This window comes from Monodon monoceros, unplaced genomic scaffold (genome assembly GCF_005190385.1).
Source record: "Monodon monoceros isolate NGI ecotype Baffin Bay Population unplaced genomic scaffold, NGI_Narwhal_1 Super_Scaffold_21, whole genome shotgun sequence".
Lineage (NCBI taxonomy): Eukaryota > Metazoa > Chordata > Mammalia > Artiodactyla > Monodontidae > Monodon > Monodon monoceros.
This window is the reverse complement of record NW_021703778.1, coordinates 98,971,225-99,041,834: the sequence shown is the minus strand read 5'-3', so window position 1 is coordinate 99,041,834 and position 70,610 is coordinate 98,971,225. Positions and strand designations below refer to the sequence as shown.

The 70,610-nt window shown below is 42.9% G+C and overlaps 5 protein-coding genes and 4 non-coding genes across 10 annotated transcripts; 2 read left to right on the top strand and 7 right to left on the bottom strand.

Moving 5' to 3' along the window:
* Positions 1-9,009: 9,009 nt before the first annotated feature.
* RNASE1 (ribonuclease A family member 1, pancreatic) lies at positions 9,010-10,541 on the top strand. Its single transcript, XM_029236419.1, has 2 exons — positions 9,010-9,070; positions 9,804-10,541. The coding sequence occupies exon 2, from the start codon at positions 9,829-9,831 to the stop codon at positions 10,282-10,284; it is 456 nt and encodes a 151-aa protein (XP_029092252.1). The 5' UTR covers positions 9,010-9,070; positions 9,804-9,828; the 3' UTR covers positions 10,285-10,541.
* Positions 10,542-22,101: 11,560 nt separating this feature from the next.
* Positions 22,102-23,522, bottom strand: RNASE6 (ribonuclease A family member k6). Its single transcript, XM_029236375.1, has 2 exons — positions 23,266-23,522; positions 22,102-22,880 (listed from the first exon to the last, which is right to left on the bottom strand). The coding sequence occupies exon 2, from the start codon at positions 22,873-22,875 to the stop codon at positions 22,411-22,413; it is 465 nt and encodes a 154-aa protein (XP_029092208.1). The 5' UTR covers positions 22,876-22,880; positions 23,266-23,522; the 3' UTR covers positions 22,102-22,410.
* Positions 23,523-29,317: 5,795 nt separating this feature from the next.
* Positions 29,318-29,845, bottom strand: LOC114904705 (epididymal secretory protein E3-beta-like). Its single transcript, XM_029238924.1, has one exon. It carries the CDS (start codon positions 29,843-29,845, stop codon positions 29,318-29,320), a length of 528 nt encoding a protein of 175 aa, XP_029094757.1.
* A 5,314-nt stretch (positions 29,846-35,159) lies between these two features.
* RNASE4 (ribonuclease A family member 4) lies at positions 35,160-49,637 on the bottom strand. Its single transcript, XM_029238925.1, has 2 exons — positions 49,494-49,637; positions 35,160-36,431 (listed from the first exon to the last, which is right to left on the bottom strand). Exon 2 carries the CDS (start codon positions 36,412-36,414, stop codon positions 35,971-35,973), a length of 444 nt encoding a protein of 147 aa, XP_029094758.1. The 5' UTR covers positions 36,415-36,431; positions 49,494-49,637; the 3' UTR covers positions 35,160-35,970.
* Positions 39,891-49,706, bottom strand: ANG (angiogenin). Of its 2 annotated transcripts, none has more exons than XM_029238922.1 (2): positions 49,494-49,706; positions 39,891-40,497 (listed from the first exon to the last, which is right to left on the bottom strand). In XM_029238922.1, exons 1-2 carry the CDS (start codon positions 49,704-49,706, stop codon positions 40,033-40,035), a joined length of 678 nt encoding a protein of 225 aa, XP_029094755.1. In that variant the 3' UTR covers positions 39,891-40,032. The 2 variants fall into 2 exon arrangements, with proteins under 2 accessions (XP_029094755.1, XP_029094756.1); XM_029238923.1 differs by lacking the exon at positions 49,494-49,706 and adding an exon at positions 45,288-46,956.
* A 336-nt stretch (positions 49,707-50,042) lies between these two features.
* On the bottom strand, positions 50,043-50,114 carry TRNAP-UGG. The gene has a single exon. It is a non-coding gene; the product is annotated as a tRNA-Pro (tRNA).
* Positions 50,115-51,329: 1,215 nt separating this feature from the next.
* Positions 51,330-51,419, bottom strand: TRNAY-GUA. Its single transcript is given in 2 exon segments — positions 51,330-51,365; positions 51,383-51,419. It is a non-coding gene; the product is annotated as a tRNA-Tyr (tRNA).
* A 1,176-nt stretch (positions 51,420-52,595) lies between these two features.
* TRNAT-UGU lies at positions 52,596-52,668 on the bottom strand. Its single transcript has one exon. It is a non-coding gene; the product is annotated as a tRNA-Thr (tRNA).
* A 13,711-nt stretch (positions 52,669-66,379) lies between these two features.
* Positions 66,380-66,461, top strand: TRNAL-UAG. Its single transcript has one exon. It is a non-coding gene; the product is annotated as a tRNA-Leu (tRNA).
* Positions 66,462-70,610: the final 4,149 nt, after the last annotated feature.

The following is a 70,610-nucleotide window of genomic DNA, read 5'->3' as shown; positions in this document are numbered from 1 at the left end:
AGACAGATTACTGAGATAAGCTTTAGAAACAAACTTAGAGTGTCCTTTAATAATTCCATTAAACTTTTTAGCAATATAAGATAATAGCAAGGAACTATCTGGGAAGTGAGTCTTGGTAAACACAGACCTTAATTAACAAAACTAGAATTTAATATTCAGTAAAACATAATTTTTTTTCTTTATTGTGAGGGCATTAACCCTGCAGCCAGGGAAGGCTTTATCCCATCAAATAAAAAATGAGGTTTGTCAGGGAACCGGAAAAAGCCAAGCAGCTGTCTTGGATTTCCCATAACCCTGTCTGATTGACAGCTATTGTTTACCCATTTTAAATTCCCTGATTTAGGAGTAGACTGTTGTTATGTGTTAAGGACATCAAGATGGCAAAAGTCTGACAATGAGGGGTTAATTTTTGTAGAAGCAGAATGAACTTGATCTATGTGTGCAATAATCTTTATAGATCATTGTGAAATAATACTTTACCAAAGTAACAAAAGATTTTAAAAGCAAATGAAAATCACTTAAAGGCAAGGAAATATACATAGTCTGTTATTAAAGCAGCTTTCCAAGAAAACTTTGTTCTCTTAACAGAGAGAGAGAAGCAAATTTCAATCTGGTCTCAATAAACTTGCCCTGATAATTTATATAACTATAATTGATCATATAGGCTTTTTGCTTGCTGAAACTTTTTTAAGGAGTCTCAGACTGAACTTTTTTTGTTGTTGTTGTTGTGGTACGCGGGCCTTTCACTGTTGTGGCCTCTCCCGCTGCGGAGCACAGGCTCCGGACGCGCAGGCTCGGCGGCCATGGCTCACGGGCCCAGCTGCTCCGTGGCATGTGTGATCTTCCCGTGGCATAGTGGGATCTTCGCGGACCGGGGCACGAACCCGTGTCCCCTGCATCGGCAGGCGGACTCTCAACCACTGCGCCACCAGGGAAGCCCAGGGAAGCCCTCAGACTTAACTTTTAAAAGATGTCTCAGGAAAGTCACACCAAGGGCTTGTCACAGATTTCACATACCAGATCTAGGTGAATTCCTCCCTTTTCAAGTTCCCGAAAATACCTTGAGATTTCTGTACCTGTTACTGAGGTAGCCTTCCTAATTTATCTGTTAAAGCTTCTGGGGACCCAAGAGTTTCCAGTCTCTGGAGGAAGCAGATAGAGAGAAAAGATAAATGTTTTAATTTTACCCATAGGTGTAAATTACCAAATTGTTGTAAACCATAAGTAGCTTGAGGAGAAGAGCTTCTTTTTTCTTTTTAAAATAAATTTATTTATTTATTTATTGGCTGCGTTGGGGCTGTGTTGGGTCTTCATCGTTTCTTGCAGGCTTTCTCTAGTTGCAACAAGCAGGGGCTAGTCTTCATTGTGGTGCACGGGCTTCTCAATGTGGTTGCTTCTCTTGTTTCGGAGCACAGGCTCAAAGCACACGGGCTTCAGTAGTTGTAGCACGTGGGCTCAGTAGTGTGGCTCACAGGCTCTACAGCACAGGCTCAGTAGTCGTGGTGCACAGGTTTAGTTGTGGGATCTCCCCAGACCAGGGCTCGAACCCATGCCCCCTGCCTTGGCAGAGCAGATTCTTAACCACTGCGCCACCAGGGAAGTCCCGAGAAGAGCTTCTTTATATCCAGTTTAGCATTATGGTCTGAAAGTCAGAAACTTGTATTTATCTAGAAGTCCTTTTTATAAAACTTCTTGAAGAGGAAGCATTTTTGCAAAGGCATCAGAGTGAAACCATATCTATAATGACAAAAGATTTAAGGAAGTTTAAAATCTGATTACAATGTAATTAACAAGGTAACTTGGTTACTGTTGTAACATATGACACTTAAGATAATAACTAGAATTATGACTGATAACATTTTACCAGGACATGGAATTTTTTTGAAACTCTATACAATTTCTAGAATATCTATATTAGTAACAATCACCATATAATATAACCTAAGAAGATTTGTTACACGTTTGACAATACTTCCCACGTACTTTTAACATATGAAATGAACTTAATTAATGTAATATCTCTCTTTGGGATATTTCAGGGGCCCTTTGAAGCACGTACTTTTAACGTATGAAATGAACTTAATTAATGTAATATCTCTCTTTGGGATATTTCAGGGGCCCTTTGAAGCACCCCAAAGTTAGCTAGAGGCCAGAGAAACTTCATTACAGTTTTGATTTGGGAAGTTTTATCAAAAACATCAAAAGAGTTTAGAACACTCAGTCAGATAAGATCATATGTCACTGTGAAATAATAGTTATTCCCTTAGCCAAAGTAACAATAATAGATTTTAAAGGTAAATATTGAACTGATCACTTAAAAGGTAAAGAAGCTTAAAATCTATCATCCAAGGCAGTTCAACATCTTAAGGAAACTTGTACCATGTATAAAACTCATTTCTCAGGGTCCACTTTCCACAAACCTTTTTTATCACTTTCTGTATCCATCACTTTATTTTCCCATTCAGAAACTGCCACCTGTTAAGTCAGACTTACTTCCTTTTCTCTTAATAAAATGCATTTCCATTCCTCATACCTTCTTTACTAAAAACACACGTCCTACTTTCCTTAAGCAACCATGAACTGTCCTTTATATCAGCACTCTGTAGATTGGTAAACATACATCCAAATAATAATTTTTGAAGAATGTGCTTTCTTATAGAAAATATCTCAGTGTGTCACCAAACACATTTTTTAATAGTTCTAAAGCTTTTGTTTCTCTGTAAAAGGAAGCCAATGTTCAGTAATTAATGTTTCAGTACCTTATTTTATTTGGAAATGACCTTGTTATTTAATAAACTTCCATCCTTTAACTTAATTTAGCACACTCTAAATTTTCAGGTTGTCGAATATTTGGAGAGATCATTCTTAAGCAAATATTCCTAAAACATAATTATTCCTAAAGTTCACCCAAAGCTCTTATCTCACTTGCAATTTTTTTTTCTTAAAAGTTTCTTCATATCGAGTTATTTTCATTGCTAACAAATTTGTAACAGGTATAATAAGATCTTATTTAGTTTATATTAAACCTAGGCACAATAAAAGCATTATACTTAATGTTGATGGCTCTAAAGACATGTCTATATTAATTAGATCAACAAACTTAAACATTAATACCAAGTATTAATTTAGTACTGAATATTTCCCAGTCCACATGAACCTGAAATTTATTTAATTTTTCTCGTATTTAGAATCGTTTGATTGTGAATGCTTACTTTTCATTTAAGCCAATTAAATAGAGCTCATTTACAAATTAACCTCAACAATATTATCCAAAGACAAAAACACATACTGAGACATACACATATATCCAGACAGACAGACATCTCATAGTCTCCACTTGGGATTTAAATGTCTCTTTTCCTCTTTTTTTTTTTCTCTCTTGGCTTGAAATTCTACTAATTTACCCAAGGCTGAAGTCTCAGGCAAAGTGGACTGTGTTTGTAGCTCAAGGACATGATAAGAGTTAACTTCAAGCTTTGTCCTAGGCATATTTTTCTCTCTCAGGGTCAGAATTTTGAAGAAGAGTATTTTAACAAGCAAGCTTTTTCTAACTGCACATGCAAAAAAACTGGTTTTGCAATTTTAAGAAAAGTTTTATTTTAACCAAATTTCTCCAGAGTCTAAAGAATATTATGGCCATACTGTTAAAAATCATCTTTCTCTTTTTGTGGTCATGGTTTCATAGCTAAAATTTAAACCAGGTAGTGCTCAAATTGGCTCTGATAACAGGGGCAGACTGGCTGATAAAATGTTGTCCCAGCAGGGACTGTCCCTCTGGGGAGGTGGGGTCTTAGTTTGATCAGAAGAATCTGAAAGAGTAAGGGAACTTGCAGGAGTGGGGTTAACTCGGTCCAGTACCGCCCCCCCCAACTCTAAGAGCTGGGAGAAGATAGAAGAGGATCATTTAGAATGTCAGGAGAGGCCCCCATTTCTCGCGCTTCAGCAAGGCCCACACTTTTCGCGCATCACCTCAGGGAGCGCTAGCCTCACGAAGAAGCTCAGGGTAAAGGCACGGCTGCCAAAGCAGGAGTGAGAGCGACTTGACACCAGGAGGGAGACCCCAAAGAGGCCACAGCCGCAGGAGGCGAGAGTCCGGCCGCTGGCGGCCTTCCCCAAGGGCTTCGACCAGGCCCTTCAGACCGCACACCAGCTGAGCGCTGCCCACCTCACAGACCCCATCCTGCCTCGGGTCACCGACCCAGTCGCCCTGTTGCCAGAATGAGCTGAAGTCTGAAAATTGCTCAGTAGGACTAGGCATAGCGTGGGCCCCTTCTCTTGTGGTTTCACTTGCCAATGTCCAATATCTTGATAATTCTGTGTGGCTGACAGGGTCTTGGTGCTCCAGCCTGGTGTCAGGCCTGAGCCTCTGAGGTGGGAGCGTGGAGTTCAGGACATTGGTCCACCAGAGACCTCCCAGCCCCATGTAATCTCAGTCGGCGAGAGCTCTCCCAGAGATCTCCATCTCAACACTAAGATCCAGCTCCACCCAAAGGCCAGCAAGTTCCAGTGCTGGACGCCCCATGCCAAACAACTAGCAAGACAGGAACACAACCCCACCCATTAGCAGAGAGGCTGCCCCAAATCATACTAAGTTCACAGATACCCCAAAACACACCACCAGATGTGACCCTGCCCACCAGAAAGACAAGATCTAGCTCCAGCCACCAGAACACAGACACCAGTCCCCTCCACCAGGAAGCCTACACAAGCCACTGAACCAACCTCACCCACTGGGGGCAGACACCAAAAACAATGGGAACTATGAACCTGAAGCCTGCAAAAAGGAGACCGCAAACACAGTAAGATAAGCAAAATGAGAAGACAGAGAAATATACAGCAGATGAAGGAGCAATGTAAAAACCCACCAGACCAAACAAGTGAGGAGGAAGTAGGCAGTCTACCTGAAAAAGAATTCAGAGTAATGATAATAAAGATGATCCAAAATCTTGGAAATAGAATGGAGAAAATACAAGAAATGTTTAACAAGGACCTAGAAGAACTAAAGAGCAGACAAACAATGATGAACAACACAACAAATGAAATAAAAAATTCTCTAGAAGGAATCAATAGCAGAATAACTGAGGCAGAAGAATGGATAAGTGACCTGGAAGATAAAATAGCAGAATTTTAAAAAAATGAAAATAATTGAGGACAGTCTCGAAGACCTCTGGGACAACATTAAGCACACCAACATTCAAATTATAGGTGTCCCAGAAGAAGAAGAGAAAAGAAAAGGGTCTGAGAAAATATTTGAAGAGATTATAGTTGAAAACTTCCCTAACATGGGAAAGGAAATAGCCAATCAAGTCCAGGAAGCGCAGAGAGTCCCATACAGGATAAATCCCAGGAGAAATACGCCAAGACACATATTAATCAAACTGTCAAAAATTAAATACAAAGAAAACATATTAAAAGCAGTAAGGGAAAAGCAACAGATAACATACAAGGGAATCCCCATAAGGTTAACAGCTGATCTTTCAGCAGAAACTCTACAAGCCAGAAGGGAGTGGCAGGACATATTTAAAGTGATGAAAGGGAAAAACCTAAAACCTACAACAATCTCATTCAGATTCGATGGAAAAATTAAAACCTTTACAGACAAGCAAAAGTTAAGAGCATTCAGCTCCACCAAACCAGCTTTACAACAAATGCTAAAGGAACTTCTCTAGGCAGGAAACACAAGAGAAGGAAAACCTACAAAAACAAACCCAGAGCAATTAAGAAAATGGTAATAGGAACATACATATTGATAATTACCTTAAATGTAAATGGATTAAATGCTCCAACCAAAAGACATAGACTGGCTGAATGGATACAAAAACAAGACCCATATACATGCTGTCTACAAGAGAACCACTTCAGACCTAGGGACACATACAGACTGGAAGTGAGGGAATGGAAAAAGACATTCCATGCAAATGGAAATCAAAAGAAAGCTGGAGTAGCAATTCTCACATCAGACAAAATAGACTTTAAAATAAAGACCATGGGCTTCCCTGGTGGTGCAGCGGTTGAGGGTCTGCCTGCCGATGCAGGGGACATGGGTTCGTGCCCCGGTCTGGGAAGATCCCACATGCCACAGAGCGGCTGGGCCCGTGAGCCATGGCCGCTGAGCCTGCACGTCCTGAGCCTGTGCTCCGCAACGGGAGAGGCCACAGCAGTGAGAGGCCGGCGTACCGCAAAAAATAAATAAATAAATAAATAAATAAAATAAAGACCATTACAAGAGACAAAGAAGGACACTACATAATGATCAAGGGATCAATCCAAAAAGAAGCTATAACAATTGTAAATATTTATGCACCCAACGTAGGAGCACCACAATACATAAAGCAATGCTAACAGCCATAAAAGGGAAATCGACAGTAACACAATAATAGTAGGGGACTTTAACACCCCACTTTCACCAATGGACAGATCATCCAAAATGAAAATAAATAAGGAAACACAAGCTTTAAATGACACATTAGACAAGATAGACTTAATTGATATCTATAGGACCTTCCTTCCAAGAACAACAGGATACACTTTCTTCTCAAGTGCTCATGGAACATACTCCAGGATAGATCATATCTTGGTTCACAAATCAAGCCTTGGTAAATTTAAGAAAATTGAAATCGTATCAAGTATCTTTTCCGACCAGAACATTATGAGACTAGATATCAACTTCAGGAAAAAAAACGGGAAAAAATACAAGCACATGGAGGCTAAACAATACGCTACTAAATAACCAAGATGTCACTGAAGAAATCAAAGAGGAAATAAAAAAATACCTATAAACAAATGACAATGAAAACACAATGATGCAAAACCTACAGGATGCAGCAAAAGCAGTTCTAAGAGGGAAGTTTACAGCAATACAATCCTACCTCAAGAAATAAGAAACATCTCAAATAAACAACTTAACCTTACACCTAAAGAAATTAGAGAAAGAAGAACAAAACCCAAAGTTAGCAGAAGAAAAGAAATCATAAAGATCAGATCCGAAATAAATGAAAAAGAAATGAAGGAAACAATAGCAAAGATCAATAAAACTAAAAGGTGGTTCTTTGAGAAGATAGACAAAATTGATAAACCATTAGCCAGACTCATCAAGAAATAAAGGGAGAAAACGCAAATCAACAGAATTAGAAATGAAAAAGAAGTAACAACTGACACTGCAGAAATACAAAGGATCATAAGAGATTACTACAAGCAACTATATGCCAATAAAATGGACAACCTAGAAGAAATGGACAAATTCTTAGAAAAGCACAACCTTCGGAGACTGAACCAGGAAGAAATAGAAAATATAAACAGACCAATCACAAGCACTGAAATTGAAACTGTGATTAAAAATCTTCCAACAAACAAAAGCCCAGGAGCAGATGACTTCACAGGGGAATTCTATCAAACATTTAGAGAAAATCTAACACCTATCCTTCTCAAATGCTTCCAAAATATAGCAGAGGGAGGAACACTCCCAAACTCATTCTATGAGGCCACCATCACCCTGATACCAAAACCAGACAAAGATGTCACACAAAAAGAAAACTACAGGCCAATATCACTGATGAACATAGATGCAAAAATCCTCCACAAAATACTAGCAAACACAATCCAACAGAACATTAAAAGGATCATACACTGTGATCAAGTGGGGTTTATCCCAGGAATGCAAGGCTTTTTCAGTATATGCAAATCAATCCATGTGATACACCATATTAACAAATTGAAGGATAAAAACCATGTGATAATCTCAATAGATGAAGAAAAAGCTTTTGACAAAATTCAACACTGATTTATGATAAAAACTCTCCAGAAAGTAGGCATAGAGGAAACTTACCTCAACATAATAAAGGCCATATATGACAAATCCACAGCCCACACTGTTCTCAATGGTGAAAAACTAAAACCATTTCCTCTAAGGTAAGGAACAAGGGAAGGTTGCCCACTCTCACCACTATTATTCAAAATAGTTCTGGAAGTTTTAGCCACAGCAATCAAAGAAAAAAAAAAAATAAAAGGAATCCAAATCAGAAAAGAAGAAGTAGGGCTTCCCTGGTGGCGCAGTGGTTGAGAGTCCGCCTGCCGATGCAGGGGATATGGGTTCGTGCCCTGGTCCGGGAAGGTCCTACATGCTGTGGAGCGGCTGGGCCCGTGAGCCATGGCCACTGAGCCTGCACGTCCGGAGCCTGTGCTCCGCAACGGGAGAGGCCACAACAGTGAGAGGCCCGTGTACCGCAAAAAAAAAATAATAATGATAAATAAATAAATAAAAATAAAATTGTCTTCCAGCAAATGCACGTCTCTTTCTAGGATGAAATTTTACTGCTAAGAAATATGATGTTCTCTATTTCTTCTCTAAAGGGGATTTTGCATTTTGGCTCATCCCTAGTTCCTCTCCTCCACTCTGGCCTATGGGATGAGAGGTCACTATAGATAGGAATGGCCACACACTCTCCTTCAACAGCGCAGGAGTGTTGAAGTGGCCACGACTGGGTGAGGTCACACCGAACGAAGCTGCTTTCTACTCCTCCGTGTTCAGGTGCTCTCCCCCTTCTTCTCCAGTTCCGGGAAGCCTTCCAGCTGGGGGCAGCTGGCCACTTCTCCCTGCTCCCCCAGCAGAGGAGCTGGTGGGAGATGTGGAATTCTGGCCAAAGCAGCTCCAGGACTCCCAGGGCAAGAGAGGACCTCCCTTTCCCTCCCCTTCCCGTGATCACATGTTATGTGCACTTTGCTAACCTCCAAGGGCTATTTGGTGAAAACGGCTTGCAAAGAGACAACAAGGACTTGGTTGGGGTTCGAGCATCAGTGCTATAGTGGCTTTCTCTGCTGCTTATAGAAAGAAAGGTTCTTATAGGCAAAGGCTTGCTCTCCCCAGCAGCCCTGAAAAAAGGGTGGCCTGGGCAATTCCCCACCCCTTCCTCATATGACCTTGTTTTCCTGTGGACCAAGACCAAGATGCTCCTCCCACCGGTCTCTTCCTGGAAGCCAAGCCTCCTTTTAATCTGTATAAAGTCCACACCCCTGGGTTAGAGTGATTGCAGAAACTGCCTGTTCTCTCTCAGAGACCAAGCCAGAGACTCAGGTAAGCAGCCCAAGAGGCACACAGGAGCTGTTTGTGCTTGAGGGTTGGAGAGTGGGGAGCCAGGGTGGGTGAGGCTAGCCTGAGAATCGGGCCAGGCAGATGTGGGCAGGGGGCAGAGCTGGGGTCAGGAATGGAGCACGTAGGCTGCAGAGAGCCCATGGGGCTGGAGAAGGAGCAGCCCCCAGGTTGGGGGAGGAGAGCATCTCTCTTTGGAACACAATGGCATCCCTTTATGGTGCCAGTGTAAAACACTGGGGCTGAGTTTCCCTTGTGTTGTAGGACAACAGGGCTCTGTCCACCGTGATCCTGGATGAATACTCGGTGGTTATCTCAGGGATACAATTTGGCTTATTCAAAATTTGGATTATTTATTTAATGGTTTTTTCAAAAACATCTTCTAATGAGCCGTGTGAGCGCTGGGTACAGAGGTGTTTTATGTTTCAAAGGTATTTCGTATCAAAAATATTTCTGTATTCAAAGACAGAGCTGCTAGGATTTTAGGTCATTTCTAGGGTCACCATCCAGAGGGGAGGACGGCCTCTCTGTAGGGAGTGGGAATCAAATGTTTGTGGAGAAGAGTATATATGATTGTCTTGTTACTTGGAAAAGCTCGCAGGGAGAGGGACATCTTTCTGGTTGACCTGGAGACCGTAAGCCAGGGAGGCTACAGGTGGGAGCTGGGGTTCTCTTTCTAAGGCGATGTTATTCCTCCTCTCCCCCTTTTCCCGGGCAGGCTTCTCCAGGGCAGTGAGACCACCATGGTTCGGAAGTCCCTGGTCCTGCTGCCATGGCTGGTCCTGATGCTGCTGGTGCTGGGGTGGGTCCAGCCTTCCCTGGGCAAGGAATCGCCGGCCATGAAGTTCCAGCGGCAGCACATGGACTCCGGCAGCTCCCCAGGCAACAACTCCAACTACTGCAACCAAATGATGATGCGCCGAAAAATGACCCAGGGGCGGTGCAAGCCGGTGAACACCTTTGTGCACGAGTCCCTGGAAGATGTCAAGGCTGTCTGCTTCCAGAAAAACGTCCAATGCAAGAATGGGAAGACCAACTGCTATGAGAGCAACTCCACCATGTACATCACAGAGTGCCGCGAGACGGGCAGCTCCAAGTACCCCAACTGTGCCTACAGGACCAGCCAGAAGGAGAAACACATCATCGTGGCCTGTGAGGGGAACCCATACGTGCCAGTCCACTTTGACGGCTCTGTGTAGGTCTCTACCTGAAGCCAGAGACGCCCCACCTCATCGCCTCTCCCCCTCTTGCTTCCTTGCCCTGCAGGCAATAACTCAAGTTAATTAGGGCTCTTATCCAACACACACACACACACACACACACACACACATGTGCTCTCCCCTGGCCTGAGGCTGGCCCCTGCGTGGCTTGAGGGGTGAGGAGTGGGTTGTGAGATGGGGCCTATGTTGACCACTTCACTGCTTCTTTCAATAAAACACAGTTGCAACCACTTGAATTCCTGATGCTGTCCCCATCCAGGTGCTGTTTGTGTGCTCGCTCTCCTGACAGGGGAGAGAACCGTGAGTCTGGTTAGCTTTGGTGAGTGGCAAATGGAATCCTTAGATACCACCTCTTCTGACTTTTGATTTTCACTGACCTGAGATAATTCCTCTCTTTGTAGGTCCCTTGATGCCCAATATAGTTTTAAAGTGTGGGCTATTTTAGATAAAAAGGAGCTACGGTCTGGGACAGTGTCATGCTGGGCAAGCTGACAGAGGGCGAAGCTCAGATACAAAAATCTCTGGCACAGAAGGAAGGACAGCATGACCCTGGGAAGACCCTGCTCGGCCTCAGGCGGGGAGGAGAAGTGTATGAAATTATGACCCTAAATTTCCATCTTCCTTTTTTTGAGGGAGCTATTGCTAAATCAGAAAGCTGGTCCTCTCTTCCTTACAAAGTTGGAACCCTCCATTCAGGAGCTAGGAAGGACTTCAGCGATCATCAAGTGGGGGGAGGATAAGTAGATTTCAGCTTGTGGGCCAACTCTAATTGGAAGTGCCTGCCTAGAATGCTGTAGAAAAATACCTAAACAGTGAAGTGATGGAACAGTGGCCTCTACCGAAGGCTCGAGAGAGGTGAGGGTGTGTGTGCCACCCACTGGCCATCCCTGGCCTAATGTAACCCCTGCCTTTTACAGAGGGGCAACCTGAATCTCGGAAAGGTTAAGCGACCTGCTCACGGCAGCTGCTTGCTAGTGTCCGACTGAGACTAGACCTTGGGTCTCCTGGCTTCCCTGTCATTGCTCTCTCTGCTATTGGAGTTTCCTCAAGAAGGAAACTCCCCAGTCTCCCTCCTTCACCGAGTGCTGTGGAGTCACGGCTTTCTCTGCCTCAGCTTGCTGGGGGCTCTCACAGGTTCCCAGGGCACTTGGCCTATGAGTCTGCTCACTTCTTGGCAACCCTTTCTTACATCCATTGAAAAGCCTAAACATGGCTTCTGTCATCACTTAATCATTTCATATGGCCCCCTGTTTACACCTGCATCAAGCTCTAGACAAGGTCATAGAACTAGAGAAAGGTCCTACTGCCAACTAGTTTGACCAGTTCTGTCATTGTCTTTGTGTACTACATTTATAAATGTTGGAAGTGATTGTGTGTTTTTTAGGTAAAGTGAATGCTTAGCTCTGGGGCCTCTGTAAGAGGAAGAAGACCTTTGGGTCAGAGGGGTGGCCAGCTATTCTGTTGGTAGTGGGGATCTCACTCCTTACCAACAGTGAGGATGGAGGAGGGAAAAAAGGGAAACTTTAAGTTTCTAGTTCTGTTTTCTTTAGATAGAATTTTTCTTAAGTTCATCTCACTCTTGTTTCCAAACCCAAAGCTCCTCATTTTCCCTCCTGCTAGTGCTAAGAGAACACTTTAGGAGATCTTCTTTGAACACTCACTTGGAGCTTTGCTGCATCTATTCTGCACAATCACCAGCTCTGGCAGCTGGTTCCATGCACCTTCCTGGCCATGGGACCACTGTGAGCCTCCACCCGGGGAATAAAGTGATAGGTGCTAGCAGATGGTCCGGGTGCAGACCTGCACAGCCAGGGAAACGGGGGTGAGGTGGGGCGGAAAGTGCTCTGAATAGGAGGACTCTGGGCAGGGGAAGATCAAGTCTTGTCCTAGAGCCATCAGGCAGAGTCAAGGAGAGAAACACCAGTCGTCGGGAGACAAATCAGAGGTCTCTGTTCTGTGGGGCTACTATTGCTATCCCACAAATAAAGGAGTATTAACCTCTTCTAGGAGACTGACCCAGGCAGATTCATCTTAAAATTGAGGTGCTAACATGTGAAGGTGGGTACCTGCTTAAAGACAGAAATGACCATATCCAGTGATTCTTCTAAGAAGGATAATGTTAATTTTCAGAAAAGTCTTCAAACCAAACAAGCTTCAGGAATTCTGCATTCTCGGTGGACAGGTAAATGCATCCCAGCGTCCACCTTACTCGTGCAGTTTTACCTGTACCGACAAAATCATAGTGTCTTCTGCCTCTTCTGACATGCTGATTTTCTCCTGTCTCTCTCTGGTAAATTCCCCTTCACTTCCAGCAGCCAATAGTCTTCCAGCCTGAAACAGATCGGTCACCCATACCTTCAATGAACAGAGTAAAGGGCCATCGCGTCAGGTTCTTTCTTTCCAAGTGCTGCCTCATTTGCACTTTGCGCTTTCTGTCTAACTGGAAAATGAAAGGCTGCTCCCAATCGCCACTCTTGCCTCCTGAGACTGATTCAGCCCTCACAGAGCAAGTGGGAGCACTAAAGGGCTTTGAATCTACCTGCCCGTGGCAGAAGGCGCCTCAATATTGGTTTGGGAAATTGATCACGAATGTGGGGCGGCCCTCCATGTGCATGATTCATGATGCATGATGGAGGTCCTGCATAGAAGTTTCAGAATGAAAGTGTTACCTCCTGAAGACTAAACCGCGGCATACCTGGAATCATCTCAAAACTGTCTCCCAGGAGCCACTTTCTAGGGGACTAATCTCAAACACCTCTGCAAATCATTCAGTAAATTCCCATGTACTTTAGGTTTCTTTGTGGCTTGCAGCAAGTGTAGGTGGGATGGTTTCATCTCAGCTTCCTCCCTCTGGTGCTTATCTCCCTTCCCATTCCCTTATTGTCTTCTTACTTAACAATAGAGAAGGAGTTGTTCATCTGAATGGACAGAGTCTCACTAGGCCTGTTTTACTAGCCAGTGTGGTGACTGTACTTTAAAGCTCATCACTACTGTATGTCATCCTCTGGTTTCTTCTTGCTACAAGTCTGAGCAGGGCCTGTATTCAGGGTCAGTTTCCTTCCTTTTCCACCTTCCCTCAGTCTGCAGCTGGGTGGATAATTGGGCCAGGGCACCTAATGTAGTCCTTGCCCTACTATCAGCTCCCTGTGCTGTGCCCCTAAGGCACTCTGTAGCCCTCTCTGGACCACAGTTGTCTAATCTGTAAAACCCAGGGCTTGGGTTTGGTTATCTCAAAGTCCCCTTACGCTTAGGGCCTTCTACTCCCTATCTATTATTTTGTGTGTGTGTGTGTCAGTTCCCCGACCAGGGATTGAACCCGTGCCCCCTCCAGTGGAAGTGGGGAGTCTTAACCACTGGACCACCAGAGAAGCGCTTAGGACCTTCTAGCTGAACATCCATGTCTAGCAGTGAGTGCTGAGCCCTGGCATGCAGTTTCTGGCTCTTTGTGCGTAGGCATCGCTAGAAGAGTCACATCATTGAGATCTGGTTTGGTTCAGAGCTCTTCTCAGTACAAAGCCATGTTCAGAGGTCTAGGTCATCCCAGTGGACTTCAAGCATGCTTCTAGGGCAGAGTTTCCTCTCAGGCAACTTTAGGCAGCCTCTGAGAGTCAAGGCTGGCAGCTAGCCTCTGCTAGGCGTTGTTAGGCTTCCTGGGACCTGAGAGCCCATGGAGGTTTTTTAGCTTGGCTGAGATCCACAGACGGGAGAGAGTAATGTGGCGGCGAGATCAAGGCAACAACAAGAGAATGTGGGAGTGGGACCAGGAATTTCCCGAGCTTCTTGGAAACATTCCTCATAGAGGCTGAGAGCTGGCCCTGCTTCAGGCCAACATGTTTGGCAGCTTCTCTTCGCCACCTCCCTCAAGCTCCCCCTTCCACTCCCATAAATACTGCCAGACAATTATTTAAGGGAAAGGCTCTGGGATAAGGAGAGCTTGGGCTGTTGTAACATAGAGACAAAATCTGTTTGCATGGGACCATGAGTGTGTGTGCACACGCCTAATATGAATGTGATCATGTTTGTAGATCTGTGGAATTAAGGAACATCAGGGCAGGGAAGGTCTTTTGTAACCTGGCTCTAAAACTTTCACCTTAAGAACAAAGAGGGACTTCCCTGGTGGTCCAGTGGGTAAGACTCTATGCTTCCAATGCAGGGGGCCGGGGTTTGATCCCTGGTCAGGGAACTAGATCCCACATGCCGCAACTAAAAGCCTGCATGCTGCAACTAAGACCCGGTGGAGCCAAAATAAATAATAAAATAAATAAATATTTTAAAAAAAGAGAAACTGAGGCATGAAGCCAAGTATGGAATGATGAAAACCAGGTCTGCTGACTCCCAAAGTGTGTGCTTTTATGCCTTGCTTCCACATTTTCCTTCTTTTTCTGTTTTTATTTTTTTCTTTTTTAAAAAATATCATATGGGAAAATTGATCTTTTTGGTATACAATTCTATGAATTTTTAACTTGTATAAATGAATTGCACACTACCAGGACACAGAACAGTTCCATCACCCCCCAAATCCCCTTGTGCTATCTCTTTATAGTCATACACTCCCCTCACCCCAACACCTGCCAACCACTGACCTATTCTCTGTCACTATAGTTTTGTCTTTTCAAAATATCATACAAATAGGATTGCACAGTATGTAACCTTCCAAGACTGGCTTCTTTTACTCACTATAATGTCTATGAAATTTATCCAAGTTGTGTGGATCAGTGGTTCGTTCCTTTTTATTGTTGAGTAGCGTTTTATTGCGTGGATGTTCCATGGCTTATTTATCCATTCACCTGTTGAAGGACGTTTGCATTGTTTCCATTCCGGCTGATTATGAAGATAGCTGCTTTAAATATCTGTGTACATATTTTTGTGTGAATTGGTGGAAGAATAGACACATAGATCAACGGAGCTGCATAGAGAGCCCAGAGCATACCCACACAGATACTGTCAAATGATTTTTGACAAAAGTTCAAAGCAATTCTAGGAAGAAAGGATAATCTTTTCAACAAATTGTGATTGAACATCCACGTGCAAAAACAAACAAAAACAAAAGCCCCCTAACTTCAAAACCCTAAACCTTCCTCCCTCTGCCCTCTCTTTTCCACAGAGGAAGCTCTGTATTGGTGGAGAGACCTATGATATGCTTCTAAGTCCTGGAACCACCAACAGGATCTGTTCTCAGTCAGACCCTGGGTAGGTGGGAGCCTTGAGGTTGGGACAGAACAGGCAATGAAGAAGGCACAGGAGTATAGAAGTAAGACAGAGGGATTATAAATACGGTGTCAGGAAGTAAGTATGGATGAGACTTAGAGGTAGAAAGGGATGAGAAAACAAGATCAGAAGGGTTGGCATAGATGGTTCTGTTGACTACCTGGAAGGTTATAACTACTCAGGTCACTTAGGAGTAGGAGGAAAATCTGTTTTTCTTTTTGGTTTTTTTCTCACAGGAAATGTAGCTCTGCATTCCCAGCATTCCACCTTCTTCTCTTGGGCTTTTGGGAATGGTGTGGGCCCCCTCTATGGCAAGCCTCGCTATTTCACTTTCGCTATGCCCAGTACTTACTGCTTTTACAGCCTCCACGAACTCTCGCAATTCCTTCAGTCAACCAGGACAATGGGAGATATAAAAAAACATCAGTTCTTTCCTCAGTACCTTTCTTTACAAGCTGCTGTCTGTGAAATCCCCACAACCACTGGTAGGCACCAAATAACCATTGTCATAAGAGCAGGGAACAGCTCTTATCCTTATTGTATTCTCTCCTCGGAAAAGTTGCCAAACTACAATTAAAGACCTAAATGTAGGGATGCCTCCCACCATCGCTTAGGGCCTTGGGGCTCTTATGAAACTTCTCTTTATAATCACTGTTATAAGCTGAATTGTGTTCTCCCAAAATTTATATGTTCAATCTTTAACTTCTCAGAAATGTAAGATGTAAGTCAGAATGTATTTGAAGCTAAGGCCTTTAAAGAAATGATTAAGTTAAAATGAGGCCTTAGGTGGGCCCTAATCCAGTCTGACTGGTGTCCTTATAAGAAGAGGAAATTTGAACACAGAGAGACACCAGGGGTGCCAGCACTGTCCCAGGGGGAAATACCGGAAGTTGGGAGCTGGCTAGAAAGGGGGCTATTTGAGGATGTCTTTTTTAGAGAACTAAAAATACTTTCCTTGAAGCTTGTAATCATCCAAAGGGGAGATGGAACTACTTGTATGAGGTACCAGGAATTTCATTAAGCCCCTTTTATATGTATGTTTAAATCTATATTAGGTCATTCAGGTCTTGAAACCACCCTGAGAACTAACCCTAATCACTCTTCGTTAAACATTCCAGTTTTCTTGGTTGTTTTTCCCACTCAGCTGAAAGCTACTAGTGATCCGGTCTTTTTCATTTTTCTGTGGCTGGTGATGTGCAGGGTGCCCGACAAAGTAGAGTTTGGTAGGTTCTGTAAATGAAAGTGAGTAGATAAAATATCTTCTTAGTAAATGAGGCAACTGATTATCTGCAAAGATAGGTAATTTGCACAAGTAGTAAATGACCGTGCTGAATTTTTTAAAAAATTTATTTATTTATTGGCTGTCTTGGGTCTTCGTTGCGGTGCAGGCATTTCTGACCGCGGTGGCCTCTCCCGCCACGGAGCACGGGCTCCAGGCACGTGGGCTCAGCAGTTGTGGCTCGTGGGCTCTAGAGCGCAGGCTCAGCAGCCGTGGTGCACGGGCCCAGCTGCTCCGCGGCACGTGGGATCCTCCCGGACCAGGGCCCGAACCCGCGTCCCCCGCATTGGCAGGCGGACTCCCAACCACTGCACCACCAAGGAAGCCCCTGAAAATATTTTTAAACGTTTCATTTTGAAATAATTTCAGATATACAGAACAGTTTCAAAAATGATACAAAGAATTCCTGTATATCATTTGTCTATATTCTCTAAACATTAACATTTTTCCTATTTGCTTTATTAGTCACGTATTTATGTACAGATACATAAATTTTTTTCTGAATGTGTGAGAGTAAGTTATGGACATGTTGCCCTTTTTCCTAAATACTTCACTATGCATTTCCTAAAAACAAGAACATTCTTTTTACAAGGGTTTAAAATAAGTATACTTATCAAAATCAGGAAATTTGCATTGAAACTATACAGTTATCTAATCCACAGACTGTATTCAACTTTCATCAACTGCCTCACTCTAGAGCCCGAGAGCCACAACTACTGAGCTCTTGTGCCACAACTACTGAAGCCCGTGTGCCCTAGAGCCCATGCTCTGCAACAAGAGAAGCCACCGCAATAAGAAGCCCATGCACCGCAACGAAGAGCAGTAGGAGCTCGCCCCAACTAGAGAAAGCTCACATGCAGCAACAAAGACCCAACGCAGCCATAAATAAATAAATAAATAAATAAATAAAAGATTAAAAAAAAATAAAAAGAAACCCACTAGTGTCTGGGACTTCCCTGGTGATGCAGTGGTTAAGAATCTGCCTGCCAATGCAGGGGAACCGTGTTCAAGCCCTGGTCTGGTAAGATCCCACATGCCACAGAGTAACTAAGCCCACAAGCCACAAGTACTGAGTCCACGTGCCACAAGTACTGAGTCCGCGTGCCACAACTACTGAAGCCCGCACACCTAGAAGCTGTGCTCTGCAACAAAAGAAGCCACCACAATGAGAAACCCACCCACTGCTGCGAAGAGTAGCCCCCGCTCGCCACAAGAGAAAGCCTGCGCGCAGGAACGAAGACCCAACACAGCCATAAATAAATAAATAAAATAAAATAAAAAGAAACCCACTAGTGTCAGGCATTGTACTAGGAACCAAGGATCTAAAGATGCAAATAGCAACTTTTTTTTTGCCTACATGACAATGTTGTGCTATTTCATACTCATCAGGTTGCCAAAAATGCAGGAGCATGATACTCTCATGTTTTGCCAGAGACAGGACATTGAGATGCAAAAACTCACATACCATAGTTTCTGGCAATATTATACAATCAATGCTTCAGTTAGTCTATCTGTGTAACAAATTACCCCCAAACTTGGTGGCACAAAACAATAATTTATTATGCTCCCAGTGGGTCAGGAGTTCAGATAGGACACAGTGGGGACAGCTTGTTTCTGTTCCAATGTCTGAGGCTGCAGCTGGAAGACTCAGAGGCTGGGAGCTGGAATCATCTGAAGGCTCATTCACCCACATGTTGAATGGTTGATGTTGGCTGATACCTTAGCTGGGCCTGTTGGCTGGAATATCTATACAAGGCCTCTCCACGTGGCACCATCTTCCTCACAGCATGATGATTGGGTCCAAGTGTGGGTGTCCTACAACAGAGAGGGAAAGCCAGGCAGACGCTGTATCACCTTTTATGACCTGGCTTTGGAAGTCATACAGTGTGACTTTCATCCCATTCTATTCATTAGAAGGGAGTTTCTAAGACTAACCCATACTCAAGGAAAGGGAACATAGACCCTTCTGATAGAGAAGAGTCAATATCACACTATAAGAAGAGCATGTAGAATGGGCTATGTTGATATGGCCATCTCTGAAAAATACGATCTGCTACAATCAGTTTGTGAACAAAGAAGAACAAAGAACATCACTCATTACCCAGTTATACAAGGATTAAGTCGCAACCCACTGCAGTCGACCACTGACAGGGCACCCTGCAGGGAACTGAGAATGAAAAACAGGATGAGGTACTCTGTGCTTTGGAAAAACAGGTTCCTAGATAGTTAGACGTGTATCTCAAGAATAATTTCAAAGACCCCTGATTCTTGCACCTTCCCAAACATAAAAAGTTCTAGTCCTCAGTAAGACCATGAATACAACTTAAACTCGCAATTCTTATGCTGAGTGTCTTTCTTTAAGTTGACAAGTTTCTTTGTACAGAGAAATGTACAAAGATATCATTGCAATGCTGCTTGTTAGGGTGGAAATTTGGGAACATCCCAAATATTCAACAATAGACGACTGGTAAATAAATGATGGTTTATTAATACAAAGGAACAAATAATACACCAGTAAAAATAAAAGAACAACAAAGGTACATTTTAACATCGATGAGTCTTAAAAACATTGTTGAGTGAACAAAAAAAGCAAGTTGCAGAATGATTTGTACTATATGATAGTATTTATATAAATTTGTTTTTAAATTGCACATGGAAACCCTATGTTTTGTTTGTGAAGATATTATACATGAAATATAAGTATAAAAATAGGACTGGAAACACTTTAAATTTATAATTTCATCTGAGAAAATTTAAGAGGAATGGGAATGGAGAGAGAGGGGAATAAAATGGACGCCAATGTTTTTATGTATATATATATATATTTTAGATAGTAAGTAAATGAAAAACAATATTTATTTATTTTGAGTGCTATATACTGGTTTGTATTTATCTATGTTGTTTAATTTTTTAAAAAATATTTATTTATTTGGTTGCACCAGGTCTTAGTTGTAGTAGGCAGACTCCTTAGTTGTGGTTCCACGGCTCCTTAGTTGCAGCACATGGGCTCCTTAGTTGTGGCATGCAAACTCTTAGTTACAGCATGCACATGGGATCTAGTTCCCCGACCAGGGATCGAACCCGGGCCGCCTGCATTGGGGGAGCAAAGTCCTAGCCACTGTGCCACCAGGGAAGTCTCTACATTGTTTAATTTTTGAAAAATAATTCATCACGTTAAAAATGAAATTAGCCCATGAGAGAGGGCAAGGGAAGGACTTTATAAAATCCATCAAGGCACTTCCCTGGCAGTCCAGTGGTTAAGACTGTGTTTCCAATGCAGGGGGTAAGTGTTTGATCAGGGAACTAAGATCCCACATGCTGTGTGGTACGGTCAAAATAAGTAAATAAATAAAATAAAATCCATCAAGAAGTGTGAAGAGTGACTTCCCTCGTGGTGCAGTGGTTAAGAATCCGGCTGCCAACGCAGGGACATGGGTTTGAGCCCTGGTCCGGGAAGATCCCACATACTGCAGAGCAGCAAAGCCAGTGCGCCACAACTACTGAGCCTGGGCTCTATAGCCTGTGAGCCACAACTACTGAAGCCCACTCACCTAGAGCCTATCCTCCGCAACAAGAGAAGCCACTGAAATGAGAAGCCAGCACACTGCAACGAAGAGTAGCCCCCGATCACTGCAACTAAAAAAAAAAAAAAAAAAGTATGAAGAGCTCCAGAAGAATTCCCCTCCTCATGAGCGTATGCTTCCCCCTCCCTGTGAGGCTGTTTGGCCTTGCTTTTGCCACCCCATATGTGGGTTTTCCTCTGTAGGCTTGCCTCATACGTGGATATCACGTTTTCTGTTTCTACTAGCCCTGTCTAGATAGTATGGCATCTTCAAAAAAAACCAAAAAAGCCAAACAGAAAAACACAACCGGAAAAGAAAGATAAGAACTATAAAAGAGAGAAAAAGGAAAAAAAATAAAGAAAAACACAAACCGTTATAAATTAAAAAGGTGACTTAAAGAATATTCACAGTATTGAATCTATCAATGAAACAGTTTTCGATTGTATACTTTTTTACCCCAATGGAACTAGTTAAAGTATCCATCTAAGGCAGTAAGTAAAGCAGTAAGAGGGGCATAATATTTTACTGGCTCCACATCCTCTAGTCAATATAAATTTTTTTAAAAGTACAGTGTCGGGCTTCCCTGGTGGCGCAGTGGCTGAGAGTCCGCCTGCCGATGCAGGGGACACGGGTTCGTGCCCCGGTCCGGGAAGATCCCACATGCCGCGGAGCGGCTGGGCCCGTGAGCCATGGCCGCTGAGCCTGCGCGTCCGGAGCCTGTGCTCCGCAGCGGGAGAGGCTACAGCAGTGAGAGGCCCGCATACAGCAGAAAAAAAAAATAAAGTACAGTGTCCTCTGACCTGATACTCAAATTCTATTTCCACACCCTGTGAGTAAGAGATATGTATTGAATTGTCTACTTAGCTCATTTTCCCTGGGAACTTTGGCATCTCTAAGCCAGAGCTAATCCTCCTGGCACCAGGCTTGGCCCCAGGATGCCATTATAAACATGGACCCTGAAGCTCCTCAGGGCTTCCTGTGTCTTTTGAGTCTCATATCTTTGTAGTGCTCCCATATGTACATATGTAACTAAAATTGTTTTTTTCCTGTTGATCTATCTTTTTATTACAGGGGGTGTCTCAGCCAAAAACCTAGAAGGGTTTATGAAAAATTATTGTTCCTCCCCTACACATAGGACCTAAATTCTTAATCCCAGTCCTTCGATCTCTAAATCAGTTCCAAAGCCCCAATGTTTCTGTGATATTTCACTATTTGAGTAGGGCAAGAATGTTTTTAGTGTCCCAGTGCTTTTTTTTTTACCCCCCTTGATCTATGCTTTCTCTTTGTCCATTCCAATAGACAACAGGAGAATTGACTCGAAGGCTACAGTGGATTATTTTCCCTACTACTATTTATATTTAAAACATTATCTGATTAATTATAGAGGCAAATAGTTAAGATCTAGGATGCCTCAGTCACCAGCGTTAGAATCTGTGAAAATACCATCAACATTGAGTATCAGTGCCACCTCCAAACAACCATAGGCAATGGTTTCAAGGGAAATATGTAAAGCCATGAGCAGAGTTTGAAGGGATGGAGAACTTTCTTGCTCCAAAGTCCCAGAGACACAGGGGTGAGGGAGTGGCAGAGGCCCCAGGTTGCCAAATAACTTCAAAGGTTGCCTAGGGCCAAAATCGTTCTCCTTGGAATGCTGGTAAATGCAGGCCTAGATAGCTCCCGGCTGGCAATGATGTGAAAGGGATCACGCTTCCAAACACACTTATACACACACTCATTAGAATGCAGCAGAACATGGTTTTATTTCTGTGAACACAATACAACAAAAGTTGGCCGAAGTTCTAAGGCTGAAAATATGGAGGCCTGGACCCTTCTTTGCCCTCTTCCCTACTATCTTCCTTCAAAACCTAGAGCTCCAAAGCAGAAAAGAATCCTACATATTTTTTGTCCCAACTCTGGTCTATCCTCATCACTCTAATTTTTCCAATACCCTCCTTTTTCCTTCTATGGGAACCAGGAAAATCAACGAAAGAAAAGAAAAATCAGAAGAGATCGTAAGAGAATTTGTGCCAAGCGAGACGGAAAATGATGGAAACTTTAAACAATCTTGTCTAAGTGTACAGGAACCAAATGATAAGGAGGGTCGCTCTTCTGAGGGGGGTCACAGGCAACAATGAAGAGCTTGTATTGGGTGTCATCTCGGTAGCGGCAGTCAGGATACTTCCCCGCAGTGAGACTGCACTGAGTCAGGTTAACAGGCTTTGGACTCTGGTGGCAGTTGTGCAGCCCATTCTTACAGACGATGTGGGGCAAATCACAGACAGCAGCCACGTCCTGGAAGGAGTTGTGCAGAAAGGTGTTTTGAGGCTTGCAGTGCTGAGTATAATTATTGACACTGCTCATTGCCTTGTTGCACTGGAGAAGCCTTGGCTGTATATGCTGAATTTCAAACCAGTGAGCCTTGGTGAGATGCTTAGGCAAAGCACAAAGTGGACACACTGACCACCATAGTCCCAGCAGCAATAGGAGGAGAGGAAAGCATCCCAGAAGACCTGGCCCCATCTTTTCTGTGTAAGGAGAGAGAAAATAATGGTAGTAGTAAAAACAATAAGAGCAAAATTATCACTCATAACCATTTAGATTTTTATTCTGCCTTTTAAGATTTCATAGCTCTTTTTTGTTTGTTTGTTTTTAACCATCTTCTTTCTCACTTGAGTCTCACGATTCTAAAGAAACTAAAGCCCAGTGAGGAGGAATTTGAGGTAAGACGATCTTTTCTCTGACTGGTAGATCTCGTTCTTCTCTTTGTCCTGCACTCATGCGTTTGATAGTCCCCATGTCAGAAACCTTGTCTCTTCCCTCCTGAAATATTTACCCTCCATCTATTTGACCTGGATCTCCCAGCCATCTTCACTGGCCACTCTCCCCAGCCCTGGGGGCTTCTGCTCTTACCAGGTCTCCGCGCTGGGGCTCCCGCTGAGGACAGCAGCAGTAGTTAGTCCCAGGCTCAGAGGCTTTCGTCTGTTGTTCTTCTCCCAGGTGTGCAAGGCTGCCTGCGTGTGGCAGGGGAAGGGTCCTGAGCCCTAGGAAAGAGAAAACTAGGGCTTGGAAGATGAACTTCTTGTTGACAGTGTGGATGAGACTCTTAGACTTTCAAACTTGCTGTTTAATGAGTGTCAATAACACTGTAAATGCAGGGAGAGTAAGCTTACTTAAAGAAACAGTGAGACTCAAAACACAGTTTTGAGGAACTGATCACTTCCTGATATGAGTTGGTGCTTCCTCCCTGACTTGAAGCTTCAGTTTTTTGAAGTTTTATGGTTTCATTTCCTTAGGAGAAAATATACATGAAAATCTGATATAATAACTGCCATGTACTTGGTATGTGAGCTTCAACCATAGACTTGAATGAATTATTCCTTTATGTGTATGTTTATTGGGCCAGATACTGGGCTACTCTGATTCGGGAGCTTGTGATCTAATGAAAGAGACAGTCAGGTAAATGGACCAATGCACAATATATTAACAAATATAAATAGCACTTACAGCTGTGATCAAGGAAACTACAGGTAACTGTGTGGATACAGTAGAGAGGAGGTATTTTTGGAGGACACAACACCGGCACTGAGTTTTGAAGATTAATTAGAAATTAGGTGAAGAAGATGGTAAGGGCAGCCCAAAGAGGAAACTGTGTGAAGAGACCCATACATATGAAGGAGAAGGGCACATTTAGGGTATTTGCCTCTTAAATCTGTTCTTGCCTTTCCATTGGTGCTGCAATATCCTTATTCAGAAGCTGATTGTCTCATAGAGGACTCACATAAAAGTTTCCTACATGGACTCCCTGCCTCTAGTCTCTTTTCCTTCCAATCCATTCTACATATTAATACTTCCAGATTAGTATTTCTTGAGCATAAATATAACAGTGAAACACTCTTGCCCAGTACTTTTAATGGCTCCAATAATCTTTAGGATAAAAATTATTTCTGTTTATAGCAAAGTTGCAAGATACAAGGTTAATATACGAAAATTGCTTCCTTATATACCAGCAATGAACAACTGGAATTTGAAATAAAAAAAAACAAACTAACATTTATATTAGCACCAAATAAAAATGAAATACTTAGGTATAAATCTAATAAAATATGTACAAGGTCAATATGAGGAAAACTATAAAACTCTGATGAAATAAATCAAAAGAAGATCTAAATAAATGGAGAGATATTCCATGTTCATGCTGAAGGAAATCAGAATATGTAAGCCCCCAAAATGGCTCTTTGACATAAAAATTATTTTGCACTGAAGGCAATTAAGAATCATGAAGTGCAGAAAAAGCTCCCCCCTTTTTGTCCAAAGCCAGGAAATAAATTCTCTTTTTACTGGAGGTAGACCCTCAACCTCCCAGAGAGGGCACCAGAGGAATCTGCAAAAGAATCTTGAAACTAACACTTATCTTTCTAGTTACTTCTTCACCATTTACTAACCATAGACCAAACCCCTTTGTCTTGTCAATTCTTTACGAATATCTTGTTTCTTGGGCTAAAAGGTATAAAAGCTTCCTGCTCTTTTCACTTATTTGGATTTTTCATTCTCTTGTGAATGCTCCCATGTATATGTAAATATTTAATAAAATTTGTATGCTTTTCTCCTATTGATCTGTCTTTGTCAGTTGAATTTTCAGACCCAGCCAGAGACCCTAAGAGTGTTGAGGAAAGCTTTCTTCCCATACAATGACATTATGCACTTGTGAAAACGTGTACAACATGAAGAATGAATCCTAGTGTAAATTGTGGACTTTATTAATACTGGTTCATCAAATATAACAAAAGTACCACAGTAAAATAAGATGTTAATAATAAGAAAATTGTGAACAGTGTGGTTAGGAGAGGAGGGAGGGGAGAGAGGCATATGGGAACGCTTTGTACTTTCTACTCAATTTTTCTGTAAATCTAAAATTGCTCTGAACAAATAAGTCCATCACTTAAAGAAAAAATTTTAAGATGTCTGTTCACAACATTGTAAAGCAACAATACTCCAATAAAACTTAATAAAAAAGGAGTAAAAAAATAAGTCTGTTTGCCTAGTGCTCATATATCTTATTCTACATCCTATGTATTAGAACAGTCCTCCTTCTCTCTGCAGTTCCACAACTTGATTGTACACCAAACCCACTACAGAGGAAAACAATACCGAGTTACCCATGTCCTTAAGTAGGGGTCTCCTAACCCTGGCCTCACATCAGAATTGTCTATGAAAAGTTTTTAAATGCCAAGATCCTAGGCCTACTGAATCAGAATCTTGGGGACGGACATCTTTGCATATCTATATTTGATTAACTCCACAGTGATTCTGTTACCCATTCTTTGTAGAGAACCATTTTTCTTGACTGACATTGATTTTCACCCAATGTCCAAGTTCTTAAGACTGGTCTTATGCTTGATTCTGAGATAAAGTCCTCCTGAGTGCTACTTCCTCCTCAAGGGATATACATAACAACATATCTTTGAATTCTTCTACAGGAACTAAGGCTCCCACCCAGGTGGAGGATGGTAACTTCAAGCTGAGCACAAGTTCTGGAGCACCACCCTGTTGCCTCACCACGAACCAATCAGAAGAAAGTCCCACACCCTGCAGCCCTCACCCCAAATTTTGCCTTTAAAAATTCCTCCCTGAAAACCATCAGAGATTTCAGGTCTTTTGAGCATGAGCCACCCCTTTCTCCTTGCTTGGCCCTGCAATAAACCTTTCTCTGCTCCAAACTTTGATGTTTCAGGTTGTTTGACATCACAGTGTATCAGGCACAACAACTTGGGTTTGACAACATGCTGGGCTAAAGAAAGTGAGTATTTCCTCAACGATCATTTGACATGTGGGGAAATACTGATTGTTTTTCTCACTTGATAAATGCTGAGGAACTATTACCCAAAAACTGAGTTTGTCTCTTGGTGGATGTCGAGCCAAAAGATACAACCAAGCCAAAGAGCAGGAGAAGGAAGGATTTATGATTACTTGCAGCAGGTAAGGAGAACACTGGGAATCTTTCCCAAAACAGTCTCCCTGGAACAGCAAAACTGGGGAAATTTTAAGCTAAGGGTATATGCATATTCATGAAGGGGCTTGAGCAGAGGAGAATTCAGCATAGAACTGGGGAAAGGTTGACAGAGTCCAAGCTTTAGCTGACTGAAGTCAGGAACGTCAACAGCATCATTCTGTCCTCCACCTGGGTGGGGGCCTTAGTTCCTACAGAACGCAAAGACTTTATCAGATTGTAATGTATGTCCCTTGAGGAGGAACTAAGATTCTGTTTTATTGCTGAACTATTGTTTCGTGACTGCTTTCCTTTGTTCCTGCATTCCCTTACTTCCCTTAAGATCCTGTGGCCAGGCTTAGACCGCAAAATGGCTTCTCTTATGTCAAGAAAACCCTTCCTGGTTCTCTTTCTCCAGGGACCCCCTACTCTATCTGCTTACAGAACTGCTGTTTAACACTAATCTCTTGTGAGTTTGGTTGGTATAGGTCATCATCTCCCAGGTATTTGCTCATTCCCAAGTACACTGAAAAAATGGCAAAGCTGAGGAGCTATGCTTGGAGCACAATGACCAATCTAGATTCACTGGCTACTCGTTGAGGCCCGAGTTCCAGGAAGGTGATGTTGGGGAGGAATTTTTTTCCTTTTTTCCCTTCTAGGATATTTGGCTCATCTCATAATTCAATGATATAAGACAAACTGACAGGAGAAAACAAACAAATGTTTATACATTTATATACACGTGTAATACATGGTGGAGACCCAGGTAAACTGAGTAACTTGCCAAAATGGCTGGGGCCATCACCTTAAATATCACCTTCGGCTAAAGACAAAAGGAGATGTTGGGGAGGGAAATCTATGGGAGATGACCAGGAAAACACAGGAAACAAGGATAATGTTGTTGCGGTACGCGGGCCTCTCCCGTTGTGCAGCACAGGCTCCGGACGTCCAGGCCCAGCGACCATGGCTCACGGGCCCAGCTGCTTCGCGGCATACGGGATCTTCTCGGACCGGGGCACGCACCTGCGTCCCCTGCATCGGCAGACGGACTCTCAACCACTGCGCCACCAGGGAAGCCCGAAAATGATGTTGTTTTGCAGACTTATCATTGTCTTGTCCACCACTAAGAGTTTCTAGAGAATGAGTCCCGTCCCCCACCCCCCCACCGCTTCCTGGTACAGCAGGAAGACACCCTTACAAATGGAGATTTCTCTTTTACCTGTAAATGTCTCTTACAAAAGAGTGACTTCTATTTGGTTTTCAGAGCTCCTCTCATATCTGCTGATTCTTAAAAAATAACCAGGCTAAAATAATCCTTATACCAAAGAGACATATTTTAGGGTGGAAAATTCTGCTCCCTTATAGTGTGCAGCTTAATTTAAAGTGTCATCTAATTTAAAATGTTTATACCCTGGTCTTTGTTCTAATTGATTCAAGGCTTGAGTCATTCAGTGATGCAGGAGGCTGAAGAACACAGGGTCCTTTAACGTTCAGTATCTCTCCTTAGCATACCTGCCCCAAGCAAAATTATACGAAGCGAACATTTCTCTTACTCTGTATCTCTATCTCTCATTTCGCAAACAGAATTTCTGTGGACCTTACTTACTTGTGTTTCAACATTTCCTTCTCCAATCTACTTCCTCTTTTCTCCAACAAAATGCAAGTCTTAAGCCCCACTCTTTTTTTTTTAATTTTAATTTTTGGCCGCGTTGGGTCTTCGTTGCTGTGCGCAGGCTTTCTCTAGTTGTGGTGGCGAGCGGAGGCTACCCTTCATTGCGCTGCGCGGGCTTCTCATTGCGGTGGTTTCTCTTGTTGCAGAGCACGGGCTCTAGGCGCGTGGGCTTCAGTAGTTGCAGCTCACAGGCTCAGTAGTTGTGGCATGCAGGCCCTAGAGGGCACGGGCTTCAGTAGTTGTGGCTCATGGGCTTAGTGGCTCCGCGGCATGTGGGATCTTCCCGGACCAGGAATCGAACCCGTGTGTCCTGCATTGGCAGGCAGATTCTTAACCACCGTGCCCAGGGAAGTCCCTAAGCCCCACTCTTGATGAGAGTTTCATTTTAAAGTCCTCTAGCCCTACCCTATATCTCTGCCAAGTGAAAACGGTTTTTATCAGATAAACTCATTTGTGTTCATATCTTCTACTTAATGTATTATTCATCAGGAAACATACATACTACCGTAACTCATCTAAAATGCAATAGCCTCCTTACAGACATTCTTAAAGAAATCCAGGGAGAGGAGACAATTGATGGGCACTCGTCATGTTTGTTTTGTCAAAGTCAAAATTAAAATACCAAGTCAAAAGATAGAAAGGAAGAAAATCAGTGTTGACTGAGCACCTGCTATGTGCCAGGAACATGATACATATTTTGTACCTTATCAGCTCTGGCCAGCAATCTGGGTGGGTATGGGAACTCAGCATATCCCCACAATCAATGCCTAGGTCACAACTTTTCCCCAGCTTAGCACATAAACAGTTATACTTTCATCATACACACAAGTCTATTACACATATTAGACACACACATATAATACACTTTAAACCTACATACAGCACAAGTCACATTCAAGCATAAGCTATATAACTCACAATTATAACACCCGTGCTAATCACACGACACATAAATAAATTTCACACATTGGAATGATAAAATTTATTTAGGGATGGGAAGATCATTCCACTTGCAAAGTTATAAGGAGAGTCAATATCAGGAAAATTCCTGGGTTAGTCAAAAAGAAATTCCATATGAGCTGAATCTTTTCAAAAATGTAGAAGTAAATCAGGTAAATAAGGACAGAAGGGTATTCCAGGCAAAGAAACAACATAGGCAAAGTTACGATAGTAAGAAACCACGTGAAACATAACTCTCAGTAGTTGGAAAACACTGGCAAATAAATGCAAGGGCTCTTGGTGCAGGGAGGGGCCACCACTTGGGAAGCACTGAATGCTAAAACCTGTGGGTGTGGGTCAACTTTCTAGTTGCTGATATCTTCTAACAACTGCACGTCCTCTATGCCATCAACAAACCCATTCATGCCACAATGGAATTCAACGTAGCTGTAGCTCTTGTAATCTTTGTAGTTGTTTTTGCTATTCTTCCGGTAGCACTTGAGTGTTTTGAAGGGATATGGAGCCCATATATATACACTTCTGTAGTGATCTCTCCAGTTCCTGATGCATATATGCTCAATTTTGTGCCATACGGTATAGACGAAGATGTGATAGTTCTTGTCTTTTGAAACACCTCTTTCCCTCATCAGATCACTGCACTTGTACTTGCTGAATTCCCAGTTTGTGCTAGGGTGGTGCTGTTTCACGAATTCCCTCCAGGAAACGTTCTGGCTGTGTACAAGGAGCCCACATAGAGGGAACAGCAGGGCCAAGAGAGGGCCTAGGACCTTTAGAGAGGATGCCATCTCAGTCACCAGGGCCACCTGTGGGTGTACAGGGAACAGAGAGGAAACACTGCTGAGCTCTACCTTAAAATTCCTCTCTGCCAACATAGGCTCTTCAACCAAATTTTATCATTTGGTTCCCAGGCTAGAAGGTGATAACTCTCATTAGATAATAAAGTTTATAAGAACGGAAAATATGTTACAGCCTGAGTGAGATAAGCACAAAGTTGTAAAAAACTGATGAAGTTCATTTTGAGAATTCCAAGTACCTCCTGTCTGCCATCTCTTCCACCTGAACTGAGGAACCAATCACCCTCTAGCTAGCTGTTTTGCAGTCCAGATCGATTCTTTTTTTTTTGTTTGTTAATATTTATTTATTTATTTTGGCTGCGTCGGGTCTTAGTCGCTGCATGCGGGATCTTTTAGTTGCAGCATGCGGACTTCTTAGTTGCCGCATGCATGTGGGATATAGTTCCCCGACCAGGAGTCAAACCCGAGCCCCCTGCATTGGGAGCTCGGAGTCCTACCCACTGGACCACAAGGGAGTCCCCAGATCAATTCTCAAAAGAGCATGTGTCCTAAAGAAAATGGTATTTTAAGCTCTATGTCTGTGAGGTGGAAAGTGTTGTTGCCTTTTAAGGGGATACAGAAGATGAATAGAGACTTGGGAGATATTTCTGAAGCAGGAAGGCTTTGGTTCCTTGAAATCTGAGGCTGCAACTACGCTGACTCTGCAAGATGGTGCTTACCAGGATCTTGACTTCTTTAAGACACTTCCCCAAAGCCTGTGTGAAACATGTTATCACTTGTGACTACCCACATCCCTTCTCAGAGGCCATTTCCCTAATTATCATCATTATAAATGATCTTGATTTATTGTTAAGAAGGTCAGCATAAAGGAACTCCAGTTTTGAAATATTGTTCTAATCAATCAAGTACCAGAATTGAAACTGCCCTCACAACAGCTACTCTGGTCAAAATTAGAGCAGAGAGTTGCTTGAAAAAGTCTTCCCTTTAAACTAGCTCTCTGTCGTCATTTACCATGAGGAGTATACCCGGCCCTGTGGAATTTCTAACCTGATTCTCAACTCTCTGAGTGTGATGTCCTCAGATGGGCTTAATAATAACTCCCTCACAAACCTGTAAGAGGCTAATGAGATACGTGTACTGAGAGCATATCTGAGAATGTCAAGTACTCCATCAAACAGAGCGCAAGGGGTAGGCACGTTCTCATTTGTGGCACCCTACCCCTGGCTCAAAAGGCCTAAATAGGATGAAGAGAAGACCAGGATTCAAGCTGCTTCAATGTACAGTTGGCCCTCTGTATCTATTTGTTCTGCACCCAGGAATTCAACCAACCACACCATGGATTAAAAATAGTCCCCCCCCCAAAAAATCCAGAAAGTTCTAAAAAGTAAAACTTGAATTTGCTGTGTGCTGCCAACTATTTACATAGCATTTACATTGTATTTACAGTTATTTACATTGTATTAGGTATTATAAGTAATGTAGAGATGATTAAAGCATATAGGAGCATGCGCGTATGTTAGATGCAAATACTACGTACACAATTTTATATAAGGGACTTGAGCAAGCTTGGATTTTGGTATCCTGGGCATGGGGGGGTCCTGGACCAATGCCCCCCATGGATACTAAGGGACAATGGTATTATGCTCAGGAAGATTGGAGAAGAAGTGGGGAGGGGTGGAAGAGTGGAGAGAGGCTCCAAGAACTGTATCAGTGAGATTAACGCTGACTTGAGTCCAGGTCTTTGGTTCTTACAAGTTGAGTCACTGTCTATTCTTTTTTTTTTTTTTTTTTTTTGCGGTACGCGGGCCTCTCACTGTTGTGGCCTCTCCCGTTGCGGAGCACAGGCTCCGGATGCGCAGGCTCAGCGGCCATGGCTCACGTGCCCAGCCGCTTCGCGGCATATGGGATACTCCCAGACCGGCGCACGAAACCGTGTCCCCTGCATCGGCAGGCGGACTCTCAACCACTGCGCCACCAGGGAAGCCCGGGTCACTGTCTCTTCTTAATTCCACCATCGAGAAGTCCAATCAAGCCCCTTACAGTGTTCCTGGGCCTCTCCCTCTAAGCATTCTCAGCACCAACCCTTCTAAACGTAACTCACCCTATTTAGATCCAACACTCCTGTCACTGGCTGTAGTAGGGATCAGTTTATGGATCTAAAGAGCAGAGAGCAGAGAGTCTGTGTCTTTCCCCTTTTCTTAGAGCCAAAAAGTCTGCAGCAGTGAAGGAAGGAAGGAATAGCAGTGGGAGGTACAGTGTTCCAACTGATTGGCAGTGGGGTGGGGGTGAGGGACAGCCTCACTAAGAGAACCAGTTCCTATAGCTTCTCATCTAGAATCCTTGCGTTCACTGTGAGAATAGCCTGGAGCAAAGGTGTCAAACACCAAAGACTGACTTGTGGGCATAAAGGAATTGCAAGGCCTTGGGTAACACCAGAGAGGGGTTATCTAGAGTTATCAGGAGACCACCAGAGATCTGGCTCCTAAACTCATTTCCCAACAAACTTCTAGGGGAAATTCCCTGGATGGCTATGTTCTATGGGAACTTCAGTGAGGAAAACCACATCTGGAGTTGTAAACTGTGGGACTTCCATTGAGAGGTGAAAAGTATCTAGTCAAAGGCACAGTTTGCGGATAAAGTGAGATCCTTGAATGTGTTTCCTATGAACATATTTCTTCAAGGGCTGTTCCTAGCTAAGCCTCCTCAGTTGAATTTCTCACTGGGCCACCTTGTTATCAGAATGCCATAAAGGGTAGCGGAATATGCCACCCCAAAATATGCCTCTGAAGGGAGCAACATTTGCCTCCCCAAAATGTGTCACTTCGGCATGTGGATTATTTTGAGCTGAAAACAATCATGGCATACAAGACTCAGGAAGAACCATTGACCTCCCCTCTAACTACCTAAAAGAATTATGAATCTGCCATTTCAGTAAACAAGGGGTATTGAAGCCATCAAGCCAGCAACCACTGCAGCCACCCCGCAACGGTGCCCCCTGAGGGGAACTCAGGATGGAGATAAACAGGATACTGGCCCTAGACAGTCAAGGTGCATCTCAAAGGAAAGATTTCAATGAGCCCAGACTCTTGCATCTTCTTATACACAGAAAAGTGCTAAATTCATTAAACTTAAGATGCCTGGTTTTTCTTTAATTAACAGTAATCTTTTGATGTTCCAACTACCTGTTGGGTTTTTTTTTTTTGGAAAAACTCCTATATATCCTGGCTCCTCCCTAACCTCTTCAAAACAGCCCCTCGAGGCTATCTGAGAGGCTGTCTCCCAAGCTTAGGTCCTCAGTAAGTCCACCAAATAAAACACACTTCTCACCTTTTAGGCTGTGCGTTTTTTTCAGTCGACAGAATGTAGGTAGGGGACTTGCTCCAGGAAGATAGTTACGGGGATAATTATAGTATAGTACGAACTAGGTGTGTAGACAGGGAGGCACCTAGCAAAGTCTGTTTGTTAAAATTTCTCTCTGTCCCACTGTCTCTACAAGGCTCAACAAATATTTGTTTACCACCATTTGCTCCTTTCAACTTTGGTGAATTGCCTTCCTTCCTGTAATACTATCCCCAACATCCTCTTTTGTCTTTAGCTGAAAATGGTATTTGAGGTATCAGCTTGGGCCACTGGGGGGAGTTTTAGTCAGCTTTCTTGGGTATCTCCCAAGCATACAGGAAATATACATTTTGTTAAGCTTCTGTTTGTTTTTTGTAAAAATAATAATAAATAGAAATCTCAATTAAATAGAGTCAGGAGACCAGAAGGGGGAGCTCTCATGCTCTATGAGGATAGCAGAGCCAACAGGAAGAAGAAAGATTTCCTCTTCTTTCCTGGCTCAGACATTAAGAGACTGTCACAACTCAGCCAACAAAAAGCCATGCTCTGTTTCCTATAGCCCTCTCAACTTCCTTTTCCCCTCTATAAAATTCTCCTCTCCATTTTTGCTGGAGACTTGCATGTGGCTCACCATGGTTGTAGACCTAAAATTGCAATTCTTTGCTGATCCCAAATAAACCTATTTTTTGCTGGAGAAATGACTGGCAGTCTGTTTGTTTTAGGTCAACATTTTCTCTTGTTAATCTATCTCTTATTACAGGGGGATCTCATCCAGGTCTCAGAACCTAGAAGGATAGAGCGAAAATTCTTTTTCCTGTCCTATAGTCAGAATGCTTAGTTTATATCCAGAACTTGTCTTCAAAGCATGTTAGTAGCAATGCCATCCTGTTTCTTCTCTTTGAATGGGAAATATGTCATCAGGATTAGATGCGGACGTGTTGGTATTTACAGGAACTCTGGTGCACTGTAAACCCTAGCTCATGTCAAGTATTCCTTGAATAACGGGGAATCAGGTGCTGATAGTCTAGACGGGGATCGTCTCAGAGGACGCTGTAAATCCAACTACTCTAGTTCTTTGGGTGAAGAGCGGGGGCAAAAAGGCAAGAATTCTGGGCACCTGGGTATGGAGGATTTGAGAGGTGACTCTAAGAAAAGATAAGATGGCCATCATGTGTCCATACATCTTGAGCCCTTCCCAGCAACTTAGTGTTATCTACTGAAGACCTAAATCAAGTAGTGACTCAAGGAATATAGAGGCAGGAGGGAGACACTCCTAGGACTCATGTGTGAAGTGGCAAGCTAAGAAAGCGATCCATTTTATGTCTGCTAATAACTCTTTTTCTGGGAAAAATCCCCAGTTTAAATTCTTCTAGGAACTTAAGTGAGGGGCAGTAGTTTCTCTTGAGTTAACAGGGTCTCCACTGCCATTAGCTCAAAATAATCCACATGCCAAAGTAGCACATCTTGGGGAGGCCTCTTTTGAACCCCTGTTTTTTAACAGGTGGCAATACAGTACTGTATACTTAAAATGTGCTAACAGGGTAAATCCTATGGATTCTCATCATACACACACACGTAAGGGTAACCATGTGAAATGATAGATATGTTTGGTAGCTTGATTATAGTGATTATCTCAAAATGTATATGTATACCAAATGAAGTTGTACATCTTAAATATAAATAATATATGTCTGCTACAATTCAAATGCTTTCAGCTCAGTCCTTTCTCACATACACACACACACGCACACGCGCACACACACGCACACACACACACGCTTTCCTTCTTTAGCAGTTAATGTCTTTATACATCTCTGTCCCCCAATTTGCTCCTAAATATTTAAAGGGAGAAGGAAGGGGTATGAGAATTGTCTTGAGAGGAATCATTCTCTCTGGAGCAAATGAGACAAAGTTTTTTGTGTCATGGTCATTGATCTGATGAGTAGTCTTGAGCCAGAGTTTATGAGGATATTAAAGTGTGTGCATGTTTATAAACTAGAGGAGAATTAAAAGAGGATAGGAGGGAAAAAAAAATCTCACACACAAGACTATAGTCTTCTCAAATACTTGGAATTGAAGGTATCTTATTTCCTTTATTATAAGGAAGACTTGAAAAATCTTTCAGTCAGGAAGAGTCTTAATGATCTAGTACATTTTAATACTCTGACTTACTAGGGCGACTCAAAAGTTTGGGAAGAGGAAAAGAAAATCCCTTGTATAATTTCTTGATCTTATTAGATCCAAACACAGTAAGGTTGCCGCATTATACAGATAGAGCTCTCATGTTGCCAGTGTCTATTTCCAAATTTTTAATGCTTCCCCCAACAGCTGACATTTGGGAAGAACAGAAACCAGATATTTTCAAAACATTCCTTGTGATGAAGTGAAAAAAGCCCTGGATTAGTAACCGTGTAAACTAGACTTTTGTCTCAGCTTTTCTACTAACCTTTTGGTCTTAGCAAATCTCTTAACTTTGCACTTTTGTATATTGCAACACTAGCAGCAGCATCCCAAGGGTGCTATGGTATTAGAATGAGATAACTTAGATGAAAGCACCTTGAAATTCTTGAAGTGCTAAGTAATGACTAAATTCCAGAGGATGAGATTACAGAGAGCAAAGCTGACCAATATTATAGAAGGAAGCTTATTACAGAAAAGCTCAGATTCATTATAAGTTTATGTCTCATCTTTCTCTTTCATGTAATGTATTTAACAGAATCGGTTATATAATGAACCAAAAAAAAAAAAAGGAAAGAAAGAAGCAGTGGAGACGGAACCTGGGACAGCTCAAATGCATTACTCATTGTTATTTAAGGAGTAAATTAAAGGCCAGCAGCTGGGCCATAACCCCTGCTGGGTGTCATCTATTTATCAAAGTGCACAGGCACCTCTGGGTTACCTTCACAGGCAATGACAACACGTCTGGTGCTGGCCTTGGCCCGGTATCTGCAGTTGGGAGCCCTGGAACTTCCTGTCTCCCTGCAATCTGTTACCTTCACTACACCCTCATGACAGTTCATCCGGCCATTCTTGCACTGAATATTGGCGGTTCTGCAGATACTATGAATGCTCCCAAGGTCTTCATGAATGAAAGTGTTGAAGCGCTTGCACTGATGTGAAGTCATCTTCCGTCTTTGCATCACCAAGTTGCAGTAGCCATCATTGCCTCCTGTCACATCAGGGTCCACGTGTTGCCGCAGGAATCGCTGGTACATGCGATCCTGGCCATAGGAGGGCTGTACCAGCCCCAGCCCCAGCAGGGTCAGCAGCAAGAGCAGAAGTAATGCACGGGTCGTCTGGAGAGCCATCACTACCTTGGAGATGCCTAGAGAGAAACCAAGGGGCAGGCAAAATCATCCCTGATTCAACAGGAAGTGAGCAACCCAAAGCAGCAAGGACAATTTTTGGAGCGTCAGACAGGTCCATTTTCTACACATGCAGTCCAAGGGTTAGCCCCAGCTGAAATCCTAGTTTGATATATATGGTTACTACTGTCCTTTGTTTCAAAGAGGCTGCTTCATGATGGTGGATCACCCCGTGTGAGTGATTAAACGGCTGACGAGGGACCTGCACTTAATTCCACCTACAGCCTATCCTTAACGATAATGATTAGGATCAAACATAACTATCCTTCTTTTAAATGCCAGCTTCTAAGTTCACAACCACCTTTTGCCTGTGCACAGAAAGATACGAAGCTCTATGTCATATTCCTGTGTCTGATGCTGCAGATATGCGATATGGAGTTGGGAAGTGAGGGAAGTGAAGGAGTTGTGGGAAGCAGGATGGCAGGAAGAAATGATGTTCGATTTACCCCTCAACCCCAGGACCACTGGATACAACTTCTGAAGATACACTTGGCACTTGGGTAAGAGCTTCATCACAACAATGTACTTTGGGTTGCTTTTCCCAAATCCAATTTTGCGCAGTTCTGTCTACTTTCTCTCATCCTGCTTCTTTGTGACCAACAACATGGTTTAGCAAGATGACTAGCTACAGAGTAGATTAAACTATTCATCCAAGAGCAAACCCATGACCTCAGCCCCAGTAACCAACTGATTTAACAAGACATGGAAAAACATTATGAACAGAAGTCCCATGCAGACATCAATGGGTGCATCTCAAGATTCTACCTACAACAGAAAATGAAATGATCCCTAAATCCTCCCAACACGTACTTTTGTTTAGAGCTTGCCCCAAAGGCTTTCTCCACTGCACACATCAAATCTCAGTAAGAACTTCTTTTGATACTGTGATCCCAAAGACCTAGTTCTGCCACACTAACTGTGTGACCTTGGGGAAATGACTTAACCTCTCTCAGTATATTTCCTCACAAGTAGAATAAGCATAATAATAATAATACCTACTTCTTAGGAATGTTGTGAAGAATAAATGATAAAATCAATGTAAAGTGCTTATCACAATGCCTAGCCTACGGTTAAGTGTTCAGTAAATGTCAGCAGTGGCCATTTTTACAATTTCCATTTTTCTTGGTTTCCTTTGTTCCCTCAATCTGATACACTAACAACTAAACTGAATTGCACATATTATTGACACCCTCCCTCTTATTTTGTAGAGAGTCTGTATTCCCAAGAGATGAGAAGGCTCTTTTTAAGCCAAAATATCTCAGTTACTAGAATTTATGCTATGTCCCTAGACAAATGTTTCCTCTCCAAAGTGCATGGAATTTTCTTTCTTTCATGTCACCATTCTTCAAAGGACTTGACATTTGGGGGTGCTTCTTCTCTTTTCCTTGCGAAGTCAACAAAACATAATGGATTAGGATTTCAATTCTTCAGATGATTGACCTGAGATAAAATGACTTGCCTGTGACTCAACATTTCATTCTAAACAACCTTTGGTTGTGAGAGAGCAAGAGATCAAGAGCAAAAACTACTAGGGTTGGCTACTCAGCTGCTAGCTCCATCAGCAGGTCAGGAAGAACCCTATCCCAATGCCACATGATTTCCTGGGAAAGTGTCATTTGTCCTAACACCAGGGCAGGGTATGCAATAATAATGCTCTAAGTAGATGTTTGGAGATGTGAGTTTTCACAACTGTGATGTGATCTATGTAATAATGGTCCATGCCTTTGACTTTCCCCATCAAGACCGTGAGTGGGCAAGAGTCTGTTTGGAAGCCCCTTTGCCTAATATTAGGGAGATAGTCCTGGTTGGAGAACCAGAAAAAAAAAATCCAAATAGTCTACCAAACTCTGGAAATTTCTCGCTTCCTAAGAGTTTTTTGATTTTATCGTAAGATAAAGTTTCTTTCTTTCTTCTTTTTTTTAACACTATACATTTCCAGAACTTTTTTTTTTTTTTTTTCTGTGTTGAGTCTTTGTTGCTGCATGCGGGCTTTCTCTAGTTGCGGGGAGTGGGGTGCTACTCTTCGTTGCGGTGTGTGGGCTTCTCATTGCGGTGGCTTCTCTTGTTACAGAGCACGGGCTCTAGGTGGTGCACAGGCTTCAGTAGTTGCAGCACGCAGGCTCAGTAGTTGCACCTCGGGGGCTCTAGAGCTCAGGCTCAGTAGTTGTGGCACACGGGCTTCGTTGTTCCGAGGAATGCGGGATCTTCCCAGACCAGGGATTGAATCCGTGTTCCCTGAATTGGCAGGCGCAGTCTTAACCACTGCGCCACCAGGGAAGTCCCAAGACAAATTTTCTAATAAAGGAGGTTTGGAAAACCCTTCTCCCTACTTCAGAAAGAAATGACAATGTTTTCAATTTTGAAATAGATGAATTCAAGGCAGATATATTCATGTGTTGAGTATGTACCCATAACCTTTCATCCTTTCCTCCATAAATTGAGTACTTTCAGTGAGGGTGGGCTCTCTGTGGCACCAGGACACTGGCCTATAACCCAGGTATTGAGGAGCCAGGGCTTTTGGTCCATTTGAGGGCATGTAGGCAGCAGGGGAGGCCACCATGGGGAATACTGTGACCACTATAGTCATTCATAAGATGGCAAAACTAGTGATGCATAACTGTAATTTATTAACTACTTTCTAAATAAAATATCCAGGTATCTGTTGATGAGATTAGGTAACAGGAAGTTAACCACTGAACCCATGGATTAATTAGCATATTTTACAGAGATTGTTAACCTAAGTTTGTATTTACTTAAAAACATATCAAGTTGAAGAAGAATAAAGGATAAGCTTGGAATCTTTCTATGACCTCCCCAAGACCTCAGCGTTGCCAGACGTCAGTTGATAAAGTAAAAGATTAAAGAGAAAATAATTAGAGTAATCAATTTTTTGATCTTTATATAAAATAACCATGAGAATATCCTGGCAGTGTTCCATTCAAAGCAATATCAAATTACTTCCTGCTTAAGGTAAGAGTGGCTACCCTGCATGGATTTTGGTATTCATGCAGGATTACAAATGTGTGTGTGTGTGTGTGTGTGTGTGTGTGTGTGAGAGAGAGAGAGAGAGAGTGTAATTAATCTGTTGGTATTTAGTCCTAAACTCTTCTTCCTAGGGCTTAACATTTGTAAAAGTAATACTGGCTTATGAAAGGTGACAGCAAAACAATTTGCTTCTAAAAATTCTGCTTAGTGGCCTTGAGCCCTGGAATTTTCCCAGCAATCTCTGTAAGATGAATTTAACATCCTTACCTTCACGGAAAGGTAAAAGTCCACCTCCTTAATGCCTGATAAGGAACTGACTGATAAGGAAAAAGGCATTTCTATCCCATCCAACCCTCTCAGGGGACAGCTGAATAGAGAAAATGGGGAAAGATCAATAGACAAAGAATCAGTGAGAAGACTTTGATTTTTACTGATTTCAGAGACGTTTTTATTTATTAAGCATATTGTAAAACAGAAAACAAAAGATCAGCAGCTCATTTTCTGGATTCCTGGCAATGAATGTTGCTACAGTAAGAGGGGGAAATGCAAGGAAAAAAGAGCAGAGCCAGCTCTAGGCTACTGCCCTGGAGGGATAAAGGACTCATCAAAGTGGGTGGGCCAGTCATTTTCACAGCCAATAACAATGACTCTGTACCCTCGTGTGGCTCTGTACTTGCATGGAGGCCGGGGGGACCCTCCTTTATGCTTGCAAGTGGTGATCTGGAAGGGAGACTTGCTTATTCTGAGATCGCCTTCGTAAGGTTCTCCATTCTTATCTTCACAGATGCCCTTGATGTCATTCCTGCTGCCATGAATAAAGGTGTTGACGTCTTTGCAGGGATTGATCAGGTCTCGCCTCTTCATTATGCTTTCACAGTATCTGTCATCCCGGCCCTTTGGTTGGCGATCATAGTGCTGGGACAGGAAGTGTCTGTATCTGCGGTCATCCTGAGCCAGGGTCAGTGGGGTCAGACCCAGACCCAGCATGAAGACGAAAAACAGGGGGCTCAGGAACATCACCATCTCTTTCAACAAAAGCTCCTACCAAGAGGAAAAGGAGATGCAGTAGGGGCACAGAATAGCATTGCCAAATTAGGCTAAAAGGACAGGGACCTTTCCCTCTGACAGGGCGTCATAAATCAGGTATCACGTCACCTAAGCATATCTTTTTCTTTTCCTTTCCCCATTAGTCTCATATGTCTTGTCTATCGATTCCTTTGGAAAGTCTATTTAAAAGTTTCCTGAACACACCTTCCAGCCCCAACCTCTCTTTCCTATCCCTGAAAATTTACGTTTCTACCAGTTGTAGCATTACAAAATCCATTCACACTCTTTAATTCATATTAACTAATTTAATAACAAACACTACATAAGCCCCTACTGGGTACCAGTCACCGTGCTAGGTCCTGGAACACAAAGACCATTAAGACACACCAAGTCTTGGACTCCCCAGGTGGCACAGTGGTTAAGAATCCACCTGCCAACACAGGGAACATGGGTTAGATCCCACATGCCACGGAGCAACTAAGCCCATACGCCACAACTACTGAGCCCACGTGCCACAACTACTGAAGCCCACGTGCCCACAGCCCGTGCTCCACAAGAGAAGCCACTGCCATGAGAAGCCTGTGTACCACAACGAAGAGTAGCCTCCACTCACCTCAACTAGAGAAAAGCCTGTGCGCAGCAACAAAGACCCAACGCAGCCAAAAATAAATAAATAAATTTATTTATTTAAAAAATAATAAATGGTATAGTGTCATGGATATTAAATTAATTATTAATTTTTATATTGTGCTTTTCTTGTGTGTAAGTCAATAAACATATTTTCGTATTAAATATTTTTGTAGCCCTTAAAGAGGCCACAGGTTGTAGCACTGAGCCTGTAGTGATGCTAACCAGCCCTGGGAGTACAACTGTGGCTCTAGAAAGACAAGAGGATTCGGGGTTCTGCTGGTTACATGTGAAGGCGTGTGACAGGGTGAGCGAAATGACCTCTCTTTCTTCCTTTTTTTTTTTTAGTGAAGCAAGTAAAGTGTTTATTAGGAGGAAAAAGAGTACAGTACATGTGGATAGACACACAGAAGGGCTCAGAGAGAGACACAGTCATGCCCTCATGGTAGTTTGAATCACTTTTATGGGGCATTTCACTACCTTGTCTGTTTTATCATAACTGTAGACAAATTTGGTATACTGCCAAAGAATTACCAAATTATACACTAAGAAATTACCAAATTATACACTAAGTCATTCCTCAATTATGAAATAAAGAAATAGTCACTGAAAAGGTTTCCATTAAGCACATAAGAGTATGATGTGTAATAGCAGCAGCAAAAGTGTGTTCTTGGGAGGTTAGCAAGCAAGTGGTACATGATTGGAAGAGTCACACCTAAAAGAATAACAAGTAGTCCTACATGGCGGCTGCTCCATCACAGCTGCTGGGCTGCCATGCGCCAAGCTCTTTACATTTACATTGTGCTTTTCAGTCTCCTGGGTGTGTTTTCTCTTTCTAGTTTTTTGGAAGACAAAATTTTCTTGAATTGTAATCAGTTAAGTCTCTTGCTCTGCTATGGACAAATATTGCCTTCTAATGTCACAGGCAATTGTAGAATGGCAGGCTGTCAAGGTTGGAAGGGTCCTTAAAGGTCACACAGGGAGCAGAGGCCAGAATCCCAGAGTCCAAAAATCTGGAAGTAGAACCTGAGCTGGTAGTACCCAAAAGAGTCATTAGGTGGCAGTGGTGGATAGGAATGCTGTCTCCCACGCTGTAGAGAAAACAGTGGGTCCTCGTAGGAGGTGCCAGTATTGTACAGGGGATATTGCTGTTCACTGAAGGGGGTGTGAGCTGGCAGGCCTGTCTACAGTTTCTGTCCAAACACTCTATGCTTTAGATATTAAGCCCAAGGACAGCTCACCAGTGTCAAAGCAAAAGTCACAAAGCTCAGTATATGCCCACAAGGATATCACAAAATAAAGATTTACCTCTTGTCAGGTTTCATGGGTGCCATTCCAAAACCATTATTCATGGGATCTGAGCGAACAATTACCTGTTTACTTCTCAGTGTTTCCTACTGGTGCATAATCTACAGGAGGGCAGGGCTCATATTATTCACCTTGTATTATACTACCTGCCTCACAGTAGACCCTCAATAATAATTTTTTTTAATGACTGACTTCATTTTCTTCTCCAGGCCTAAATTTGTTCATCTATAAAATGAGAGTTGCTAGCTCTAAAAGTTTGAAATTCCCTGGTTCTCATAAAGCATAAGAGAGCCTCTCTAGTTTCACTAGCAAAAGTCCAGTGACCATGGAATTGTAAAGATAAGTTTGTATAAGTTTAGTTGGTAGCACAAGGCACCAGCTGGAAGAAAGAGATGATAGGATGGTCTGCAGCCCAATCTCACTGGTATGCAACATCCCTGAAGGCTCGGTGTGTAAGTCCAGCCCATACCACTTCTAGTTAAGGCACTGGACTGACCCTACCTCAGGGCTTGTCACCCTAAAAAGCCACTTGTTTGTTGGGAGGTTGAAGGTCCTCATGTGCCAATCTGCAGAGGTAAAGGAATATCTTTGTTTCTGACTTACAAAATTTGCACATTCGTTCTATAACAACTCAGCTAAAGTTTGCTCAGCCTTATTGTAATCTTGACTCCCTGAGACATCCAGAAACCAAATCCCGGCAAATACACACCACTGGTGAGAGTGGTCACCACTATCTAACATCTGCTCCCCCTACTCATACCTTCCACAAGCATATATGCAATTCTCAATTTCCCAAAAAGAGAGGTAAAAGGGAATTGGAAGAAAACAAATAAGAGATTATTTGTGGTCCAGAAGTGAATCTGCCTAGGCCAAGGGTGCAGAGCCTCACATTTGGTCAAGGGTGGTCAGACTCATTTACACATATCCTTCTAGACCCAAGCACATAAGTGTCAGTGGAATTTGTTCCAAATGTTCTTTAGACCAACTTTATCCTCTGTCTGAAACCAATCCCTTGGTCTTTATAAAAATTAACATTCTCTTCCTCTCCCCACAGGCAATATTTTGTATTCAAGGGATCCACCAAACTTTATGCACCAGGGAATTACCTTGACCTTTAATGATGAGTAACTATGGTCAGTGTACCTTCTTTTGATCTTGGGATGTGTCCCACTTTGCTTTCAAAGAGCACCCAAAACTTTCTTTTTTTTGGCCGCACTGCACGGCCTGTGGGATCTTAGCTCCCTGACTAGGGATTGGACCCACGCCCTCCGCAGTGAAAGCGCAGAGTCCTAACCGCTGGACCACTAGGGAATTCCCCCAAAACTTTCTTAAGGAAAGAAATTATCAGGGAAGGTTATAAGAAAACAGAGCTGGGACTTCACTGGTGGTCCAGTGGCTGACTCTGTGCTCCCAGAGCAGGGGACCTAGGTTCCATCCCTGGTCAGGGAACTAGATTAGATCCCACGTGCCAACTAAGTTCAAAGGTCGCAACTGAAAGATCCTACATGCTGCAACAAAGATCTCAGATCTCATGTGCTGTAGCTAAGACCCGGCGCAGCCAAATAAATAAATATCGAAAAAGAAAAGAAAGCAGAGCTAAAAATATATTTTCTGTTTTCTTTTCTTGTTAAGCCACATACAATGCCTATATGGTGGGGGGGTGGGGGGGTTCCGGATGCCCTTCAGCAAACAGCTTTCCCAAATCTTTGGGGATTTTATCACAATTTAGGAGTCTCTCCTAAACCTCCACTTGCTCCTAATCGCACTAATTTCCCTTTATCTACATATAGGACAGTGGTCTCCAACCATTTTGGCACCAGGGACCGGTTTTGAGGAAGACAATTTTTCTACGGACGTGGGTGGGGCGATGGTTCAGGCGGTAAGGCGAGCGATGGGGAGTGGCGGATGGAGCTTTGCGCGCCCCGCCGCTCACCTGCTGCTCTGCGGCCCAGTTCCTAACAGGCCACGGACTGCTACCCGTCCACAGCCCAGGGGTTGTGGACCCCTGATATAGAATATCCCCCAAAGAAATATGTTTTCATTTTAAACTTTGGAATCTAATTCATTTTCTTCTTAATTCATGAGCTTGGGCCCAGAGGCTTTAAAAGGGGGGAAATAGTTTCACTGAAATGGATGGACAGCTAAAAATAGTATATAAACAAACAAGTAAATAAATAAAATAACGGATTACCCAGGTGGAAGAATCTTACAAAAACCTGGAAGTTTCCCTCCAACTGAAGAGAGGTTCCAGCTGTTTGTTCCTGGAGATGGGTTCCAGCTGTGTGAACCTGGAGGCCCCTCTTAGTTCTCATTATATAGTGATCAGATGAACAGGGTGGGGAGACCAGATCTAAAAATCCCCAATTCTGCAGAGACAGGCAAACCAAGGACACTGCTCTTGGACAAACAATGAGAGTCATTCACCTCTTCCCTGGGCATGACCCGGCCAACTATCAATCCACCTGAATAGATTAGAGATTTGTTCCAGAGGCAAAGTTTGATAAACATGGCCTCTCGTCCCAAAGTTGCTTTTCCTGACATCGTGGTTCTTACTTTTGCCCAGGACAGGACCGAGGTTTCATTGTTGCCATGTAATGATCTGGATCCAGAAGATGTCGTTTCTTGGGCCAGCTCTAAGAACTGCCTCAGAAGAAGCCTGCAGAGTGAGATGGGGTCTCTCAGCAGGATGCTGCTCCACTGTGCTTTCTGTTTACCCACATAATTTGGTTTCATGAAAGGGTGCTAAGTAGGTTTCACAGAACCAGGAAAGCACTTCCAGAGAAGCTTATATGACAGCTCTTAGCACCCTGCCTTTGACCTCAACCTCCCAGCTACTAACCCTTACTAACCCTCGGAAATATCCTTATCATATGTCCTGGGCTTCTCTTTCCTTTCTTGTTTACCTGTCCACAAATGACTAACTGTGCACTCAATCTTCTGTTCCTTGTAACACAGTTGTAAACTTGATTATCTCCGCCATCAGTGCAACACTGACATTGCATCCACTCACAAAGTGGATTCGTTGCCTGCATAGAAAGTGGACTGAAGGTCACCAGGATCACTTATAGATCCTATGGTTTCAAATATCAGGTAGCAGCAGGAGGCCAACTATTTCACAAACCCTCAGCACCCACCTTCACTGATGTTGGATCTAGGACACTGTTATCTTCTTAAAAATCCTCAGCCTTCTATTGTCATCCACCCACCTCCAACTTTTCAGTCTCCCTGTATTTTAGGTGTCAACTGAAGACAGGCTGCCTACCAGTAAAACAAATGCACTTGAAATCATCATAATAATTATAATAATCAGTGTTACCTTTCACTCTATGAAGCGCTCATATACATGATTACATTTAACCATCACCGAGACCGTGTGAGGTGGGTATTATGTAAGCCAGTTTTTCTTATGAGGAAACTCTGAAATCAAACAGCAGGGGCCCTTGACTGAAACAGCCCTTTCTTTTTCTTTTGCTAATAACTTTCTTGCCTCATCCAGCTTCTGACTATAAAAACCTTCCATTGAAGAGCTCCTCGGAGCACCTCTTATCTACTAGATGAGATGCTGCCCCATTCGTGCATCGTTCAACAAAGTCAATGAGGTCTTCAAATTTACTCCGTTGAATTTTGGTTTTTAACAGAGCAAAGAGCAGTAGCGGGATGTGGGGCTCTACTGGCTCTAACGACGTGCCCAAACACTCACTTTCCTTTTATGGGCAAACACACTGTTTGAGAGGGGCACCTACCGTAAATTAATCACACATCACTTTTTAAACACAAACTGAAGAACTGAGTTTTAAAAAGTTATCAGCCATTACAAACCACACAGCTGGGTTTTGCCTTGTGATTCAATCTGATGATCTTTTTCTTTTAGTAGTGAGTTCAGATTTATTAATACAAGTAACATGATTAAAAAAAAAGTTATCAGGACTTCCCTGGCAGTCCAGTGGTTAAGACTCCTCTTTCCAGTGCAGGGGGCAAGGGTTCCATCCCTGGTTGGGGAAATAAGATCTTACGTGATGCTTCATGCGGCCAAAAAAAAAAAAAAAAAAAGACTTATCAAACCAGTCACTTGTTGTGGAGAAGGCTGCCAGACCCATTGCTGACACCCTGATTGCCTCAGCAGTCCTGGACCAGGAAGCAGCAGCCAACTCCCACAGTCTGTGGGGATCAAGATGACTTGATCAACACAACCCCACCCTAGTCTGATAAATCGCCTAAAAGCAGAGATTAGATACTCCACTCCAAAATCGAGCACATACAGTCCCATGGCCTGAAACACCAGTGCAAGCACCAACTCACACAAACAGATCAGCCTCTGATTTTAGAGTTATGCAGTAGTGCTGGGGGGCAGCCTTCAGCCTCTGAACACAGCCAAGTCCTTTCTCTTCCTCTGGGGTTTCACTCGACAGCCTTTTCACAACCTGTCCATAGAGCTGACAATGCCAAAAGTCAGCTGGTGAATGGTGAATGATTGCTTTCATTCTAATTGTTTTTCTTTTCACCTTGGCCCAATGAGGTTATGATGAAACAGAATATAAGATTTTGGAAAAAATTAAAAAAGAAAGTTTTACTATTTCATTAAAATGCATCTAAGTGTTTACTCAAAATACTTATAATGAGGAACTACAGTCAACGCTCCACATCCACAGGTTCCCCATCCTCGGATTCAACCAACTATGGATCGAAAATATTTGAAAATAAATTCTAGAAACTTCCAAAAAGCAAAATTTTTAAGTTGCTGTGCCCCAGCAACTGGTTACATAGCACTTACATTGTATTAGGTATTATAAGTAATCTAAAGCATGAAACTTATTTAGTAACAGAAGTAATGGTTAAAAGAAGATGAAGTCCACATGGAAATAAGGGTCACACCTCTACCTCCAGGAAGTAGGGGACACTATTGATTGAGGGAGGATGGGGACAAAGTCCAGCTGACCCACCTCTATTTCCAAACAAAGACAAACATTAAACATTCCATTTTCAACAAACCCTTGTTCTGTGCCCATTCGCTCTTTCCCAGGTATTTCAATGTGCTCGGAGAATAGCTGTTTACAGAGATTGTTCTTTGCTCAAATAAAGATTAAATAAAAACTAAAGAGAGGTTTCACTGGCCTGCTGTGGTCCACTTTCTTGGCCAACTACTTTAATTTATGAATCACACTGGCAAATGCTTACAACAGCAACTCGGCAAACCCCTTAGTTTTGACCGCTTATAAGCTCACATCTGCTCTTTCAACAAAGCCAGAGCCATTCCTCTTCTCCTAGAATGATTTTCCCCAGCCTCTCTGCCAAACTATAGTTTTTCTCCGTATTACTGGAGTACCTTCTTTCCTATAAGAGTCATGTTACCAACATCCTACAGTCGGAATTAGAAGAGGGACCTCAGAGACTATCTATCAACCCCTCATTTTACAGATGAGGAACCAGGAACGAAAAAAGAACATGTATCGCCCAGCGAATATTTGCAGTTCCAGGGACTAGAAGCTTCCCACTGCACCACACAGCATTCACAGTCCACACTAGTAATTTCTAGGAAATCAAAGATCATTTTAAAGGTGCCAATGAAAAGTTGCTGTTTAAGAGAAAACTACTTTGGATATTTCCATATATTCCCAAAATATTTTAACACCCCCATTATCTGTTAAAAAGTTGCTTGAAATATAAAGTGTCTTATCCTTCTGCACTAACTAGTTAGTAGCTGTGTAGTTCAGTGGCTCTTTGAATACCTCTGGCTGCTTCTGGGAGGTCAGCCATGTGCTATTCAGATAATTATGTCACTTGGGTCTCTAGTGATTACATTTATGACTTGATTGTGAGGTTCCCGATGACACAGGAAAGGTCTTGGCTCTGTTGGGGAAGAGGACATTTTCTTCCACCCTTCCAGGTTCTTCTGGCTGGTTTAAGAATCAAATTGACATGAGACAGATTGACAGGAGAAAATCAAACAGATGTTTAAAATCATGGACACATTAGAGAGACCCAGGAAAACTGAGTAACTCGCCAAAATGGCAAAAGCCTCTCTTTAAATACCATCCTCCCCTCAAGGCAAAAAAGGATGTTGAGGGTGGGGAGAGTCAGTTATGTTAGGGTACCAGGAAAAGCGCAGTAAAAAGTAGGGCTGTGATGCAAACTGAAGTCTTTGCCTTCTCCAGCAGGCAAGAGTTTGTAGATATTTGGTCATCCTCTTCCAGGTACAGCGAGGGAGACACTCTTACAAATGGAGATTTCCCTTATAAATGTAAATGTTTCTTACTACAAAAAGTTAACTCCTACTAGGCTTTCTGGATTTTCCCCTTGTCTGCTGTTTCTTAGGAAATAACCAGGTTAAAATAATATGCTACAGAGATAGTTTGGGGTGGCAAATTCTGCTCCCCTACAGCTCACTTGAGATTTCCCCAGGCCCCAGAATGCTGCTGAAAGTGTTTTTACCATCCTGCCTAAATAAGCCCTGTTACCATTTGATGTGCTGTCACAGAGTAAGAAAGCTGAGGATCCCAAGGTTCCACTAAGAAAGCTTAGAGAAGAGGTTGGTGGCAATGTCTCAAAGAACGTCTCAACTCTGGCTGAAGGTGGGTTAAGGGTGAGGAGACAGAGGAGTAAACAGAAAACGAAAACACGAGCTCCCACGTGTCAGTTGCGGTCGCAAAAACCGGACAAGACCTGTTTCATAAATCTGGCGATCATCCTGGGTACCAAGCAAAAGAATCCTTAGTTTTGAGGAAGTGTAGGCCTCCCCGGATTTCCTTCGGTTCACCAATTCTGGGGTCCCCCTTAGAGCCTACGTTCGAGGCAACAGGCATTTCACACTGGCATCTCCACTCAGCTGCGGAAAATAAGCATCGGAGTCGGAATGGGGAATCTCTGACTCTACAAGAACTGGACTTTTACCTTCCTTCCTATTCCTCAGCTCCTCCAGTCCGGTGACGCAAACGCCTCCCCACCGAGCCCCACACTGCGACTCCCCCGACTCAAACGCCCCTGATGAAACTACTAAAAAGGAGGCGGGGGGGGGAGATGGAGGAAAAGGAGCTGGAGGAGGAGAAGTGTGAACCCACCTCGGCCTCGGAACAAGTCTGCAGAAACAGGTAGAACGGTGGAAAGAGACGTGTTTGCTTCTCACCCGCTTCTTCCTCCCAGCGAGGACGATGGGGAGCCGGTAGAAACGCAGAGGAGAGGAGCGTCGGGGTGCAAGCCTTTTTGTAGTTGAGACCCCGCCCAGTTTCTCCGAGAAGGCGCCTTCCTCCAGGACCCGCCTCCGACGCAGGCATCAGAGCAGCCCCCGCCCCAGGCGGAGGGGGTGGATCCCCACCTGGGCCGGGAGCGAGCCTGGAGATCCGAGCCCGACGCTCAGGGGCCGTGAGGACACGGCCTGTGGGGGCTGCAGACGGCGGGACCCTGGCCCCTTCTCCCTGCTCCCGGGAGCGAGGTTACCCCTCCCAGGCGTCCGCTGTCGAGAGTCCAGGAAGCCAGGCAGTTTGGCCCCGCACAGATAATTTTTTTGTTGAACAGTTCTCTTTTGTAGAACAGTTCAGAACGCTGGAAAGTTTGTATAGAACTGAGTTTTTTCAGTGGTTGGAAGCGGGAAGGAAAAGTTTCAACCGCTGGGGCTCGTCCGGGATTTGAACCCGGGACCTCTCGCACCCAAAGCGAGAATCATACCCCTAGACCAACGAGCCACGCTGATGGAGATTTATGTACTTTTCCTCTGAACCTTACTTCTCCGTCAGCAATTGGCTGCCAGGCTGCTCTGGAGTTTTACCTTATGTTGTGACATTTACCTTTCGCTTTGCTTAGCTCTTCCGTCTTGAAGAAGTCTCACGTCTGACTGCAGCCTCGCTAATTCTCCTCGATCCTTGTCCTGGACGCCTCCAGACGCCGGATGGGGTGAGAAGAGTCAGCTTTTCAGACGTCAGGCCACCTGTCTGGTCCCGCAAGCCCCGCCGGGAGGAGTCTAGCCTTGAGCTCCAGCCTGGGGGGAGCCTGGAGGGAGCCTGGAGAGAACCGAGTTGGAGCCTGAGGGCCCGAGCTGGGGTCGATTGCAACATTGTAGGGTCCTGAGCCCCAGGACAGACGCACAAGATGTGTATCTGCCGGGCTGCTACTGCTTCGCGCGAGTATAAAATCCTAGGGGCAGGACTGATGGGCATCAGCATACGGGGAGCCAGTATTTTGATCTGTTGGAGGTGAACCAGTCTGGGGCGTGTTCGTAAAGTCCAGACCCCTGCAGTTTCCCAGAATGAGAATCAAATGTTCTATCTCTCTACCTCTGCTTAAATTGTTTCCTCAGTCTGGAATTCTCTCTCCCAGTCTCATCCCAATTCACGTCAAATTCTGTTCCTCCTTCCGGCTCCAGCTCAAAATGATTTTTGTGGAACTATAAAAATCTATAAACAGCTGAATAAATTAAAAGGGCCTCCCCCTGAATGAACGTATGTGTATAGAGTGAATGAAGGTCTCAGGGGTTTGTCCCGCAAATTAAGAGTCCCAAAATTAAGAGTCCCAAGGGCCGCCGGATATATATATATATATATATATGTATATATATATATATATATATATATATATTCTGTACCAGCGAGTGGTCTTGGATCTCCAAACTTTGGACCTCAGGCGGCAACCTAAGCTCAGCTAGAACATCCAACCCAGAACTCCCAGAACTTCCTTAGTTGGTTGGAAGAGTTAGTGCACACTCCCTTTTTAACTGAGAACCGTGCCCAACAAGTCCAACTTTTCAAGAGGTGATTCTCGAAGTTCATGCAACCATGCTGAATTTATCTTTGGAACGGGGTAAGGTCTGGAGAAAATGACTCCAGAAGAGGGAAAACGACGTAAGAAACAGGAGAGCAACGGCTCGCTCGATGGGTGGTTGCAACCCCCAAAACATCAACTCTTCCTTCGAGCCGGAGTTGAACCAGCGACCTAAGGATGACCACATTGTTTTACACTACAGTCCTCCCCTCTACCAGCTGAGCTATCGAAGGGAATATGGAAGTTGTGTTCCTACTATTCTATATTGAGGACATTGATAAGCAGAGGTTCGTGCATAATGGCCCACTAGTTGCCGGTGCATGGACACCACTTAGCAGCCAGCTTAGGAGAAAGTCCTACATCCACGGTTCTGCAAACAACCCCTCTAGAACTGGATTCTCTTGCTTCAGGTATGGGCTTCCAAGCAGGACCAGAGAGTGGGCTCTTCACCGGCGCCCCTAGAGCCTGTGCATCCCGAGGCCGCCCCGGACCGTGGCGATGTGCTCGCCCCCGGGCTGTTCTCTTCACGGAGTGCGCTGCCCGGGGCCTCCCTGGCATGATGTGTGTCTAAAGTGGGAGCGGACACCCGGGCATCGGAGAACTAAGGGCTGAGGTGGTGGAACATACAATTCTGATCTCGCAACTGCGAGCCAGAGAGAAGGGCGGGCCTCGGAGCTCTGGCCTGGGCCTTTCTTTTCCACACTTCCTGCGCTCGCCTCCAAATCCAGGAGCGTTTGCACATGCGAGCTGCTTCTCTCTTCCGCTTACACGTCCACAGAGTAGGGGAGGGAGGGGTATATAATACATATGGCTAAACCCAATGCTGCTATGAGAATTGACTTGGAGAAACTATTTTAAGGTTTTTCAAAGAGGAAGCCACAGTTTCTTTGAGTCAATAACAAATTTAGTGACCCAAGTCCCGACGCTAATTTTCCCCCTGAGATACTTAAATGTTCGAAAATCCACTGAAACATGAAAACTTGTCGGACCCCCAAATCAGGACAGCTGACGCCGGCTCTTCCCCTGTGGGGAGGGGACCTAGCTCTGGGCTCTAAATCTGCCCAGAGCAGGTGCTGAGGGCTCGATCCCAACTCTTTCCCCACAGCCCTTAGGCCCCGCTCCGGCTCCAGCCGCCCTCAGGGCTCTTGCTGCAGGTCCGCACAGCCAGGGCGTCCGCGGAGGCTGGCAGCGCTCCCCGCAGTTTGTAGTGGACTCCGCCACAATCTAGGCAGCGAAGCAGCACTTGCGCATTAGTACTGGAAACTGAGAGGAAGCGGTTCCGCTAGGGTGTTTATTTGGCACATCTGAACACTGGCGAGAAGATATGAGCTGAATTTTCGCAGGGGTTAAAGTAACGAGAGAGAGGTGAGTGGCTGGTGAGGAAGATTTGAAAATAATAAATACACACAAGGCCCCAGCGAGATTTGAACTCGCGACCCCTGGTTTACAAGACCAGTGCTCTAACCCCTGAGCTATAGGGCCCTCACATATAACACTTATTTCTCTTTCCCAGCTGGGCCTTTATTAGAGTGTCTGTAGGTACCGGGCGACCAAAACCTGAACGTCGTTTCGATCTATTTCCCAACTACTGGAACTCAGTTTGTAGACTCTTACTGGGGACAGAGCAATATGGGGGGGCGGTGACAGGACCTACCACTATTTTAAATTGCAGAAATCTGCCCAACCCAACACAGTCTGATGCAGTGAAAGCTTTCCCCCCCCTCTGCCCTCTGCAGATTGTGAAAATTAAGATATCTCACATGAAACCCAGACATCCGCACTTGGTTTTCTCCTTGATTTGGACGTCCACCGATCGGCCTGCCTCAAGTTCGTTAGACTAGGGACCTCTTTACAGCTCGAGTAGCAGCGCCAGAGCAGGCATTCGTTAATTCTCTGTTTAATTCTTCCCTTCATTCAATAAACACTGAGCTCCAATTCTGTGTTAGGCCCTGCACTTAGGAACGAGGCATCCAGATATGGTCCTTACTTTGAAGTCACTGGCATAGTCTTGTGGTGTAAAAGAAAGTTAGTTTTCATGAAAGAGAACAACGAAAAGTAGCTGTGCCCGGTGTGAGGGGCGGTGGACAGTGTCAAGGTTCACAAAACTACAGAGTGAGCCATCACAGAGGCAGGCCTGCAGGAGGGGATGGGACTTGAGCTGCGCTTTGAAGAAAGGTTAAGACATACAAGTTTGGGGGCGGCGTGATCCCTGGTAGAGAAAAATTTATGAGCAAAGTTGGAGAGAAAGACCTAAGCATTTAAAGGGCCAAGGCAGACACTGGGGCAGATGCCGGCCCTGGTGGAAGTGAGGGAATGTAAGACAAGTTAGCAGGAGACTGTGAAATTTCTGGAATGAAGTTACACCTTTTTAAAAATTGAACATGGAAACTCACAAGGCTTGGAGATGCAGAATGAATTGAAGGGAAGAGAAACCAGAGTCAAGGGGACACCAGAGATTGGCCATGGTGCAGATCCTCAAACATAAAATGCAGGAGAATAATAGTTACAGGACTGGAAAGGAAGGAATGAATGAGAGAGACACAGGCAAGGGAGATTCTGCTGAAGTTAGATATCAATGAAGAAGAAATGAGACAACAAAGAGGAAAGAGTCAGGGAGGATTCTCAAATATCATACCTTGAAGAAACAAGATGATACTGAAAAAAAATCTAAGGGAGAGATGTGTATCTCGAGAAGGCAGAGGGGGGAGAAGTGCTCAGATTTAGGTAGGCTGAATCTGAGGTGTGGTTGGAGGATATAGGAGTTTATGATAGCCAGAATACTCTTCTATCTAGAGTTCTGTAGATTGACAGGTCAAGGTTAGATCAAATTACATAAGTCATTTATTGAGTCAGAGCCTCTAAGGGTTATGTGCTCTTGAAAGAAGAGAGTACAAAGAGAAAACAGCAGACACCTGAACCTGAGCTTTCTGAATAGCCCTGTTGCAGGCGTTTGTCATACTACTGAGTGTCCAACACTTTTTCAACATTTTCCTTACTTTTTGTAATTTGACATATTATAAGTAAGTCTGTCCTAGAAAAGTTGCTTTCCCACCTGGCGGCTGAGAGTGAGCATGTTACCTAGGTCTACCAGTCAGATGCATCCAGGGAAGATTTCGGTTCAGAAGTGTAAACCAGTAAGGTAGACAGCTAGGGGGAAGCAGCCGCAAGGCACAGGGATATCAGCTCGGTGCTTTGTGACAGCCTGGAGGGGTGGGATAGGGAGAGTGGGAGGGAGGGATACGCGAGAGGGAAGACATATGGGAACATATGTATATGTATAACTGATTCACTTTGTTACAAAGCAGAAACTAACACACCATTGTAAAGCAATTATACCCCAATAAAGATGTTTAAAAAAAAAAAAAAAAAGTGTAAACCAGGAGTAAATAATCCCACAGGGAAATCCCATACTTTTCCAATGGTGAAGGTGTCAGATTCTTGGGTAGACAGACACATACTAACACTATAGATTTCTTAAATCTATAGATTGCTGTCTTTGTTCTGGAAAATTCTCAGCCATTATCTTTTTAAATGTTGTTTTTCTCTGTTTTTTCTTTCTCCATTCATGAAACTGGAATTAAACATATATTAGACCTTCACACCCTGTCCTCCATTTCTTTTAACCTCTCTTCTGTATTTTCTGTCTTTCTTTCTCTCCAAGTTGCATTGTGGATTACATGTTCTTACTCATAATCCACTAATTTTCTCTACAGCTGTGTTTAATCAGCTGTTAAAGCTACCCACTGAGTAAACTGTAATTATAAACTGTAATTTTCAATTCTAGAAGTTCTATTTGCTTCTTTTTCAAAACTACTAAGCCAAATTTTGTGATTTCCCATTCCTCACAGATATCTGCCACTTTTAAAAAAATCTCTTTAAACATAGTAATTATAATTTTTAATATCTATAACTGATAATCCTGTATTATGCTATCTGTTGCTTTAGTTGATTCGTACTCATGTCACATTGTTTCCATGTGTAACTGGTCATCTTTGAATGTATACTGCTCAATATCTTCGCAAAATTATATGCAGTGAATTTTTGAGGTCAAGTTGAAGCTGTCTTCCTGGAAAAAAATATATATATGGCTTTTGTTTCTCACATGTACCTGGACCATTATCAGCCCAAGAGGACCCTGAAAAAAGTTCATGGCCAGGCATTCCCTGGGCCTCCAAGATGATGTAAGCCCAAGCTGCAAATCAGACCTGTGATCACCAGGAAAAGGCGAGGAATAGCTGACAGCTCATCCTTTCCGTTTTCTCTTGCTAAGCTTAGCTGATTTCTGCTGAGCTCCACAACAATTAAGTGGAAGGTTAACTTCTTGTTCATCCTTATCTTGTGAGAATATCTCTTTGGGGTCCCAACTTAATATTTGGCAGAGTGCCTTACTAGAATTTCCACTTTTGGTGGGTGCTGGATCTTGACATCTGTCCCTCTTTTTTCTCCCACCCAAAGATGCTGCCAAAACTATAGCCCAATTTTGCAGTAATTAGCAAATGTCTTAGGAGCTACAAAGGTTAATGCTCTCAGATTCCATCTTTCCTTTAGATCCTGACCTATTAGTTGCTTGTTATCATATCAGTACTTTGATGCTTTTACGAAGATTTGGTAAAATCTTATCCAATATTTTTATCATTTTTCCTCAAGGAGGTTGGTACAAATTAATTAGCCCACAATTACTAGAAAGGAAATTAGAGTGGTAGGAGTTATAAAATCAATCATATTCTACCACATGGGCTGAGAAGCAGAGAAAGCATTACTATAGAAAGAGCATAAGGGAGAGAATGCCAAAGAACAAAAAAGAGAGCAGTGACAGTGAGAAAGGAAGCCTGGATACCTTCTAAGTCCCTAGCTATGGCCCACTTCAGAGGCCTCACTGTATTCCCACTTGGAATCTATGAGACTTCCCTGAATTCTTAAAGAAATCCTCCCTTTTTGTTTTAGCAAAAATTATCTTCAACTTAAAAGACTCCTAACTAACACCGAAGGTGTTAGTATGTGTCTCTCTACCTTACTGCTTTTATCTTCCAATATTTGGATCAACATTTATCAAATGGCCGTTATATATTGGCAACAGGTTGCCCTGTACAGATCTTTGCTCCAGTCAACTTGGTCCACTTATAATTCCCCAGATATAACTCACACCTTTGCCAGTTGTGATCATTTGCTTATTATTTCTTCAACTAGAATGATTTCCCATTTCTCCATACTTAGCAAACACTACTTATCCTGGAAAAACCATCTCAATGTTCTAATTCACAATGCCTTTGCTTTTTACCAAATAGATTTCATCTCTTTTCCCCTCTGAAACCCATGAACCATTTTTTGTCCTTGCTATTCCTTCCTCTACACTCCCTCTCTCAAGATTTTGAATAGGACACATGTAATGGAAGTGTCCCCCAGCACCCAGAAGTAAGCATCCAGACTGACATTACCCATTCAACTACACTCAGTCAATCATGAAATTATCATGATTCTGTCTTCCTTCCCATATTTCTTCATCTTATATGAAATATTGTCAAAAGGATGCACATTTTAATTTTTGTAATCTTCCAGAATTGCTTCTGAGTTGTGGTTTTCTGTCTATTTCTATGTCCATCTTTTGGAAAATGCTACAAAAGATACAAAGAAAGAACTGAATGAGATGGAAAAGAAAAAGGGAAGGAGACTGTACTGCAGTCTCCTGTAGTAGTTAGATGGCTTTGTTTTGTTTTTAGAATTGTGTGTATTAGTACATCATCGGCAGTTTATATATTATACAGCTCCTTTAGGGGAAGGTTGTATGGATTATACTTCTGGGTCTCCAAAATACCTAGCAAAGTGACCACCAGCACATATCAGGGCATTAATAAATACTAGAAATGGAGATCAAACAAATACACAGATATGTGCAGAGAGTGAAGGAAATTATTACCCTCAGAAATCTAGAATACAACAGACTCTTATAGTTTCCTCTTCCTGAAATTCTTGGTAAAACAAGCACTGAAAATCTCTAAGGGACTTCTAGCTGTCACCCAATTTAAGCATAAATTCCAGGAAACTAGTCTGAATTCAGGTGCCAGTTCTCATATTTATGTGGTCACTGAATGGTGTACCTGACACCAGCACAGAGATGAATGTCTCACCCACCCAACACACACAGAGCATCCTTACAGAAAAAGGAGAAGTTACCTAAGAATAAACATATGGTTACCTACTGAGACTGAGAATCTCTAAGATAATGTTCATAAAAAAACACTGGGTAGAAACAGTTTAACATGACATGTGCATTTAGCCCTGCTGGGGCAGATTTCCTCTGAAAAATCTCTGACTTCCTTTTTCCGGCCAATTCATGATTTCAGACCCTCAAGCAGACACACTTTCTAGTGAGAGAAGCCCCACTTAAGAAACTTATCTTATGCGACAGGACAACCTTTTTTTTCTAAACATCTGTTCAGTGGAAAGTGTTTTTTGTTCATGGATTGGAAGAATTAATAGCATTAAAATATCCAAACTACCCAAAGTGATCTACAGATTCAGTGCAATCTTTATCAAAATCCCAATTGCATTCTCTACAAAAATAGAAAAAAATCCTAAAATTCATATGGGACCACAAAAGTTCCTGATTAGCCAAAGCAATTTTTTTTTAAGTAAATATCAGTGTTTATTTACAGCTCTTACAAGGACTGGATTTATTCTCTTTGATCTCTTTGTCTTCTTTGAACCCTTGACTAGCCAAAGCCATCTTAAGCAAGAAGAACAAAGCTGGAGACATCATACTTTCTGATTTCAAAATGTATTACAAAGCTACAGTAATTAAAATAGTAACATACTACCATAAAATAGACATAGATCAAAGGAACATAATATAGAGCCCAGAAATAAATTTTCATATATATATTCAACTGATCTTTGACAAGGGTGCCAAGAACACACAATAGGGAAAGGATAGCCTCTTTAAGAAATGGTGTTGGGAAAATTGGATATCCACATGCAAAAGAATAAAATTGGACCATTATCTCATATCTTATACAGAAATCAACTCAAAATGAATTAGAGACTTAAGTGTTAGACCTAAAACTATAAAACTACTAGAAGAAAACATAGGGGAAAAACTTCTCAACATTGGTTTAAGCAATGATTTTCTGTATATGACACCAAAAGCACAGGCAACAAAAGCAAAAATAGACAAGTGGGATTATGTCAGACTAAAAAGTTTCTGTTCATCAAATGAAACAATCAATAGAGTGAATATTTTCTACCAAATAGGGGAAAACATTAGCAAACCATATATCTGATAAGGGATTAATACCTAAAATATATTTTTTAAAAAATCATATAACTCAATAGCAAAAAAACAAATGACCAATTAAAAAATGGGTAAAGGACCTGAGTAGACATTTCTTAAAACAAGGCATACAAATGTCCAACAGATATAGGAAAAGGTACTAACATCACTAATCATCAGGGTAATGCAAATCAAAACCACAATGAGATATCACCTCACACCTGCTATAATGGATTTTATCAAAAAGACAAAAGATAGCAACTGTTGGTGAGGATGTGGACAAAAGAAAACCATTGTGCACTTTGGTTGGAATGTTAATTGGTAGAGCTATTATGGAAAGAGTATGGAGGATACTAAAAAAAAATTAAAAATATAACTACCTTATGATCCTGTAATTCCACTTCTGGGTTTATAGCCCAAGGAAATGAGATCAGTATCTCAAACAGACATCTGAACTCCTATGTTTATTGCAGAATTATTCACAGTAGCCAAGGTATGGAAACAATCTAAATGTTGATGGATGAATGGATAGAGAAAATATGGTATACATATATACAATGAAGTAATATTCAACCTTTAAAAAGAAGGAAATTCTGCCATCTGCAATACGTTTCTTGCATTGTAAGTTTTCTGCATTGTCTGGGATATGATTAAAATGTTAATTTCAGGTAGACTAATAAAAATGATGCATTTAGTAAATTTAAGGTTAAGAACTTAAAGAATGATAACTAAAAATAAAACAAAATGGAGGAGATAAATGGAATGATAAAAGTGCTTGTTTAATACAAAGAAAGCCAGAAAAGGACGATGATGATATATTTAAGATTATTTAAAAAATCAAAATGGAGTAACTATGTTTCAGGCATCCAAAATGGAGCCAGGTACCCATTGTGGATGTGGTTTCAGAAACGTTCCCAAATCACTGAGAACTTGAATTTTCTGAACTTCAAGGACATTACCAGTCATTTTCAAAACAACATCTGGTACAATATTTGTTTTTCTCTTTCTGACTTACTTCACTCTGTATGACAGACTCTAGGTTCATCCACATCTCTACAAATGACACAGTTTTGTTCCTTGTTATGGCTGAGTAATATTCCATTATATGTATATGTATATATTTATATATACCACATCTTCTTTATCCATTCATCTGTCGATTTAACTCATATATGTGGAATCTAGAAAAATGGTACAGATGAACCTATTTGCAAGGCAAGAATAGAGATGCAGACCTAGAGAATGTATGTGTGAACACAAGGGGGAAGGGGAGAGTGGGATGAATTGGGAGATTAGGTTTGACATAAATACACTACCATGTGTAAAGTAGATAGCTAGTGGGAACCTGCTGTATAGCACAAGGAGCTCAGCTCGGTGCTCTGTGATGACCTAGATGGGTGGGAAGAGGGGAGAGGTCCAAGCGGCAGGGGTTATATGTATACATATAGCTGATTCACTTAATTGTACAGCAGAAACTAACACAACATTGTAAAGCAATTATACTCCAATAAAATATATATATATATATCTGCTAGCAGCTGCTAGCTACAACCTTGTAGTTTCAAAATGTCCCCCACCCATGTCACAACTATGTTATCATTTCAAATCCCAATCAATCCTTGCTTAATAAGCACGCTTACTTCTAATTCTTGACAAATAATTTATGTAACCCCACAGTTTTTTGCCGTTGTAAGCTTCCCTCATTTTGTAATGCAATGGAACACAATTCAAGTGCTTCCTTGAATTTATGCTTCCTGGGCTGCAGTCCTAACAAACCCCAAATAAAAGCATTTATTTTCTATCTCAACCAGGTCTCTGTTCCTGGATTTCTTGGTTAACAAGGAATAAAGAAACAAAGAACAGATAAGAGGGATCTTACTGTGATGACACAAATGTTTTAAACCTTGATTATTGTGATGGTGGTACAACTTGGTAAATTTACCAAAATAATCATTGAATTGTACACTTACAAAGATGAATTTAAGGTATGTAAATCATACAATAGAGTTATTTTTTTTTAAGTATTGATGGGAATAATAGAAAGCAAATAGCAATTGGTAGACTCAATCTCCTCTGTATCAGAAATTACATTTAATGTAAATGTTACAAATATTGTAGTTAAAAGCAAAAATTGTTGGATTGAGTAAAAATGAGACCTAACTCTATGCTGTTTATAGAAAACACATTTTAAATGTAAAGACAAGTGTTGACAGAAATAATCAATAAACAATGAACAATAGAAAGAGAAAAGAGTTTTATTTGTTCCAAACCAAGGACTGTACCCTAGGAGACACAGATTCAAGAAGCAATTGAACTGTGTTCCACCAACCTATAAAATGGAGGCTTACATAGGCAAAAACTGCAAAGTTATGTAAGTTGCTTGTCAAGATTTAGGTTTGGAGCTGGCAAGAAGTAAGGGTGTTTGTTAAGCAAGGATTGGCTGGGGTCCAAAATGTTTGCATAGTTACAAGAGGAGACCTAAACCACAGTCATTCCATTTTGATTTTACAATACATTATTTTCTTTAATGGTTAAAGCAGATGTACAATGCATGTTTGACAGGTCATAAGACAAGCTGTTCTAGTTAGTGTAAAGTTCAAGCCAAATTGTGTATAAGCCAGAATGACTTGTGATGATGCAAATGTTTTAAACATTTATATATGGAAATTTATGAAAAGTTTGAGTTTATGAATTCAAATATATGAAAATTTCTTCCATCATACAGATAGGCTGGAAGTAAAAAAATGGAAAAGACATACCATTGAAAACTCTTTAAAGGAAAAAGGATGATGTAGTTATATCAATATCAGACAACAGATTCTTTAAGGTGAGAAGTACTGTATGAGATATTGAGGAATATTTTATTATAAAAGGGTCAATTATATACAATATTACTTGTGGTACATCCATACAATGGACTATTATTCAGCACTGAGACCTATAGCATGAGCTAACAAGCCATGAAAAGAAATGTAAGAACTGTTATGGACTGAATAACTATGTTTCTGCCAGATTCATATGTTGAAGCCCTAACCCCCAATGTGATGGTATTTGGAGATGGTCTTTTGGGGGTAAGTAGTGTTAGATGGGGCCATGAGGATGGGGCCCTCAAGCTGGGAACAGTGTCCTTATAAGAAGAGATATCAGAGGGCTTGCTTTCTCTTTCTCTCTCCTTCTCTGCCATGTGAGGACAGAGTGCTTGCCTGCAAGCCAGACGATAGCTTACCTCAGAATTCGACAATCCTAGCACCCTGATCCTGGACTTCCAGCCTCCAGAACTGTAAGTAAATAGATTTCTGTTGTTCAAGTCACCCAGTCTATGGTATTTTGTATGGTAGCCTGAGCTGACTAAGACAAAAAACTGAAATGCATATTACTAAATGAAAGAAGCCCTTCTGAAATGTTACATATTGTATGATTCCAAATATATGATGCTCTGACAAAGGCAAAACTATGAACAAAACAAAAAGATCACTGGTTGCCAGGGGTTGGGGTGAGGGAGGGGTGAATAGGCAGAGCACAGAGGATTTTTAGGGCAGTGAAACTATTCTATTTGATACAGTAGATACATGTCATACATTTGTTAGAATCCATAGAATTTGTAACACCAAGAGTGATCCCTATAGTAAACTGTGGTTTGGGGGTGATAATGATGTATCAGTGTGACTCATTGATTGTAACATATGTACCATTCTGTACCAGTCTAGTGTGGGATGCTGAAGATGGAGGAGTCTGTGCATGTGTGAGGACAGGAGGTATATGGGAACTCTATGCACTTTCTACTCAATTTTGCTGTGAACTTAAAACTGCCCTGAAAAGAAATTCTATTTAAACACTCCACAATATCCTTGAATTTTTATGTATCTAATAACATGTCTTCAAAGGTAAGAAACAAAAGTTGACATAACTGAGAGAAGAAATAGAAAAATACACAATCATCATTGGATATTTGAACACTCCTCTCTCAGTAAGTACTAAGCAAGTAGACAAAATATTCAGTGAGGACTTCGAAGGTTTTATGAACACAGTAACCAATATCTGGTACTGGGAGGTAACTGGATAGATTCCTAACAAAAAGAAAATTTGAATAACGTTTACTATGCATATGCCAACTACAAACTGGCATTTGCCATCTGCCTCTGCAAGGATTAAGTCACTAGCCACTGCAGCCCCTGACATTCAACACACCCTGAAAGGGGTTCAGGGTGGAGATCAGGAATGAGGCAATCTGTGCTCTGGGAAAAACTGGCAAAACAGGCCTTTCAGATAGTTAGATATTTTCAGGAGGAGATTTTATGAGCCCAAATTCTTGCATCTTCTTACATCTAGAAAAGCACTAAAATCATTAACAGAGACATCTGCTCCTTGTGACTAGCAGCAAGCCTTGCCAAAATGTGTGCTTGACTGCATGGACCCCCCTTCACTAAAATCATATACAATACTGAGTTCCTTCCTACCTCTTCAGAGCTGTTCCTCAGAGCTATCTGAGATGCTGTCTCCCAGGCTATAGTCCTCATTTTGCCCCCAATAAAACTAACTCACAACTCTCACATTATACATGTTTTTTCAGTCGACACATACTTCAATCACTCAGTTGATAGAATGAAGGACTGTAGGATGCATATCCTGGTAGACATCCTTAGGTCTCTAAGGTTCAAAGGAGAATGCAAGTATTTTGCACACTACTGACAAGGGTGTGAACTCTACCTTGTCTAAGTCTGTAAAATGGACATGATAAAAAATACACTTGGACATAGAAGATCAAGGGTAGATGAGATTCCATTTTCTTAGGCCGAGATCTTGCAGGTGCATTGTTCATGGACCTCAGACTTCCTAGGCTTCAAGTCTCTAAAGTTCTTTCACAGATGAGAAAGACCTCTGGTATCAAGTTTCCAGGGTGACCTCAGTTGATTAATTTGGATATGTGCAAAGTTTTCCATGTGGCCTAGGAGAGGGTAAGGGTGCAAACATTTCTCCTAGTTTCTCCTGCACGCTCATGTGTCTTTGTGCCATGCCCAGTAAGACAAATTCATGTGGCCAGAGACTTCAGAAGATAGCACCATTTGATTCCATTTTTGCGGAGTTCATCTGAGACCTCTAGCGTTTCTAGTCCTGGACATCCTTGGGTCCACATTCTATTCATGTCTTTTTTTTTTTTTTTTTTTGCGGTACACGGGCCTCTCACTGTTGTGGCCTCTCCCGTTGCGGAGCACAGGCTCCGGACGCACAGGTTCAGCGGCCATGGCTCACGGGCCCAGCCGCTCCGCGGCACGTGGGATCTTTCCGGACCGGGGAACGAACCCGCGTCCCCTGCATCGGCAGGCGTACTCTCAACCACTGCGCCACCAGGGAAGCCCTATTCATGTCTTAAGGGTCATAAAGTGACCGGTACTGTTCACCAGTATTGGAAGGACCTTTTCCTTGTCCTTAACAGTAGTCTTTACTATTTTGCCAGGCTTTTCCCTCTCATTTATATCCAAGGCCTCTCATTTTCCCCCCACAGCCACCATATTGAGCATACATCTCTTCCCTGCACACTGCTTTCAAGAAGTCTGCACATCTTTGACTCCTCCAGCTTGCCTTCCTCATTTCTGTTACAATTCCAAAATAAAAAACTCATCTCTGCTGCAGTGGTTTTCGAAGCACGGTCCCTGGATCAGTAGCAGCAGCAGCACCTCACAACCTGTTAGAAATATAAATTCTTAGGCCCTTGGTCTTCTAAACCAGAAATTCCAAGAGTTGAGTCTAGCAATCTGTCTTTTTAATAAGCCCTCCAGGTGATTGTGATGCATGCTAACATTTGAGGGCCACTGCTCTACCACTGGTGAGTTGCCCCTCTCCAGTGATCTCTTTCCACACGAGCAGGGAGCTCCAGCCCCAATATGTCTACCTCTATTACCCTTGAAAATACATTGAGGTTCTTTTACAGGATCCCACAGAGAATCTGAGTTAGCAGTCTTCCTGCAATCCCTGTTCCCTTCACTTTTATGTTGAAATTTATGGGATTTCAGGAAGAGATCTCTATCTCTATGCCCAAATTTCCCCCTTTTTATAAGGACACCAGTCGTATTGGATTAGAGCCCACACTAATGACCTCATTTTAATTTGATTACTTCTGTAAATACCTTATTTCCAAATAAGGTCACATATTGGGGCACTGGGAATTAGGACTTCTATATATCCTTCTGGAGGGACACGATTCCACCCAAAACAAAGACCATAGAATTTTACTGGAGGCTCTGGGAAAATCCCCTTTATGTGTCCTGGGAACCTTCAACACCACCAAGAGAAGGGATTAATTTTCCCTTCTCTTGGGGGAATTAAGAAACAATGACAATTGTCTATTCTTAAGGAAGTAAGCCAGGTCTGGGTGCTTCTTCTCTGACATAGACTGCATATTTGCAAGAGAGAGGGAAGCACAGAGCATATACAACCTCCTCGTTTAAGTCTCTTGGTGGAATTTGCCCCCCAAATAGCTTTAATTTTATCAAATGAAGGATGTGATCGGATATCACCAGGGAACCACAATTTCTACCCTTAGAAGGCAGAAAATTGGCCCAAGCATCCCCCAATCCCATTGCCCAGCCTTTTGCTCAGTCACCTGTTAGAATTCCAAAATACAAAACCGATCTCTGCTGCAATGGTTTTTATTGCCCGCCCCCCCACCCCCAAGTCTAGGCAGTAGTTGTGAAATAATTCTCAGCTACTGCCACAAAGTAGCAAAAGAGACATAGCATCGTGGCCTTCTGTAACTTCCACTTCGTTGTAATTAAAAGCAGCAAGAATTCCTTTTCACATAGGGAACATGGAAACTCAAGTTTGGTGGACCCTAGACAGATGCTCAAACATTTGGAGAACTGATGTGTGGCTCCTCTTCTCCGGGTCAAGAGGCGTGACAGTGTAATTCTCTCGCCTATTCTGGCCCCGTTCCCAGGCTCCCCTCCGGAGGCCGGCAGGCTTGGGCTTCTAGGTAGGATGAGGAGCGCGAGCGTGAGAGTTCTCAGGAATCCTGGGCACCTTGAGTACCAGTCTGGGCTCAGAATCCGGCCTCAGTCCCTATGGAAGGACATCTCAGTCCGTCTCCTTCCGCAGTCGCCAGTAGTAATAGCCTCCACAGGGTTACAACTGCGCAGGGTAAACAGGACCTCTCTGGGAGACGCAGAAATGGGAAACACAGAGATACAAAAGGGACTGGAGGCTCCCGGGAAGCAGGAACCGATCCGACCTAAAAAACAGCCTCCCTACCAGTAGGCTGAACTGGGGAGGAAGACTGCAGACTCTGCTTGGGCTGGCACTAGGGGGCGGGCATTGATCGGCGTCGGCTATTTGCGCTTTCGGCCAAGAGAAGAAAAGGGAACTAGGAGACAAGCTTTTTTTTTTTTTTTTCCCCAGTCGTTTAACGCACGCACTGTGCATGACTCCTGGAGACTTCTCTCCCGGCTTCAGAACCGAAAAGTATCAAACTCAAAATTTAGCAAAGAATTGAAGTCGCGGCGCGCGGGGTGGTGACAGGGAAAGCCAGTTTGCTCTTTCTTATTCCACCACCGCGATCCCCAAGTGATCTGGAGTCTAAATCAAGGAGTTCATTCGTCCTTTCAACAGTTTTTGAGCGCTTACTGGACGCCAGGCGGAAGCTGACGTGACCCGCCTTCGCAAAGATGTTACATTCTAGATCCCAAGTGCTGTGCTTCGGGAGGGGATACTTGGTTTTGAAGGTCTTTCTCTTTTAGCTCCTGGCGTGAGAAGAGCTGTTTGGCTTGGGTGAATGCAGGTTCGAGTCCTAGTAGAGCTGAGAAGAACTTTCTTAGTGTCCCTTGGTGATACCTAGAATCATGGTTTCGGGTCAGGGAGTAGAGAACAACGCGGGAAAAAAAAAGGGCAGAAACGTATAACTAGCAAGTGTACAGAAGTATGCGGTATACGCTTGGTAGCGTGGCCGAGCGGTCTAAGGCGCTGGATTTAGGCTCCAGTCTCTCTGGAGGCGTGGGTTCGAATCCCACCGCTGCCAAGGTTTTCTTTCTTAATCACAAGCGATCACTGCCCGTGTCCTCACTACAGGAGCGGATAAGGACTTGCCAAAGGTGTTGCATTTAAGCTGGGGCGTTCAAGTTGAGGAGAGGTGGAGAGCCTTGAAACCGGCGGGGTGGGGTGGGGTTAGGCTCCCCGGAAGCAGGAACCGATCCAATCTAAACGACAGCCTCCCTCCCTGCAGGCTGAATTGGAGAGTAAGACTCTGCAGACTCCGGGGTGGGGCACGGAGGGGAGCGGGGAGCGAAGTGAGACTTTGTCTCATCATTTTCTCTTAAGTGTTAACACGGCAAAATTCGGGCAGATGCAAAGTGTCCCTGTGCAGTTTCTGATGCTGACTGCCTCTGGAACCCCTAGAGTTTCCTACGGGATGTTCTCTTTTTTTCCACTGGTCTCCCCGCTACAACAGCACCACCCACCCACCCACCCACACTTTCTCTTTCCGTCTCTCCCTCCAGGTAAAGGTGGTAAAGTCAAGCCAGTAAAGGACGATGGGTTAAGCAGAAAGCGAATCATCGAGGGAGGCAACTGCTCACCAGCTCAGGGAAGTGATTCAATTCCCAGGCTTGAGCCAGCCAAGGAAGAGTACCCTGACTGCCCCCCCACCCCTAGCCCGCAAGATATCCTAGGATGGGTTCAAAGTCAGAATTTGAGCTCTTTAAAGAACATTCTCACTTTCTGACCTTTGGACAATGACTTTCCTGCCCTATGTGCACTGCCTTTGGTACCCAAAGGGTGCACTGGGCACGGTTTGGCACTCATTGCCCCCAGGTCTGAATCCAGGCATTGTCCCTTCCTCAAGCCTTTGAGGAGTCATCGGTTCATTTTAGTAGGTGGTGATAGTCCTGACTGGCCCACGCCCTAAAGGAGGCAAGAGATAAATTTGTCCTTGTGACTTGTTACTTTAGTCAGCCTCTACCACAGTGACATTTTGGATAATTCTTTGTAGTGGGGGCCTGTCATATGTGTTATAGAATGTTTAGCAGCATCCCTGGCCTTTACCCACTAGACACCAGTAGTACTGTCCCAGTTTTGACAAACGAAAATGTCTCCAGACATTGTCAAATGTCCCCTACGAGGCAAAATCCTCCCTAAAGACCTGAGGGTGCAACTACAGTATTATCTCGCAGTGTTTGGTTTGTCTTCTCAATCTCTTCACAGTGTCTTTTGAAGGGCAGGGGTTCTTAATTTTATGAAGTACAATTAATCATTGTACTTAATTTTTCTTTGATGGATCATGCTTTTAATGTTGCAGCTAAGAAATCTTCCCCCAACACAAGTTGACAAAGATTTTATTCTAAATATTGTATAGTTTTGATTTTTCATCCATTTTGAGTTAATTTTTCATTCAGTGTGAAGTAGGGATCAAAACTGTGGGTTTTTTAAAAGCATCATTTGTTGAAAAGACTACTTTTCTCTACTGACTTGCCTTTGAAATTTTGTCAAAAATTAGTTGATAATACATGTGTGGTTCTACCTCTGCACTCCTGTTCCATAGATCTATTTTTGTATCTTAATGCCAATACTACAGTCTTGATTATAGCAGATTTATAAGTCTTGAGGTCAGGCACAGTGAGTCCTCCAACTTTGTTCTTTTGTTGTTTGGAGCATGCTATGTCTTTGGATTTTCATATGAATTTTGGAATCAGCTGGTCATTTTCTGGGGAAAAAACCTGTTGTTATTTTGATTTGGATTACATTGAACCCATAAATCAATTTAGGGATAATTGATATCTTAACAGTATTGTCTTCTCATTCACAAACACAAAATGTTTCTCCTTGTATTTAGGTTTTCTTTCATTTCTCTCAGCATTTTTTTTCGGTGTACAAGTGTACATGTTTTAATGCTAAGTATTTCATATTGAATGATACTATAGTAAATTGGATTGCTTTTTTTTTTTTTTTTTGTGGTATGCGGGCCTCTTACTGCTGTGGCCTCTCCCGTTGCAGACCACAGGCTCTCAACCACTGCCTCATCAGGGAAGCCCCTGGATTGCTTTTTAAAAGAATCCAAAATCGATTTCTTTTTTTAAAAAATAAATTTATTTATTTAATTTATTTATTTTTGGCTGTGTTGGGTCTTTGTCGCTGCGTGTGGGCTTTCTGTAGTTGTGGCGAGTAGGGGCTACTCTTCTTTGCAGTGTGCGGACTTCTCATTGTGGTGGCTTCTCTTGTTGTGGAGCATGGGCTCTAGACACACGGATTTCAGTAGTTGTGGCACGCAGGCTCAGTAGTAGTGGCTTGCGGGCTCTAGACCGCAGGCTCAGTAGTTGTGGCACACGGGCTTAGTTTTCCACAGCATGTGGGATCTTCATGGATCAGGATTTGGACCCATGTCCCCTGCATTGGCAGGTGGATTACTTAACCATTGCGCCACCAGGGAAGCCCCAAAATTGATTTCTGATTGTTCATTGCTAGATACTATATATATATGTGTGTGTATATATATATACACACACACATATATATGGTATACACTCTCTATATATGTATATATAGTATAAACAGTAATATATACAATTAATTTCAATATTAATCTTGTATTCTACAGCTTTTCTAGATTCAATTATTAGTTATAGCTTTCTGTAGATTCCATAGGATTTTTACATAGGCTTTCATGTCTTTTTTTCACTTTTCCAATTGAATTTTATTCCAGAACATTTTAAACCCAGTACATTTCCCCACTGCTAACAGCTCCATCCTCCATCAACCCGTAGACAAAAGAACTGAAGCTACTGCTCAGCTGTGAGTGTGCTGTCAGCTACAGATTTTCAAGGAATATAGAACAAAGTCCTGGAGCCAGGCCAGCAGCGGTCAGTGACTCAGCCAGCTCCAGAACTGTGGTCCTGAGTTCGCAGGTGTGCGCCTTCAGTAGTGTCTCTCCCTTCCTGGCCCTGCCGCTTTGCTCAGACTGACTGGAAATCCATGCAGCACAGGAACAGTGAGAGCCCGGAACCCCGCACGTTGTCCTCAGAGGTCCATGCCCCACATGCTAGAAGAGTTCTGTCTAGGCCAAAGCCACTCAACCCGAGGGCAAGTTCAGGTGTTATCCAGAAGAGTCCAATACTAATCCTTAAAGAAAAAACAACTGCTCTCACTGACCTTGCTACTGAAAGCTCGGCCTCTGTACACCGGTGCCGAATCAAATCTTGGAGACAGAGTTTTGGGTGAAGTAGAAAAGGATAGCTTTATCACTTTGCCAGGCAAAGGGGGACACAGTGGGCTCCTGTCCTTGAAAACTATGTGTCCCAACCCAGGAGGATTGGAGGAGAAGTTTTATAGCAACGGTTCAAGGGCGGGGTCTCTGACAAGGTCAGGGGTGAGCAGGGCCTGTGCTCCCTTCATCTTGTCTCAGGTGGTCAGTCCCCTAATCTGGATGAGCTCCTCTGGTCCTTTAATCTGGCCTCAGGTGGTTTCTTGGCAACAGTTGATTAGCAACTGTTCGAATCTGCCCTTTGGAACTCAGGGAAGGTCCTGGAGGCTGGAGTCTTGCCTACAAGAAACAGGGGACGAAAAAGGCCTCCGTGCCCGGGAGCCCCACAGGGCCTCACTCGGTTTCACCCTCGGCTCACTATGTACCAGGCACTGTGCCAAGCACTTAGTACTTCATCTTTGAAACAGCCTCGTGAGGTAGTTGTGTCATTATCCCCACTTTACAGATGAGGGAAGAGACTCAAGAATGAAGTCACATACTTGCCTAAGTCTCAGAGCTCTTAAGATGGGGCTCAGGTTCTGTGTGACCTGAGCTCTTTGTTACCTCATACCCCAAAACTGCCCCTTAGGAAAGAGGGGTAGGGGATGAATTCTGACAGAGAACACTTTTAGAAATTTGGAGAAAACCCAGCCACTGCAGTGATTGGGGGCACCCACCTGAGTGCAGGCAAAACTGCACAGCTGTTAATGCCTGGCCCAGCCCCAGTAGACGGGCACTCTGCTCCCCTACAGACCTGTGGCCTTGCTTTCAATAAGCAAAGGTCATCATGGGCAATTCTGCACAGGGGTCCCAGAATTCAAATTGCTGTCTTGTTTCTCAGGCGTTTGCTTAAGAGAGCCTAGTGCTGGGTGCGCAGGAGGAATGCCTGATTCAGGTCAAAATAAATATGCCAGTCTCCACCCAAAGCTTATCTGC

Excerpts from the sequence above, each read along its gene's own strand:
- RNASE4 (XM_029238925.1), bottom strand. The coding sequence starts at position 36,414 with ATGGCTCTCCAGACGACCCGTGCATTACTTCTGCTCTTGCTGCTGACC.
- RNASE1 (XM_029236419.1), top strand. The coding sequence starts at position 9,829 with ATGGTTCGGAAGTCCCTGGTCCTGCTGCCATGGCTGGTCCTGATGCTG.
- LOC114904705 (XM_029238924.1), bottom strand. The coding sequence starts at position 29,845 with ATGTTGGCAGAGAGGAATTTTAAGGTAGAGCTCAGCAGTGTTTCCTCT.
- RNASE6 (XM_029236375.1), bottom strand. The coding sequence starts at position 22,875 with ATGGGGCCAGGTCTTCTGGGATGCTTTCCTCTCCTCCTATTGCTGCTG.
- ANG (XM_029238922.1), bottom strand. The coding sequence starts at position 49,706 with ATGCCTGCGTCGGAGGCGGGTCCTGGAGGAAGGCGCCTTCTCGGAGAA. Across the intron at positions 40,498-49,493 it reads AGACTTGTTCCGAGGCCGAG|GAGCTTTTGTTGAAAGAGAT; the intron begins GTGGGTTCACAC and ends TCCTCTTGGTAG.